The sequence below is a fragment of the Hibiscus syriacus genome, unplaced genomic scaffold (assembly GCF_006381635.1).
Source record: "Hibiscus syriacus cultivar Baekdansim isolate YM2019G1 unplaced genomic scaffold, ASM638163v2 tig00110383_pilon, whole genome shotgun sequence".
In the NCBI taxonomy this organism is placed as follows: Eukaryota; Viridiplantae; Streptophyta; class Magnoliopsida; order Malvales; family Malvaceae; genus Hibiscus; species Hibiscus syriacus.
The window spans coordinates 1,553,677-1,625,765 of record NW_024062714.1 but is presented as its reverse complement, the minus strand read 5'-3'; the positions used below and the strand labels follow the sequence as shown (position 1 = coordinate 1,625,765).

The following is a 72,089-nucleotide window of genomic DNA, read 5'->3' as shown; positions in this document are numbered from 1 at the left end:
GTACCATCAAATGCTCGTACCACATTCTGATAACTCTTCATGTGTGATTGATCCAGAGGCATTCTTTGAAGTGTAACTAGAGGCATCAAGTTGAGAGCGGATCCATTGTCAATCAATACTCCTGGCAACACATGACCATGACAATGTGTTGTGATGTTCAAAGCTTTTACTGACCCCATTCCGCCTTCCGGTATTTCATCATCTGTGAACGTTATGTAATTGTCAGCGGCTATATGTCCCACAATTCTGTCAAGTTTATTGAGGGATATATCTTCGGGGATAAATGTTTGATTGAGAATTTTCATCAAAGCATTTCTATGTGCTTCTGAATTCATCAATAGATCAAGAATAGAAATTCTCGCTTGTTGTTTGTGTAGTTGTTCAACCACACTATACTCACTATGTTTCAGGAATTTCAAAAATTCTTGAGCTTGTTTTTCTGTCACAGGCTCATTGAATGCTGGAAGGGATTCATCTTCAAATACCTTCTGAGGTATTGCCATGGCTTTTCCTTTTGCTTTCATTTGTTCTGAAGCATTGGATGTTTCGAGAGAGTAACATCTCCCACTTCTTGTAAAGAAACCGACCTCGCTCACTGCTTCAGACGTCGATGTTGTACTCAGACTTTGTATTTTCTCTTCTGTTTTTTCTAGAGAAACAGATCCTCCTACCATTGAAACATTGGTAGTATAATTCCAAGGTACCCTGCGGGTATCTTTATATGGAAATGGTAGAGGAGTGGTGATAACTACTTTCGGCTTTATTGGTGTAGGAATCACCGTAGATGATTTCACATTAATGATCACAGGATCATTTATTCTTTGATTTGGTTTAGAATTCTCTGATGAGCAAACATCATCTTCTTTTTTCCCGGGTTCTTCTTCAAAGAATTCTATTTCTCTGTTGTTCATCAATTTTTGCACCAAATCCCTAAACTCAGGACATAGTTGAATTTTATGCCCTTTCTCCTGATGATATTCACAGTAATTCTTGCCTTCATTCTGTTTTGGCTTGAATTGTTGTGGAATCATACCGGCTAAAGAAAGTTGTTGGAATATCCAAACAAACGGAGATTTAATTTCAGAAATGTCAGTCTTTGCTTTCTTTCTGTTCTCTTCCTGAATTGCATTTATGTTTTTATCTCCATGATTTGGCAATGGATGATTTGATGCAGATGGTGTATTGAATTCCAACTTCCCAGTGTTGATCAAATTTTGAACCACCCTTTTGAATGCTAAACAGTTTTCAATGGAATGACCCGTAATTCCTTTATGGTAAACACAGTGTGCCTTTATCATACCAAGGAGGGAATGGTGGTTGTATGGGAACCAAAGGATAAGGCCTTATGACATCTTCTTTTAACAGTGAATCATAGATCTCCGCATATGGTACTGGTAATGGTGTAAAAGACAACCTTTCATTTTCTTTTCGAGATCCTCTGGACTCTGTTCGATTAGTGTTTGTTTCCTCTTTCTTAACCCTTGGCTGGGTTATTGTAACACTTTTCGATGAATCCTTGCTGTAAGAATTTGCATTATTGACTTCATTCTCCCTTTTCCGGTACGTAGGTCTTTTGGAACTAGACCCATCATTTGATTCAATCTTGCCACTTTTCAAGACATTTTCAATGAGTTCTCCAGAAATGACCAAATCTGCAAAATTTCTAGTTGCATTCCCCATTAGATGATTTAAATAAGGAGCCTTCAAGGTATGAACAAATATTACTGTGGCCTCTTTTTCTGACAAAGGTGGTTGAACTTGGGCCGCAGTGTCACGCCATCTCTGGGCATACTGTCTGAATGTTTCGTTATTCTTTTTCTCCAAATTTTGGAGAGTCCATCTATCAGGGACCATGTCTGTTACATGGCGATACTGCTCTAAAAATGCTTTAGCCAAATCTTTCCAGGATCTAATGTTGGCTTTGGTCAATTGAGTATACCATTTTAAAGCCGGTCCTGTCAAACTATCCTGAAAGCAGTGAATTAACAATTTCTCATCTTTCACATACCCTGCCATTCTGCGACAAACATTGTAATGTGGGATGAAGGGCATGTAGTACCATCATATTTATCAAATTCAGGAGCTTTGAACTTGATGGGGAGGATTAAGTCTGGAACCAAACTAACTCACTAGCGTCAAACCCATAGAATGATTCAGTTATTTCCACAGATTTCATGCGTTCTTCTAAGCTCTTGATCTGTCTGGTCATTCTTCATTTACTTTTTGTTTCTCATTCAGCTCATTCAAATCTGGGATCAAATGATCAGTATTAAGATCCCCTATTTTCACATCTGATATAAGCGATTTTTGCTTGAAGATGCAGGATTCACTTGTTGATCTTCAAGTGGTTTGACTTCTTGTAATGCAGATGTACGAGCATTGATTTGTATAGGTGTAGTACCAGATGATAAATTGGTTCTGGTGGAAAACCTAGAGGATACATAGGATCTTGGTCAAAAGATACAGGATTTTCATGCATTTTTCCACTGATAGCCTGCTTTTTAAACATGTCCTCTATTTTCTTCATCATACTGTCTTGTGAATTTGCAATACTGGCTTCAATTTTTTCCAGCTTCATTCTCATTTCTTCTTGTTCTTTATGATGCTGTTCCTCAATACGCTGTATTTTATCCTCCATAATTCTCTTAGTAGCTTGTCTAGTACCGTAGTGATGTAGTATTTCTCTTTTGGCCAGAGTAACTGCGATTGAAAAATCTTTTAATATTATTTTTTTCAACTTTTAATTAATGAATTTTAACTTAATAAATAAAATAATTCATAGCGAAAATTATGAAATGAATGATGAATGTATGCAAAATGTATGTATGCAAAAAAATATTGATCCCAAAAAGTTAACTGTCATAGAACAACTTTCATCGGCATACAAAAGTTTCTTTATAATAGTTCATAACTACAGATAAGGCATAGCTTTCCTATTAAGTTCTATAATTTCTTTCATTAACCATGACACCTTCTTTCCGCACTTAGAGACTGGATCAACATGATGCTAATTATTTTGGCTTCAACAGCTAGTTCCCCAACATATCTAGCAACTTCGCTCATTTGAACCATGGCCTCGAACACCATATTGCTTCTTTCTTCACTTCTTTCACATAAACTCAGTTGACTTTTGCCACTGTTCATTCGTTCCTTCAAGAGTTGCTCTAATTCAGTGATTCTGACTTGACAATTGTGCAGAATTTTTTCAAGATCTCTAATGCGTCTTCGCAGTGAAGCATTTTCCTCGTTACTTTCTTTGAGATCATTAGGTCCTAGACGAACCTTTTCTTGAAACAATGATTCTTCAAGTTGCAAAATGTAAGCATTAAACTCTGAGTTTTTGTTTCTAGACTGATCCAGATCTTCTTCAAGTTTTGTTCGTGCTTCTTGTGTTCTTTGATTAAGCTTCTGGATTTGAACATCTTTGTTTCTGCATCTTTGCATCCAATTGCTAGCCACTTCCTGCTCTACCTCAAATCTGGTGTTGAAATTTTTCTTTCCAGCTCCCATTTTTCCTTTTTCAACATTAGATTCTTTCCATCTTTTGGCCTCTGACTTCTAGTTCAGCAATCAACTGGTTTCATTTCAGATTCAAATCCCTTTAACATGCTATTTTTCTCGCCTTCAAATTTAACAAAGATGTCATTCTTCATCTCTTCTAAATATTTGACTCGATCTCTTTCTCTTTGCATTTCATTCATGATCTCGCGGTGTTCAGCCTTGTGTTTTATAATTCGCTCTCTTCTGTCAACCTCAAAATCTTCCATTTTTTGCTTTCCTTTTTCCAGGCTTTTGAGTAGACAGCTATTCTTTCCTTTCAGATTTTCAACTCGTCTTTTCTCAATGTTCAATTCTCTGGTCATCTGTATTGTTGCTTGGCTTGATCCTGATGCTTTCCGGGATTTATATAACTCCTGGTAATTTTTCTGTAAGGCTCTGTACTCATCATCACCTTTTTCTTTATCTTTTCTCAACATTTCACATTGTGATGAATGAAAGTCAATGTTAAACCCCAACATAGCTTTATCTTGTCTCATTTGCTCTAATTCTTTCGACCAACCTTCTCTTTCTGCTTCAAACTCAGCTCTCAAGATTTCAATCTCTGATGGAACCACCTTAATGCGATCTTCCATAGAGATGTCTCATTTTGATCTGGTAGAGGATATTTTCATTTTTTCTGACAGATCTCCATTCTTCATAATCAGGAGTTAACATTTCTTTTGCTGCTTTAGCTCGGATACAAAAAGTTGTTTTCCAAGCTGTAACGGCTTCCATGATGTTTCTTTTATAATTTTTGCTGTGGAATGCGAACTCAGATGACTGTAATCCAGCAGTGACAGGTACAAATTGACGACCTTCATACTGTCTTATAACCAGAAGTGGTGCATACCCAATTCCTCCCCATAATCCAAGCAGCATTATCCATTGTAATCACCACATCTGTAAAAGAATTCCCTTTGGATTTGCCACGGGCGCGCCAAACACGTCATTGCTTTGTAGATTTCGAAAGGCATTAATCCACATATCTTTCTTAATTTCTTTCGGCCATTCCTGCTCTAGAAATTCTTTTAATGGTGAGTAATCCGTATTAAAGCGTCGGTATGAAACCTTTTCTGTCCTCCAGAAATGACTACGGATCCAAACATATAACAACTGGTACACCCTGAGAATCGTCCACCTCCTAGCCTTCTACAAGCATTTAACGATCTGAAGGTCTCTGCTAGGATTGCAGAAACAGGATTAATCTTCTTCGGTAGTTGTTCAAACAATCTACCACTGCAGCTTCAACATATCCCAATACTTTTGGGAAGATGACCATACCATATATACCCAGAGCAAATAAATCGAATCGTACTTTAGATCTGGATGGCTTGAATAAGTTCTTAATGTTGGTCCAAGCAATGCCTTCGCTTTCGCCTTTTTGTTTTGTACGGGCTGCTACCCATTCTTCTCGTACCCCGGCAATCTTTGCTAATTTAACTCGAAAGGGTTGAGTTTTAATTGACTTTGAATAGATTCAATTCTCCAAAGCCTCTTCGATATGTAGCAAAGTTGTGTATTCTTCAATAGTAGGGACCAAGTCTTCCTTATTGAGAGTGAAGCAATTGTACCCTGGATTCCAGAATTGAATTAGGGCTCTGAGTAATTCATCATCAACTTCTACATAGAGCAAATATGGGATGTCTCCGTAAATCTGATAAAACTGCAATTTTTTGTTTGAATCCCAACTTTCCCAAATGCTTCGCAAATCTTGCATATCATTTCTTTTTAGTGAAACTGGAGCATAACTGGCCAAGTCAGATACATAATCATCCTGCAGACTGTCTCCTTCTTGTCTTTGTAAGTCCTCAGCCCACTGTCTTACTTCTGAGTTTAGAATTACTTGATTTGAACACTTTTTATCCATAGATGAAGGCTTTCCAATGAGACAATTAACACAAGGATCAATGTCTTTTATCCTGTATGATGCAATGCAAACAGAAAAATAAAGAACACACAAAAAAAAAAGAAAATAAGTTAGTTTACATAATAAAGAAATTTAATAATAAATTTACATAAATATTCTTTATTTAAACATGCTTTTCTAAATTTAAATAATTTAAATATACATGTATTTAATCAGTAAAGAAAATAAATAAACAAGAAAGTTTAGAATTCATTTCTCCTGTGTGTACACCTATTTTGGACAAAATTTTCGGCATGACTTCTGATCGGAAGAGTTTCTAAGGTTTTTTATATGCAGGGTTTCAGATCTAAGAATAAAGGTACCCGAATTGTCATTGTTAGTGCCCCCTTGGGTTGCTAACCCTCAATCCTAGTCCATCACAGACTAAAATGGATCGAGTTCAATTCGAGGGGATACATTTCTCTATGCCTGACACAGAGAATAAATTCTCACGAAGACATAGAGCATATGAACCCCGAAAGTTACTTGCTAGGTCTGATACGGAGAATAAATTCTCACGAAGACGTCGCTTTCACTCCCACTTAAAAGGGACAACTCAATTATAGAGCTTTATGTTTATGCAATGCAAGTGTGGTGTGTGAGGAGAAATGTTCAAACCTTTGACAGAAAAATAAAATAAAATAATTGCAAATAAAATAAAACATATAATTATTAAAATAATAAATAAAAAAAATTTGAAAAGAAAGAATTAAAAATTAAATATATGAATTTTTAATTTTTAATTAATAGAGACAATTTATAATCGATTTTTAAAAGTTTGACCAGTCCCCAGCGGAGTCACCAAGCTGTCATAACCGGTTTTCGTCCGGGCACGAAATATTTATTTTGGCGGGGAAATTGATGTGAATAAATGGTTTTGAAAATAATTTGGGAGTCGCCATCGGCCTTTTGGGTCAGGTAGGTCGAATACCTAAAAAATATCTTTTAAAAGAGTTTTTAAGAAAACATCAATTAAAAGATAAACTGATCTGCGTTTTAACCAAAAATTCGTTCTTTTTAATAATAAAAAGGGATTCGTGGTCGGTTACGTTTAGGGAAGGATTAGCACCCCTACAACGCCCAAAATTGGTACTTTTTAATTATAAATTGTCTCTATTAAAATTTTAAAAATTCAAAAATATTTAATTATAATTCTATTATTTCAAAATTATATAAAAAATATTATTTATTTAAAAATATCAGAAAAGAACTTCTAGGTGCCTTAAGACAGCTCTTTTCTTTGATATTGATAAATATTAATTTAAATAATATTGTTTACTTTTTAATTTTAAAATATCAGAATAGGACATCCAGTTGTATTAAGACTGTCCTTTTCTTCGATATTAAAATAAATATTTAAAAATTACTATTTATTATATTTATTTATGAATATAAAAATATTTATTCATATAATAAAATAAAAATAAAAATACTACTAAAACAATATATTTAAAAACAATAAAATAAATGAAAACACATAAAATAACTGACTAAATTACAGTAAAAATAAAATTAAAAATCTAATTCATAATTAATCAAAATTATAGGGATTAAATATGTTATTTCTTATTTAATAATTTAATGACTAAAATAAAATCATCTAAAATTCGGATATATAATAAAATAAATTAAAAATATAAACTAGGGATTAAAAATTATTTATTAAAATTAAGGGATTAATTCTGTTATTTATCCTAAATATATTATTTTAATAAAAAGGACTAAAATGAATAAAATTGAAATTCGAAGACTGAATTAAAATATTAAAATCGATTTAGTGACTAAAATGTAATGTTTACAAATTAGGAGGACGGCGGACGGGGTTTAACTATTGTCTAATTACGCGCATAGTCCTTCCCGAAATGACGTCGTTCGGGAAGGACTATAAAAGGTCCAAACCGGCTGGCCCGAAGGGCCAGTCTTCATTTCTACTTCTCCTCTCTCTCTCTTCTTTGAGAGAAAAAAAAGAATACCTTCGGTTTTTCGAAGGTTTTGATGCTCTTTTCCGTTAAACGGCTCCCAATCGGAGCAAATCTAAAAAGAATACCTTCGGTTTTTCGAAGGTTTTGATGAGATCCGGCGTTTGGCTTCCTCGGAAGTCTTCTCTTCCTTTTTCTTTTTTTGTTTCTTTGCTACTGATTGTTGAGATCGTTGGTAGTTTTTAGTATCTAGTTTCTTTGTATCTCTCTCGGTTTCCTGTGTAGTCTCTGTTTTTTTTTTCAGGTTCGGGACCGGTGTGGCCATCGGACCGGTCCGAAGAGGGGGTCTCGGTGAGTCACCGGACTGCCAGTGGTGACTCACCCCGTAGCTATGGCGTGGACGGCTGGTGTTCTAGCTTCTGGAGTCTTCGGTTGGGACGTGGCAGCGGCGGAGGCGGCGAAGAGTGTCGGCAGCCGCGTGGCCCTAGGGTATCAGACCCTAGGGTTTCCATCTGGAGCCATCTGGACCGTTGGATCTTGCCAGATCCAACGGCAGCAAGCTGAGGCGGTGGTTAGATTAGGGTTAAGAAACCCTAACTGAAACCCCCAAATGTTTAGGGTTTCTGGTTTGATCTGGACCGGTTCTGGTTTGTTTGTAACTGGGCCGGTCCAGTTGTAATTGGTCTGCAATTATTATTTATATGTATTAATAATAATAATTAAATAATAATAATAATAATAATAATAATAATAATGATATAAATAATAATAATAATAATATATAATATAATAATAATAATAATAATAATGATAATGATATGGGTAAAAAATTAGTATCTTCAGCTGCCCCTCTTTGCTCATTCTTGTGTTAACAAGAATAGGGCAAAGATGAAAAGATAATAAAATTTTTTATCCATTGGCTTCACTTGATCATAATGGAGATATTGAATAAATCTTCTCTTTCTTCAGATGAGTTCTTCTCATTATGAACTTTCTGCTGGGGATGATACTGACCTCTTTCTTTCTGTGATAGAGTCATTCAAAAGGTTGAATAATCTCTTGATGAGTTCTTCTCATTATGAACTTTCTCTAGAAAGGCTGATGCTAATCTATCTCCTTCTGCGATAGAATTATGCAAAAGTTGAACAAGTTCTTCTTATTATGAACTTCTTCTTTCTTCTTCAGATGAGTTCTTCTCATTATGAACTTCTCCGGAAAAGATAATCCATCAATTGATGAATTCAGGTAAAGGTTGAACAAATTCTTCTAATTATGAACTTCTTCTTCCTTCTTCAGATGAGTTCTTCTCATTATGAACTTTCTCTGGAAAAGATGATCCTCAAATGATGGATTCAGGTAAAAGGTGAACAAATTCTTCTCATTATGAACTTCTTCTTCCTTCTTCAGATGAGTTCTTCTCATTATGAACTTTCTCTGGAAAAGCTGATCCCTCAAATGATGGATTCAGGTAAAAGGTTGAACAAATTCTTCTCATTATGAACTTCTTCTTCCTTCTTCAGATGAGTTCTTCTCATTATGAACTTTCTCTGGAAAAGCTGATCCATCAAATGATGGATTCAGGTAAAAGGTTGAACAAATTCTTCTCATTATGAACTTCTTCTTCCTTCTTCAGATGAGTTCTTCTCATTATGAACTTTCTCTGGAAAAGCTAATCTTTCAAATGATAGATTTGAATCTTTGCTAAAATCTTTAAAATTCCTGTTAAAAATTCAACAAGAATAAAAATGAATGAAAATGCACCTATTTTTGTAAACACCTAAAATATGATGCATGAATGTTAAGTTATTTGATTTCAGATTGGTGAATTGAATATTTTTCAATTGTAAAAACCCAATAGATCTTTCTTTTTCAAATCAAAGAATATATCATCTTTGACAAATGTAGATGTAGATATAATGTCACAAAACCTCTTGAGAATAAAACTCAATAGTATAGGCTCTTGAAAGCTTGCATTCAGGCAACATGTTGATTCTGATAACAATTCATCTGATTATGAAGTGACCTTTCAAGATGATTTCACAGATATCGATAGTTCTTCTAATACCGAGAAATCTTGAATTCTGATTCTGATGAGGAGAATAAACTGTTATACTTGACAAAAATGGGATTCTCATGGGCTGAAACTTCAATAGCCCTGGAGAAATGTGGTCCAGATTCATCAATTGCAGAATTGGCAAATTTTATATGTGCTGCTCAAATGACTAAGGCTGCTGATGCACTCTTCTGGTAAAAAATAGGAAGTCATTATGCAATGATCCCAATTACAAGCAAAGGCGAAACTTGGGCTATGATTTTTGAAAAGGAAGAAGCAGAGGAAGCTTGAAAAGAAGCTTCTTAATGAAGATAATCATACAGTTCATCTTTTAATTCCAATGATTGGTTCTATAGTTCTTACCAGATCAAATAACTCAAAGAACACTTCCAGAAGATGCTATTGAGTATCCTTATTTTTACTATGAGCAAATTCATCTTCCAAATTCAATGATTGGTTTTTTGGGTTCATACCAAACCAGATAACTCAAAGAACACTTCCAGAAGATTCTATTGGCAAATTCATCTTCTAAATTCAATGATTGTTCTGTCCAACCAGATCAGATAACTCAAAGAACACTTCCAGAAGATGCTATTGGCAAATTCATTTGTTCTATTTAATGTTTGGACTGGGATATCACAGTACTTATTCGATGTAAAGCCAAAATTTGTAGATTCGAAGCATTTCCATGCTGCTATACTAAAAAGGGCTATATTCTTAATTCTGCCAATTAAGAACAGATTTTCTCTTATTCTGCTTCCTCCATGTGCTGATGCTTTTCCATTGACAAAGAAATGATGGCTTTCATGGGATCCAAGAATAAAGTTGAACTGTTTATAAACATGTACAGGAAGTGCCAAATTGACAGAAAGGATGTAATGCTCTTGAAGCTTATGACAATGAGCCACCTTCAAGTGTCCAGAAGTATGTTCTTGATGAGTGCTGAAAATGGAATCTAGTATGGGTTGGAAGGAATAAAGTTGCTCCACTGAACCTAATGAGGTGGAAATGCTTCTAGGTTTCTTAAAAACCATACACAAGGATCTGTATAGAGACATGTTTCCCAGTGATATCAATGTCTTGTTTCTTTTTGCCGGAATCAATGCTACAAAGGTTGCCTTCTATTGCCTTAGTATATCTTTGAAAACAGGTGTGCAAGAACGAATGGTGATCGGTTGGAGCAATTGATGAGTAGATTGGCGGATTCGACCTTGTTGTCGGTTATATCTAGCATAACAACCTTATTGTTCAGATGGTGATGATTGCTTACTTTGTATTCCATGTATTTAAAAAATAACATAAAGTGATATTCAGAAATCTTTAAATTATTTCAAAATTATGTTAATTCAATAAAAGAATAAATTGAATTTTCAAAAATAAATTGAATCTCAAATAAATTGAACTTGAAATAGATATAATTGTATTCAAAGTTATGGCAAGCATAAGAATAATAAAAATTCAAATGTCTCAACAAATTATAAGCATAAGTATTTCTAAATTAATCAAGTTGACACAACTTAGAGAAATGATGTAAGCTTTTGTCTGGAAGATCTCAAACGTTGTCAAAATGCTTGTAGATGTGAAGTTTCTCCCAAACTGTCAAAATCTTAAGAGAGTTCAATTGCCGGATGCCTAATAGCAAACTTCATTTGAGCCGCCTTTTCAGGTTTTCAACTCAAATCCTTCCTTAGGTTACAAGATGCCCTTTTCGGGTTTCACCTTGACCCCCTTTTCTTTTTTTCTTTTTTTTCTTTCTTTTCCTTTTTTTTTTACTTCTTTTTTTTTCTTCATTTTTTTCTTCAAGCATAATATTCTTGACAGAATCCGAGTTTATTGGATTTCTCAAAATTTTTCCATCCATTTCTGCCAAGATCAACGCTCCTCCGGAAAAGGCATTTTTCACAACGTATGGCCCTTCCCAATTAGGCATCCATTTACCACGGAAATCTTTATGTATAGGCAAAATCTTTTTTAGTACTAGATCACCTTCTTGGAATTCTCTTGGATGTACTTTTTTGTCATGAGACTTCATCATCCGTTTTTGATACATCTGTCCATGGCAAATAGCTTTCAATCTTTTCTCCTCAATAAGGTTCAATTGATCAAATCTAGCTTGGATCCATTCGGATTCATCCAATTTTATTTCTCTCAATATTCGAAGCGATGGAATCTCAACTTCAATTGGTAAGACTGCTTCCATCCCATAGACTAAAGAAAAAGGCGTTGCCCCAGTAGATGTTCGAACAGTAGTTCGGTATGCGTATAGAGCAAAAGGTAACTTCTCGTGCCAATCTTTGTAAGTTTCAGTAGTCTTTGTAATGATTCTCTTGATGTTCTTATTTGCTGCTTCAACTGCCCCATTCATCTTTGGACGATATGCCACTGAGTTTGCATGTTTGATCTTAAACTGTGCACAAAGTTCGGTCATCATTTTGTTATTCAGGTTCAGAGCATTATCTGTAATGATCCTTTCTGGTAGGCCATACCGGCAAACTATCTCTTTCTTTATGAATTTGCAGATTGTGAACCTCTTAATATTGGTATATGAAGCAGCTTCAACCCATTTGGTAAAATAATCAATTGCCACAAGGATGAAACAATGTCCATTCGATGCTTTTGGTGTAATTGCTCCAATGACATCTATTCCCCACATAGAAAATGGCCAGGGTGCTGTCATTACATGTAAAGGAGATGGGGGTACATGAATTTTGTCTGCATATATCTGGCATTTATGACATTTCCTTGCATAATCAATGCAATCTGTGTACATAGTAGCCCAATAGTATCCATATCTCATTCTTTCTGGCCATGGAAAGACCATTTGCATGTGTTCCACATATTCCACTGTGTAATTCTTCAATGACATTTCGAGCTTCGCTGGTATTTAAACATCTCAATAGCATTGATCATGCTTCTTCTATACATAATCTCTCCATCAAGAAAATATCCAGCAACCATTCTTCGCAAAGTTCTTTTATCAATTTCCGATGCATTTGGTGGATAACTTTGATTTTTGATATATTGCAGAATATCATGATACCATGGTTTACCATCTACCTCTTCTTCCACACTATAACAATGTGCAGGAATTTCATATACTTGCATTTTGATTGGCATCATATCAACTTTCTTAGTTGCCTGAAACATAGCAGCTAATGTAGCCAAAGCATCTGCCATTTGATTTCTTCTCGAGGGAGATAATTGAAGGTAATCTCTCAAATTCTTTCACTAATTCGAGGGTAAAATTTCGGTATTCCAACAATTTGGGATCTTTTGTTTCCCATTCTCCTCGCAATTGATACACCACCAAAGATGAATCTCCATATATCTTGAGACATTTGATTTTTCTTTCTATAGCTGCTTTCAATCCCATGACACAAGCTTCATATTCTGCCATGTTATTGGTGCAAAAGAACTCCAGTCTACTTGTAAAGGGATAATAAACATTTTCTGGAGAAATTAACACTGCTCCAATTCCTCGTCCCAAAGCATTAGATGCTCCGTCAAAGTAAAGCTTCCAAGTTGCAAATTCATCATTTGTTCTGACTTCTTCATTCATGGATATGCACAACAGATCTTCATCGGGAAATTGAAGTTCAAAGGCTGATAATCATTTGATACACGACTGGCCAGAAAATCAGCTATGACACTTCCTTTTATCGCTTTTTGGTTGACATATACAATATCAAACTCAGATAATAACATCTGCCATCTAGCCATTCTGCCTGTCAAAGCTGGTGATTCCATTAAGAATTTCAAAGGATCAAGTTTTGATATCAACCAAGTAGTATGTATAGCATATATTGTCTGAGTCTTCGAGTAGTCCACACCAAAGCACAACATAATTTTTGTATTGGTGGATATCGAAACTTCACAATCGGTAAATTCTTGCTCAGATAATAGATAGCTTGTTCTTTTCTTCCAGATTCATCATGCTGTCCTAGTACACATCCATCGAATTTTCGAAGACCGTCAAGTAGAGAATAATGGTCTATCAGGTATTGGTGATACTAAAATGGGGGCATTGGATAAATATTTCTTAATAATATCCAAAGTTTCTTGACATTCTTCATTCCAGACTTCAGGATTATTCTTTCGAAGTAATTTGAACACTGGATCACATTTGTCAGTTAATTGAGAAATGAACCGAGATATATAATTTAATCTTCCAAAAAGCCTCGAACTTCTTTTTTGTATTGGGTGGTGGAAGATCTTGAATTGCTTTGACTTTATCTGGATCAATCTCAATTCCTTTTTTGCTGACACAAATCCCAAAAGTTTCCCAGAAGTTACTCCAAAAGTGCATTTAGCGGGGTTGAGCTTTAATTGTACTTCCTCAATCTCTGGAAAAGTTTCCTCAAATTTTGAATGTTCTTCTTCAGTTCTGGATTTGGCAATCATGTCATCTACATATACTTCAATCTCTTTGTGCATCATGTCATGAAACAAAGTTACCATGGCTCTTTGATATGTTGCCCCTGCATTTTTCAATCCAAATGGCATCACTTTATAACAGAATGTGCCCCACATGGTTAAATGTTGTTTTTTCCATGTCTTCAGGATTCATTTTATCTGATTATATCCTGAAAAGCCATCCATAAATGAAAACCATGTGTGCCCTGCAGTATTGTCCACCAATGTGTCTATGTGGGGTAATGGAAAACTATCTTTTGGACTAGCTTTGTTGAGATCTCTGTAATCCACACACATTCGAACTTTCCCATTTTTCTTTGGTACGGGAACAATGTTGGCTACCCATTCTGGGTATTTAGCTGCCTGGAGGAAACCTGCATTGATCTGTTTCATCACTTCTTCTTTGATCTGCAAACATTTCTGGCTCATTCGTCTAAGCTTTTGTTGGACGGTTTATATTTGGATTGATTGGAAGCTTGTGTATCACTATATCTGTGCTCAAACCAGGCATATCTTGATAAGACCATGCGAATATATCTTTGAATTCTTGAAGGAGATTTAGCAATTCTTGTTTTATCTGGATGGTCAGAGTAGTACCAATTTTCACCTCTTTCATTTCTTCATCTGTTCCCAAATTCACAATCTCAATCTCTTCTTTGTGGGGTAGAATTTGTTTGTCTTCTTTTTCTACTAATCTTAATAGTTCAGTAGGAACATCACATTCCATTTCATCCTCACACCCATTGATTTCTTCCAGACATATAGGATGCTCTAAATTTATCACTGGATTAAATTTAGGAATAAACATGCTATTAACACTGTGACACCTGCAAATTTAAGTCGGACATATTTCCGAAAGAATATAGTAAATTTATGAAATAAATAAATGTAAAAATGTAAGAAAATGTAAAGAATGATTGCCATATGAAAATTTTAAAGAAAGTTCCTTATATTTAACATAATTTCTTTTACAAGATAACAAAAAGTTTTCATATTTTTGAGCTAAACATAAAGATTAGTTCTGAATATTACTCTGCATTAATATTAAAAACTATAGGAAAATCTTCAGTGGTCCAATTGGTGAGGGTTTCTCCAGGAAGACATGGGCGAATCCTATCCAAGTATTTGCCAGTTTTGTTGTCATTCATGATCATGTTGATAAATAATCCATTCATAGTTTCTTCAACTATGTCTTGATCTTTCGTCAACTTTTCTTCTTTAAAGGCTTCAACAAGCTGCTGTTCTACATTAATTATTCCCCCTGATCTGAATGTGGTCTTCAACTGTGGGAAAGACATGTGTTTCCAAAGGATTTCTCCTCCTTTCAATTTTGCCTTTCTGTCTTCACATCTTCTTTTCATCTCTTTGTTCTTTTACTGAAGATTGGGCTTAAACCCTAGCCCAAAACGGTCTTTTTCATCTTTATACTGATAGGAACTGAAATCCCTTGAAGATTCTTTCCTAGACCTCTCCCAGCTTTAGCTCCGATGCCTAAAGTTTGTTGTATCGTCATCTTGGTGCAATCAGACAATTTGGGATATGGAATTTTGCTTCCTTCTGCAATAAAGGTTGCATTTATAAATTCAAGAGCTCGAAAAGAGCATTCAAGAGCATCATCATTGGTGTCGATATATAGAACATCGCTTGTTACAGACGCAATGATTTCTTCTTCAGCACCGACGCATATTAGTTGTCCATCAACAACAAATTTCAATTTTGATGTAATGAAGAAGGAACGGCTCCTGCTGAATGAATCCATGGCCTCCCTAATAGACAATTATGTGGGGTGGATGTCCATCACCACAAAGTCAATATTGTACACGACTGGGCCAATTAACAAAGGTATTTCCATTTTCCCAAGCACTTCTTTTTGAGTTCCATCAAATGCTCGCACTACATTCTGATAACTCTTCATGTGTGATTGATCCACAGGCATTCTTTGAAGTGTGACTAGAGGCATCAAGTTGAGAGCGGATCCATTGTCAATCAATACTCCTGGCAACACATGACCATGACAATGTGTTGTGATGTTCAAAGCTTTTATGACCCCATTCCGCCTTCCGGTATTCATCATCTGTGAACGTTATGTAATTGTCAGCGGCTATATGTCCCACAATTCTGTCAAGTTTATTGAGGGATATATCTTCGGGGATAAATGTTTGATTGAGAATTTCATCAAAGCATTTCTATGCGCTTCTGAATTCATCAATAGATCAAGAATAGAAATTCTCGCTTGTTGTTTGTGTAGTTGTTCAAACCACACTATACTCACTATGTTTCAGGAATTTCAAAAATTCTTGATGTTGTTTTCTGTCACAGGCTCATTAAATGCTGGAAGGGATTCATCCTCAAATACCTTTGAGGTATTGCCATGGCTTTTCCTTTGGCTTTCACTTGTTCTAAAGCATTGGATGTTTCGGGAGAGTAACATCTCCCACTTCTTGTAAAGAAACCGACCTCGCTCACTGCTTCAGACGTCGATGTGGTACTCAGACTTGTATTTTCTCTTCTGTTTTTTCTAGAGAAACAGATCCTCCTACCATTGAAACATTGGTAGTATAATTCCAAGGTACCTGCGGGTATCTTTATATGGAAATGGTAGAGGAGTGGTGATAACTACTTTCGGCTTTATTGGTGCAGGAATCACCGTAGATGATTTCACATTAATGATCACAGGATCATTTATTCTTTGACTTGGTTTAGAATCCTCTGATGAGCAAACAATCATTTCTTTTTTCTTGGTTCTTCTTCAAAGAATTCTATTTCTTGTTGTTCATCAATTTTTGCACCAAATCCTTAAACTCAGGACATAGTTGAATTTTATGTCCTTTCTCCTGATGATATTCACAATAATTCTTGCCTTCATTCTGCTTTGGCCTGAATTGTTGTGGAATTATACCGGCTAAAGAGAGTTGTTGGAATACCCAAACAAACGGAGATTTAATTTTAGAAATGTCAGTTTTTGCTTTCTTTCTGTTCTCTTCCTGAATTGCATTCACGTTTTTGTCTCCATTTGGCAATGGATATTTGATGCAGATGGTGTATTGAATTCCAACTTCCCAGTGTTGATCAAATTTTGAACCACCCTTTTGAATGCCAAACAGTTTTCAATAGAATGACCCGTGATTCCTTCATGGTAAACACAGTGTGCCTTTGTATCATACCAAGGAGGGAATGGTGGTTGCATGGGAACCAAAGGATAGGGCCGTATGACATCTGCTTTTAACAGCGAATCATAGATCTCAGCATATGGTACTGGTAAAGGTGTAAAAGACAACCTTTCATTTTCCTTTCGAGATCCTCTGGAATCTGTTCGATTAGTGTTTGTTTCCTCTTTCTTAACCCTTGGCTGGGTTATTGTAACACTTTTCGATGAATTTTTGCTGTAAGAATTTGCATTGTTGACTTCATTCTCTTTTTTCCGGTATGTAGGTCTTTTGGAACTAGACCCCTCGTTTGATTCAATTTTGCCACTTTTCAAGACATTTTCAATGAGTTCTCCAGAAATGACTAAATCTGCAAAATTTCTGGTTGCATTCCCCATTAAATGATTTAAATAAGGAGCCTTCAAGGTATGAACAAATATTACTGTAGCCTCTTTTTCTGACAAATGTGGTTGAACTTGGGCTGCCGTGTCACGCCATCTCTGGGCATACTGTCTGAATGTTTCATTATTCTTTTTCTCCAAGTTTTGGAGAGTCCATCTATCAGGAACCATGTCTGTTACGTGGCGGTACTGCTCTAAAAATGCTTTAGCCAAATCTTTCCAGGATCTAATGTTGGCTTTGGTCAATTGAGTATACCATTTTAAAGCCGGTCCTGTCAAACTATCCTGGAAGCAGTGAATTAACAATTTCTCGTCCTTCACATATCCTGCCATTCTTCGACAAAACATAGTAATGTGGGATGAAGGGCATGTAGTACCGTCATATTTATCAAATTCGGGAGCTTTGAACTTGATGGGGAGGATTAGGTCTGGAACCAAACTCAACTCACTAGCATCAAACCCATAGAATGATTCAGTTATTTCCACGGATTTCATTCGTTCTTCTAAGTTCTTGATCTGTCTGGTCAGTTCTTCATTTACTTTTTGTTTCTCATTCAGCTCATTCAAATCTGGGATCAAATGCTCAGTATTAATATCCCCTATTTTCACATCGGATATAAGCGGATTTTTGTTTGAAAATGGAGGATCCACTTGTTGGTTTTCATGTGGTTTAGCTTCTTGAAATGCAGATGTACGAGCATTGATTTGTATAGGTGTAGTACCAGAATGATAAATTGGTTCTGGTGGAAAACCTAGAGGATATATGGGTTCTTGGTCGAAAGATACAGGATTTTCATGCATTTTTCCACTGATAGCCTGCCTTTTAAACAAGTCCTCTATTTTCTTCATCATACTGTCTTGTGAATTTGCAATACTGGCTTCAATTTTTTCCAGCTTCATTCTCATTTCTTCTTGTTCTTTATGATGTTGTTCCTCAATACGCTGTATTTTATCCTCCATAATTCTCTTAGTAGCTTGTCTAGTACCGTAGTGATGTTGTATTTCTCTTTTGGCCAGAATAACTGCGATTGAAAAATCTTTTAATATTATTTTTCCAAATTTTAATTAATGAATTTTATCTTAATAAATAAAATAATAAAATTATTCATAAAGAAAATTATGAAATGAATGATGAATGTATGCAAAATGTATGTATGCAAAAAGGTATTGATCCCAAAAAGTTAACTGTCATAGAACAACTTTCATCGGCATACAAAAGTTTCTTTATAATAGTTCATAACTACAGATAAGGCATAGCTTTCCTATTAAGCTCTATAATTTCTTTCATTAACCATGACACCTTCTTTCCGTACTTAGAAACTGGATCAACTTGATGCTCAATTATTTTGGCTTCAACAGCTAGTTCCCCAACATATCTAGCAACTTCACTCATTTGAACCATGGCCTCGAACACCATATTGCTTCTTTCTTCACTTCTTTCCACATAGAACTCAGTTGACTTTTGCCACTGTTTATTCATTTCTCCAAGAGTTTGCTCTAACTCAGTGATTCTGACTTGACAATTGTGCAGAATTTTTTTCAAGATCTCTAATGTGTCTTCGCAGTGAAGCATTTTCCTCATTACTTTCTTTGAGGTCATTAGGCCCTAGACGAACCTTTTCTTGAAACAACGATTCCTCAAGTTGCAAAATGTAAGCATTAAACTCTGAGTTTTTATTTCTAGACTGATCCAGATCTTCTTCAAGTTTTGTTCGTGCTTCTTGTGTTCTTTGATTAAGCTTCTGGATCTGCACATCTTGTTTCTGCATCTTCGCATCCAATTTCTAGCCACTTCCTGCTCTACCTCAAATCTGGTGTTGAAATTTTTTCTTTCCAGCTCCCATTTTTCTTTTTCAACATTGGATTCTTCCATCTTTTGGCCTCTGACTTCAAGTTCAGCAATCAACTGGTTCATTTCAGATTCAAAGCCCTTGAACATGATATTTTTCTCACCTTCAAATTTATTAAAGATGTCATTCTTCATTTCTTCTAATCTTTGACTCGATCTCTTTCTCTTTGCATTTCATTCATGATCTCGCGTGCTCAGCCTTGTGTTTTATAATTCGCTCTCTTCTGTCGACCTCAAAATCTTCCATTTTTTTTTTCCTTTCTCAAGGCTTTGAGTAGACGGCTATTCTTTCCTTTCAGATCTTCAACTCGTCTTTTCTCGATGTTCAACTCTTTATTCATCTGTATTGTTGCTTGGCTTGATCCTGATGCTTTCCGGGATTTATATAACTCCTGGTAATTTTTCTGTAAGGCTCTGTACTCATCCTCACCTTTTTCTTTATCTTTTCTCAACATTGCACATTGTGATGAATGAAATTCAATGTCAACCCCCAACATAGCTTTATCTTGTCTCATTTGCTCTAATTCTTTCGATCACCTTCTCTTTCTTTCTGCTTCAAACTCAGCTCTCAAGATTTCAATCTCTGACGGAACCACCTTAATGCGATCTTCCATAGAGATATCCTCATTTTGATCTGGTAAAGGAATATTTTCGTTTTTTGACAGATCTCCATTCTTCATAATCAGGAGTTAGCATTTCTTTTGCTGCTTTAGCTCGGATACAAAAAGTTGTTTTCCAAGCTGTAACGGCTTCCATGATACTTCTTTTATAATTTTTGCTGTGGAATGCGAATTCAGATGACTGTAACCCAGCAGTGACAGGTACAAATTGACGACCTTCATACTGTCTTATGACCAGAAGTGGTGCATATCCAATTCCTCCCCATAATCCGAGCAACATTATCCAGTTGTAATTTCCACATTTGTAAATGAATTCCCTTTGTATTTGCCACGGGGCTCGCCAAACAATGTCATTGCTTTGCAGATTTCGAAAGGCATTAATCCACATATCTTTCTTAATTTCTTTCGGCCATTCCTGTTCCAGAAATTCTTTTAATGGTGAGTAATTCGTATTAAAGCGTCGGTATGAAACCTTTTCTGTCCTCCAGAAATGACTACGGATCCAAACATATAACAACTGGGTACACCCTGAGAATCGTCCACCTCCTAACCTTCTACAAGCATTTAACGATCTGAAGGTTTCTGCTAGAATTGCAGAAGCATGATTAATCTTTTTCGGTAGCTGTTCAAACAAATCTACCACTGCAGCTTCAACATATCCCAATACTTTTGGGAAAATGACGATACCATACATACCCAGAGCAAATAAATCGAATCATACTTTAATATCTAGATGACTCTGAATAAGTTCTTTAATGTTGGTCCAAGCGATGCCTTCACTTTCGCCTTTTTGTTTTGTACGGGATGCCACCCATTCTTCTCATACCCCCGCAATCTTTGCTAATTTAACTCGAAAGGGTTGAGTTTTAATTGACTTTGAATAGATTCGATTCTCCAAAGCCCCATCTATATGTAGCAAAGTTGTGTATTCTTCAATAGGGACCAAATCCTCTTTATTGAGAGTGAAGCAATTGTACCCTGGATTCCAGAATTGAATTAGGGCTCTGAGTAATTCATCATCAACTTCTACATAGAGCAAATATGGGATGTCTCCGTAAGTCTGATAAAACTGCAATTTTTTGTTTGAATCCCAACTTTCCCAAATGCTTCGCAAATCTTGCATATCATTCTTTTTAGTGAAACTGGAGCATAACTGGCCACAGATACATAATCATCCTGCAGGCTGTCTCCTTCTCGTCTTTGTAAGTCCTCAGCCCACTGTCTTACTTCTGAGTTTAGAATTACTTGATTTGAACACTTTTTATCCATAGATGAAGGCTTTCCAATGAGACAATTAACACAAGGATCAATGTCTTTTATCCTGTATGATGCAATGCAAAAAGAAAAATAAAGAACACACAAAAAGAAAATAAATTAGTTTACATAATAAAGAAATTTAATAATAACATTTACATAAATATTCTTTATTTAAACATGCTTTTCTAAATTTAAATAATTTAAATAAACATGTAATTTAATTAATAAATAAATTAACAAGAAAGTCAGAATTCATTTCTCCTGTGTGTACACCTATTTTGGACAAAATTTCGGCATGACTTCTGATCGGAAGAGTTTCTAAGGTTTTTTATATGCAGGGTTTCAGATCTAAGAATAAAGGTACCCGAATTGTCCTTGTTAGTGCCCCCTTGGGTTGCTAACCCTCAATCCTAGTTCATCACAGACTAAAGTGGATCGAGTTCAATTCGAGGGGATACATTTCTCTATGCCTGACACAGAGAATAAATTCTCACGAAGACAGAGAGCATATGAACCTCGGAAGTTACTTGCTAGGTCTGACACGGAGAATAAATTCTCACGAAGACGTCGCTTTCACTCCCACTTAAAAGGGACAACTCAATTATAGAGCTTTATGTTATGCAATGCAAGTGTTGTGTGTGAGGAAAAATGTTTAAACCTTTGACAGAAAAATAAATAATGAAATAAAATACTTGCAAATAAAACATATAAATATTATAAAAATAATAAATAAATAAAAAATTTTGAAAAGAAAGAATTAAAAATTAAATATATGAATTTTTAATTTTTAATTAATAGAGACAATTTATAATCGATTTTTAAAAGTTTGACCAGTCCCCAGTGGAGTCGCCAAGCTGTCGTAACCGGTTTTCGTCCGGGCACGAAATATTATACTTGGCGGGGAAATTGATGTGAATAAATGGTTTTGAAAATAATTTGGGAGTCGCCATCGGCCTTTTGGGTCAGGTAGGTCGAATACCTAAAAATTATTTTTTTTAAAGAGTTTTAAGAAAACACCAATTAAAAAAATGATCTGATCTGCGTTTATAACCAAAAATTTGTTCTTTTTAATAATAAAAAGGGATTCGTGGTCGGTTACGTTTAGGGAAGGATTAGCACCCCTACAACGCCCAAAATTGGTACTTTTTAATTATAAATTGTCTCTATTATTAAAATTTTAAAAATTCAAAATATATTTAATTTATAATTCTATTATTTCAAATTATATAAAAATATTTATTTATTTAAAAATATCAGAAAAGAACTTCTAGGTGCCTTAAGACAGCTCTTTTCTTTGATATTGATAAATATTAATTTAAATAATATTGTTTACTTTTTAATTTTAAATATCAGAATGGGACATCCAGTTGTATTAAGACTGTCCTTTTCTTCGATATTAAAAATAAATATTTAAAAATTACTATTTATTATATATATATTTATGAATATATAAAATATTTAACAATATAATAAATAAAAATAAAATACTACTAAAACAATATATTAAAAACAATAAAATAAATGAAAACATAAAATAACTGACTAAATTACAGTAAAAATAAAATCAAAATCTAATTCATAATTAATCAAAATTATAAGGATTGAATATTTATTTTTATTTAATAATTTAGTGACTACAATAAATTATTTAAAATTCGGATATTAAAATAAATAATTAAAAATATAAACTAGTGATTAAAAAATTATTTATTAAAATTAAGGGATTAAATCTGTTATTTAACCTAAATATATTATTTTAATAAAAGGACTAAAATGAATAAAATTGAAATTCGAAGACTGAATTAAAAATATTATAAAATCGATTTAGTGACTAAAATGTAATGTTTACAAATTAGGAGACGGCGGACGGGATTTAACTATTGTCTAATTACGCGCAGTCCTTCCCGAAACGACGTCGTCGGGAAGGACTATAAAAGGTCCAACCGGCTGGCCCGAAGGGCCAGTCTTCATTCTACTTCTCCTCTCTCTCTCTCTTCTTGAGAGAAAAAAATTTCTCTCGCTTCTCTCTAGAACAGAGAAGCCAGTCGGCCGGCAGCCGTCAGTCGGCGTTCGTCCGCCGCCGGCCCCGTCTTCGGTGGCCGGAAAATTTTTTTTTACATCTAAATAGATCGGACCGTCCTAATGACGGTTCCGATGCTCTTTTCCGTTAAACGGCTCCCAATCGGAGCAAATCTAAAAAGAATACCTTCGGTTTTTCGAAGGTTTTGATGAGATCCGGCGTTTGGCTTCCTTGGTAAGTCTTTCTCTTCCTTTTTCTTTCTTTTTCTGTTTCTTTGCTACTGATTGTTGATCGTTGGTAGTTTTTAGTATCTAGTTTCTTTATCTCTCTCGGTTTCCTGTGTAGTCTCTGTCTCTCTTTTTTTTTCAGGTTCGGTGGTGGCTTTTATAGCCCCCACCGGTGTGGCCATCGGACCGGTCCGAAGAGGGGGTCTCGGTGAGTCACGGACTGCCAGTGGTGACTCACCGGACTGCCAGTGGTGACTCACCCCGTAGCTATGGCGTGGACGGCTGGTGTTCTAGCTTCTGGAGTCTTCGGTTGGGACGTGGCAGCGGCAGAGGCGGCGAGATAGCAGCGGCGGCCGCGTGTCCCTAGGGTATCAGACCCTAGGGTTTCCATCTGGAGCCATATGGACCGTTGGATCTTGCCAGATCCAACGGCAGCAAGCTGAGGCGGCTGGTTAGATTAGGGTTAGGAAACCCTAACTAAAACCCCCAAATGTTTAGGATTTCTGGTTTGATCTGGACCGGTTCTGGTTTGTTTGTAACTGGATCGGTCCAGTTGTAATTGGTCTGTAATTATTATTTATATATGTATTTAATATATTTAATAATAATAATAATAATGATAATAATAATAATAATGATATGGGTAAAAAAATTAGTATCTTCAGATACAATATAATAAAAGAGTAGTTTAATAATTTCCCCACTATGAAAAGGATCTTTCCCTCGAAAAAAGAAAATTAACTTTATTACAAGCGCCATTGCAGGGCAACTTAAAGAAATTAACAGGAGCTTTCGAAGAAAGATGAGAGACAGAGAATACTTTCTTGTAAAAGCTTTTAGCTTTTAAATGTTAGTGAGGGTCAAAGCAAAAGCAAAAGGATTTATGACAAATAACTTTGCAAACACACAAGTACATGCAGGAAGCTTTTGCCACTTGCCCCTCTCCTACTGATTTCTCCTGTTTTATACAGGAATTAATTTAAGTTTGCCCAGCTGATTTGGTAAATGCAAAACTGAAGCTTTAACGTGATTAAACAAAGCATTAAAGTATCAGGGAGAAACTTTCTTAATTAATTAATTTTACTGAAGAAACTTGACGTTCATCATCAATAAGAAAAGGCAATACTTTACTCAATCTTTAATTTCTCATGACCCCATCCCAACCCAAAAATATCTTACACTACTTTATTAGGCCACTCAAAGGGACTAAATGTGATTAAATAAAGAGTTCACGACACACAAAATAATTTAACTTGGCAATATATATTAGGTTTTACGAGGGCGAACTCAAAATTTTGTTTTGAGGCTCTAAATTAAAATCAAAATTCTTTTAGGGACAATTTTTTTATTATTAAAACACTAAAATTAAAATCTAAAATAATTTGAGGGATCAAAAAGACAATTTACATATTTAAATGAAGGTGTTAGTGTTACGCCCTATCTGCCCCCTTTAGATTCACCTTTATCAATTAGTGGACCCTTTGAAAAATATTTAAATTTTAAATTTAATGGTAGGAGTATTATAAATTAAGTTAAAAGGTAATTATTATCATAATAAACTTATAGAGTATTTAAATTTAAATTTGTCAACTAATGAATCGAATGTCTATGTACACTAATTTAATCAAGAAATTTAAATAATAAAAGATAGGAGGTATAAAGTAGGGATATGGGCTGGCCCATAAGGCTTATTTGTATTAGCTCACATTAATTTGAGGGGTTTATTAATTAAATAACTTATTCTTATTTCCAACTAAAAGAAACAGAATGTTTATTTGCCTACATTATAGAATTGGAAAAGTTGACGGTAATGAGGCAGCTTTGCATTAATGATCCCTTTATTAAAGAAAAGGATTAATCAAAGTAATTAAATATCCTAAAAATTCAAAATCCATCCAATCCAAAAAGATAGGATGCAACTCCATCTCTATATGTATAATTTTTTAGAGTGAATTACACGTTTAATATCTAAATTATAATTTTTATTCTATTTTGATATTTAAACTTTATTTTTTTTAAAAATCACAATTGACGTTTAATTTATGTTTTAATTTGGCACCCATCATCAAAAATTAACATAATTGCATATGTGGTATTTTTAATTTTTTTTCAATGATAACGTGATATTACCTTATGACAGTGGCGGATGTAGTCTTTGTCCAGGGTGGACACGTACTCACCCTGAAATATGAATTTCTTTATGTTAATAGTTCATTTTATTAAGGGTACTCACCTTGAAATTTTATTTGTGTCCATACAAAAAATTTATGTTATTCATATGCATGTGTCCACCCACAAAAATATTTTTGGATCACCACTACTTTTTGTTGACACATCAATATCACTGTTATGTTTTAAACGGAAGGGTACAAAAACAAAACCTGGACTAAACGTTAGATATGATTTTGAAATAAAATAAAGTTTGAGTACTAAAAGGTAACAAAAGTAATAGTTTAGATACCAGACACCTAATTTTCAATACAAAATCATCACAAATGATATATATCTAAACATGATTAACACAATGCATTAGCAAAAATGTCTAACTTAATATAAACCTGACCCGTTCCTTTGATCTTTTTATAAAGTCAAGGAAAGTTAGGTTATTGGTGGAATCTGATTGGACTGCTTAATTTAAAGCACCTAAAAGTATCTTCCATTTATTAGCAATCACAATTTAGGGTTTTTAACTTGTGGTAGTAGGATCGAGTTCTACTGAGGGCAATTCATAACGGAGATCTTTCACGGAAGCTGTTCTCAACCTGATGTTGGGGGCATCCTACTACCATACCTCCCCTTATCTAATTACAGATGGGAATAGGGTCAACTAATTTTAATTTAAGGCTTTTGGAAGCGTCGGATTTCTTTTAATTTGGCATTCGAATTTCAGCTTGTCACAAGAAAGAAAAAGAAAATTATCCAAAGAGAACTTATGCTGTATTAAAAAGCACACTGTGTATCTTCTTATATCCTTGATGAGCAACGCATCCATCATTTCATGCAACTTGTACTCTCTTTCTCTTTAGCATGCAGTACATATATACTCTATTTTTCTAGGATTATATATCTATAAAAACCAATTATTCATCAAAATAAATTGTATTCAAACCCCATTTTGAAGGATATATAAAAATCTCTCCTTTTTTTTCTTTAAAACAAAAAAATTAATTTTATTATCTGACATGAGTTTTAAATTTTATAAATAGGGTTAAAAAAATTTATGTGTTTTGTTTGTTGTTATTATTAAACGTAACTAAAGGTATACAATATTTTTTTAAATAAAAAATATATTATAATTGTAAAAAATAATTATCCAAAATATTGTAAAAATGGAAAATAAACACCCACATTGGCCATTGCCATCAGAACCAAAACTTTATCTCCTTTATTTATGCTCCAATTCTCCATCACTTCGGTTGGACCCACTTTATGGGTATTTTCTATAAGAATTAAGAACCAAGAGGTAATGCATGTTGTTGAAATCTCTTAGATATCTCCATTTATTTTAAATTGTGGGTTCAATATTAATAAGGAGTAAAATTTCTATTCCTCTCTCTTCGAGTATGAATCGTTAAAAATAAAACGTAAAAATCAAATTTAAGTAATTTGTGACAATTAAATATTGATGAGTTGGAGTAATGATTTGGACAAAAAGCTCATCATCATCATCAATTCATCATTTCCACGCCACTTGGTAATTCTGTGGCGTTGGCGGCTACTTCCATCACATGCGTTTCTGTTCATTCCTCTCTCGCTCCTAGTCATACATAGTCCTCCGCCATAAATATAATCATATTTCTCAAACACCCTTTAGCCCCAAACCAAACAATCTTCTGTCGTCTCCTATTTCTGTCTCTGTCTGTAAATGGTGATGGCTAACCAACAAGGGCAAGGGATCAAGCTATTTGGGGCAACGATTACGCTGCATGGCAGACAAGTAAAAGAACGCAACCAAGCTGACAATCCAACTGTCGACAAGAGGCCTGACAAGGTCATACCTTGCCCTAGATGCAAGAGCATGGACACCAAATTTTGTTACTTCAATAACTACAACGTGAATCAGCCTAGACATTTCTGTAAAGGTTGCCAGAGGTACTGGACCGCAGGTGGTGCTCTTCGGAACGTTCCCGTTGGGGCTGGTCGCCGTAAAGCCAAGCCGATACCCGGTCGTGGTCTTAATGGGTTTCCGGAGGGGTGCTTGTATGACGGGTCTAGTGGGGTGCAACAGTTTGAGTTGGAGGGGATGGTGTTGGAGGAGTGGCACATGGAGGCGGCAAATGGTGGTTTCCGGCAAGTTTTCCCGATGAAGCGGAGGCGAATAAGTTGCTCAGGTGTCCAACCTTATTGATCTATTATCTCTTTTATTTTTTATTTTTTGCGTGCAGAAGTTTCAACAAAATATTAGAAAATTGTTATATTATGCTTATAGACAAATGTAGATACAGGCTGGACTTTAAAGAATTTTCAAGTCTCCTACTGTTACTAATGATTATTTAAAAAAACCTGTTAACAAAAGAATCAATAAGAAGATTAAATTAGATGGATGGTAGCATAGGAAGAATCGACGATATATAAAATATTGGATTGAAATATAATTAGAAGAAATGTGGTATTGGCAGATGATGATGGGATGCCAGTAGGATACAATCAACCCACCAAAGAGGAGTCCATCATCCAATTCCATTAATCCAAATCAACTATCAACCCATATGGATGCGAAATCGAAACCATCAACAAATCATATTTGATTAAGTACATGCTAAATTTTGAAGGATAAGACGGGGCAGGTAGATTCTTCTGACAAAGGGCTGATTGCTTCAAACACTTGAGCTAATGCAGATGGATAACATTTAATTTTATCAAATCATATTGATCATAAGAGATTTTGATATATATAAAAAAACTAAAATCAATAATATATATTCCTATGTACAGATGTTGGGTAGGAAAAATAGATGCCTCGAGGTTATTGGATTAGGGCATCTTATCACCCAGATTAGTGCAAAATTGTTCTTCTGTCTTTAAACTTAAACAAGTGCTTTGACTGAGCATGTAACATGAGGACTAAGAACAAGAATAATTGTCCATAATAGTAAGGCTTTCTACAAACTAGTTTTCAGTTAAATTTATTTTGTCAAATAAAGTTCCATCGCGAGAAGATTCCTGCCAAGTAAATGGCTGAAATCACTCTAAAAAGTGTTGAGAATTTTAGATTCAAGTGACCAATGAACTGCCAAGGTTGTCACGTGTTTGACAAGGCAGAGGAAGACCATAATGCTGCTGTAGACTAACATCTAAACCAATCAAAGTTGGAGCCAACTTCTTCCCTCATTTTGATTCGTTGCCATGGTTTGCAGTCTGACCCCCCTTGAGCTGCTGATCTAAATCCACAATGCTGCAAAAATTACCCAGTTGAAGTAAATGGCCGATTCCCATTTTTCCATTCAAGATGATATTGCCTAAGAATATTGAAAGGACATTGCACTTCATTCTCATCACAATCCCACCTCACATTGTAGTCGTCGCTATCAACTTTTCTCATGACAATTCCAACCTTCCAACACTCATCGTCGACCAAGATGTCAACCCTGTCAGACACCTCGAAATCGTAGCAATGTTTTATAGGGTGCGTAGGCCTGATTTCTATGGAGTCAACTGGTTCGACGAGTAACCTAGTCCTTCGGGGTTTAAGCGACTCTCGTAATGTACCATTAGCCGTTTTCTTCCTCTTACTGTCGCAGCTAGAAGAGTTGCTGCGTGATAGATGTAGAAGGCTCCACTTTAATTCATTCTTGCATATCTCCACCGGGTCTTCGGTCTTGAATTTGATAGCCTTTATTACGCAGCATTGAAGAAATAGATAAGAAGTGCGTTTGAGAGGATTCTGAAACAGAAACCTTTGTATGGCCAACTTCATTTTATATGAAAAATTAACGGTCTTAGGCATTTAACACTTCTTGAGGACTTGTATCAGCCGTTGGATTTAACTTCTCGTCCAGTACCATATCCAACAGATTTCAGGAAACGATAATATTAAAAGAATTTCGGTAAATTTTGATATCTAAACTTTATTTCGACTAATTAGATAGTTAAATGTGACTTCTTTCTTGATTTAAATTGGTGCCTAGACTTTATATATATATTTCAATGCTACTTGATATTTAAAGTGTTTTGGGATGCTTTTCAAAAATGCTTTCGAGGTCAAAATTGATTTTGAGATTAGAAACAATGTTAAAATTGGTTCAATTCATTATTTATGACTTCTTAGTCCAATTAATTATTATATTTAAAATAAAATATTTATATCTTAGCACGAACCAAGCAACCTGGTAGTGTAGAAATTGTTTTTATTACTTAAGATCTTGAGTTCAACACCATGAATGTCAAATGTGTGAGCATTTAATGTAAAATATGATACAAATATAAATATGAATGAATCTAAATATGATATAATTTAAATTAAATCATGAAATCAAATTTAATCACCTAATTGAATGAAAAATAGAAATATTAAATTGAACTAAGAGGTTAAGTTCAAGTGTCAATTAAACTAAGGAGCTAAATTTAAGTTTCAAATTGAACTTTAAAACTAGATTCAAATATCAAAATATATATTTATTCAAAAAAATATTTAATGCACTGCTTTCATCCATCGCCTTTGAATTTAAAGTAATTACTTGTTAAAAATTATAATAGTTATATTTGTTATATATATATATATTTTGTCATCCCGATTCCAAAGACTTCGTCCTCGTTAATACATATCAACCCGCGTCGTACGACTAGTTTTGATGTATAAATCTCCCAACAGAAATTTTCTTCGTACAAAAAGACTGAAACTCAAAATTTATTTAAACAATATCAAAATGCTGATCGCTTGAACTAACCCCATTAATTTTGTTTTATATAATTTTTCAAATTATTTGATAATTATTTTTTCAAAGTATTTTATAAATTTCATATCAAAAGTTTCAATTTAGAAAAAAATGAAATTCAAAATATTTCTAAGATTTAGAAAATAAGTGGTTTCTGAATTTCTTATTTGGGAATCTGGCATCTATTTTCCATTTGTTTTATGGTAACTATTGAAGAATTTGCAGTTAAAATGCTTCAAGAAAACATTACCTTAGAAACCGATGCACTTGCCGATCATGCATAAAAATCGTATTGTTTGAACATGTCAAAAGGTTACACTGATCCAGTACTACGATCTTTCAAATTAAATGAGCATGTATTTGTACACTGCCATGTCTGATTCAGTTTGCAAATGGCAGTTGTCACCATAAAACTTTCCCTCCTCCGCGGATTTGGGGAAGGTTCATCGGCTCAAGCAACACGAGGATAAGATGCAGAGGGCTGAGGGAAGGAAGATGATGGCTTTGTGGGTTGTTTCCATTGTACCTCTTTTCTCTATAGGTTTACTATTTACTCTTTCGATTTGGGAAATCTCTTTTTCACAGATTATTGAAATATAGTTATGTGAATGGGTTCGGAATTTCAATGAACAAAGCTGCAAACCAAGAGTAGACATTCTGAAAATAATTCTTAGTTGATCAAAGAGGGAAGGATGTAACAGAGAGACGGTAAAAAGGGGGAAAAAGGCCATTGACACTGCACAATCCAAACATCAAACAATAGCTACTAGAAAAAGGTGAAAGCAGCTGAATCTCTTCCCAAACTGGTTAGCTCCAACAGTTTCAGACCTACTACTTACCTTTCATGATACAGATCCCATGCCACTGTAACATAATAATTAAAATACATTAACAGACAGCTTCATTCATCTCCTGCACCAAGCTTTGCGACCTCTTCTGTAATGAAACAAATAGGCGACACTGTTAATGAAGACCATACCAGAGACGCATTCCGCAGGGTGAAACAAATACATGACACTGTTAATGAATTTTTTCAAAAGGCAGAAGTAGGAAAGAACTATGATACATGTAATCATAAGGCGGTCGGTGAATCCTAGTTAACTTATATTCACTGGTGCAAAATCAACGAAGTTACCTCCATCCTCTGGGATGTCAGAAGTCCATAAAGTCAGGTTGTCCCTTAAAAGCTGCATAATCAATGTGCTATCTTTGTATGACTCCTCGCTTAAAGTATCCAACTCCGATATAGCTTCATCAAAAGCTTGCTTAGCAAGATGACAGGCCCTGGTTTACAAGTTTCACATGAAACATGGCTTTCCAATAGTATCCAGTAGTAGCTCAACGAGAACGTTGAGACATAGGAAACGACACTCATGCCTACCTTTCAGGAGAGTTCATAATTTCATAATAAAACACAGAGAAGTTCAAGGCCAATCCCAACCGGATTGGATGTGTAGGAGGCAACTCAGCTTCTGCTGTAGTTGTTGCAGACTGCAAGCAAATAATACCCATAAGCTCCAAAAGGAAAAAAATTTTGTTTGGCATGATGAACAAACGGACATTCGAAAAGTCCTTAAATCCACAAGCTCAGCATTAGGGAACAAGCAAATATCATCGCAATAGTCATAATTAAATCATAGCAGATGATGTGAATGTTCAACATTTCATAGATCAAATTTGAACCAATTTGAATATAGTCGAACTTGCCTGATATGCTTTCAGGGACTGATCAGCGGCCTCTTTCCTCTCATCACTCGTCTTGAATTCCGCCATGTACCTGTAATAATCCCCTTTCCTGAAACCAAATAAACCCCAAAAAAATCTTCAGAAAAAAACCCCAATACAATAAATCAACAGAGAAAACCCCAAAGAGTACTCACATTTTATAGTAAAACACAGTAGACTCTCCACCGAAGCAAGAAGGAATCAGATGCTCATTAATCACACCCATAATATCTTTACAGATATCGGACAACTCCAATTCCACTATCTGCATGTACCCTTTGATTTTCTTAACATTTTGCTCATTCCCTTTGCCTTCTTCTTTTTGTTCTATCGAAGACAAGATCCTCCACGACGCCCTTCGAGCACCGATCACGTTTTTGTACCCGATAGAGAGCAGGTTCCGTTCTTCTACCGTCAGTTCCACATCAAGCTCCGCTAGTTTTTTCATAGCAGTCACCATATCTGGAACACACAAAAAATCCACGATTTTAAAATGTTGAAAGAAGAAAAGAACCAAAGTCTATGACCGTGTTGGTTAGATCGTACCATCAAATCGTTCGGCTTGTTCAGCGAGCTTGGAGACGTAAACGAGGTTTTCACGTTCTTTGGAGAAATCCATGGCGAAGAGACTCGGCGACGAAGAAGGTAGTCTCTCTTTTTCGCATTCTTTTGTTTTCTGGTTATTGGTTGGGGAGGACCAATCAGGGACAACTTAGATGAGAAATAGTGGAGGAAGCGGGGACGAGACATGACTGGCCGGCCTCAATTTGGGATGTCAATGACCCACGCGATACTGGTGCTGTGGCGTTCACGTACAGCTCCTTACTGAATTAGGCATTGTTACGATGTCGTTCTATGGAGTTTGGGTCGTAATAGTTTTGTTTTGAGAGTGTTGCTACTCGAAACTTAAACTTTTTGTTACAACTCAAACTCTGCTTGGTGAACAATTTGGGCTTCACTAAACCCAATTAAAGAAATGGGCTTGTTATTAGTAGTAGATCTTTTAACTTAATTTCATAATGCCTCTATTATAAACGATCTTTTTAATAGTCTTGTGAGATTATAAAATAGAATATATTTATATATATTTTAGTCATCGATAGTGCATATATTCTGTAAACTTAATTATTTAAATTCAATACTTTAAATAAGAACAAAGTCCTTTTTAATCACTGAAATTATTTAATAAATTTTAATGTAAATTTATTTTTTATTAATTATATAATTATTCATAATGTATAAATTAGATGATTAATACTTCAAATATAAACTTACTCGGACATAGATATTTATACACGTCAAATATAAAGTTACTCGGACATAGATATTTTTAATATGTCAAATATAAGCTGACTTGGACATAGATATTTATACACGTCAAATATAAACTTACTTGGACATATATATTTTTAATATGTCAAATATAAACTTACTTGGATAGATATTTATACACGTCAAATATAAACTTACTTGGACAAAGATATTTTTAATACTTCAAATATAAACTTACTTGGACATATATATTTTTAATACGTCAAATATAAACTTACTTGGACAAACATATTTATACATGTCAAATATAAATTTACTTGGACATAGATATTTATACACGTCAAATATAAACTTACTTGGACATAGATATTTTTAATACCTCAAATATAAACTTACTTGGACATACATTTATACACGTAAAATCTAAATTTACTTGGATATAGATATTTATACACGTCAAATATAAACTTACTTGGACATAGATATTTTTAATACGTCAAATATAAACTTACTTGGACAGACATTTATACACGTAAAATCTAAATTTACTTGGATATAGATATTTATACACGTCAAATATAAATTTACTTGGACATAGACATTTATACACACGTCAAATATAAACTTACTTGGACAGACATGTATGTATATTTATACACGTATATCACATAATAGAGCAAGCATGGGGATTTTCATCACTGAATATAGAGCTGGCTTGTTCATCAACAAGAGTCGAATAAGGCGGTGGCTGATAGTAACCATGATCATGTCCATCATACCCATGCTTGTAGTAGTTGTAGGATGAGGAACGTCCGGTTGCATGGTAAGTAATCACGGGTGTTTGATAATATTCGTAGTAAAATTGGTTCTCAGGTTTGTACGGATACGGCCACAGCTCAGCTCTCCTTCCAGTTTTTCTCACTTTTTTCAACATCTTCTTCTGGTCTGCCGCAGCCCAACCCATGACCGTTACCTTTTGCATGCCCATATCTACGTCTACACTGTCCACTCCTGAAACAAATTAAAACACCCAAATTAAGTCATTAATATCTACCAAACTATAATCATTGAGTGTGTTTTAATATTATGCATGACGATGATCGATAAAGAAACATCGATATACCCTTGAGTTTTCCAAGCTCCTTCTTTATCTTGGTGGCGCAGCCCTCGCAATCCATATGTACTCTCATCTCTGTAATCTGCAGACCAAAAAGAGCAAAAAATACAGTCGTGGGCAATAGTTTGGTGCTAAGATGATTTTTCATAGGTAATATGTTATATATGAAAACGAAAGAAACTGAACTAACCGTCATGTTGAGTATCTATAAGCTTCGAAGGATTAGACATGAGAGCCATGAGGACGTACTTATATATAGGGAAGGTCAATACTCAAGATGGATTAAATGAATATATTGTCCCCACTAGGTGCATTTTCATTCTCTTTTAATTCAAGTTGCTTCTTGGGGACCAAGCTTTGTACATAAAGATTCTAGGGAAAAAGCTTGGCAGCTGCTTCGAAAATTAAGGAGCTAATCATTTTCCAAACCTAAGAGTATTTAATTGTTATATTTAATAATAGTTATATAGCCAACCTGCTTCATAAACATTAGTCAAACACAGTATCTGGAGTATCTGGAAAATTCTCCGTTGTTGCCTTGTGATTTTAGACCTCACAAGTAAACATTATACCCAGTTGAGAAATGATTGATTTTGTTGGCAAATACAATAATTCAAACTGTAATCCTTTCCTGAATTACGCTAATTGTTGGTTAATAATATTTGCATGGAAATTTAGTTAAATTAACCATTGTTATACGTGTGGGAAAAACGAGTCCAAATTAATTGGTGAGACGACATCAGTTTTGTCGCAGGTATACGCCGAAGGGGTTAATGGATTTAGCTGAAAGTGTGGAGTAATTTACAAGACAACGACAGTGCCAGTGATTCACCAAAATGTCAGCGCCCGCTTAGATTAGTACTAGCGATTTCCAGGTAAGTTCCTGTTATTTATTTGGAGTAGGTAAGGTCAACGTCATCGCCCCCAGGTAGTCGACAAGCTGCGAAAAGAATAGGAAACTGATAACTTTTGGGGACAAAGTGTTGTTAAAAGAAAAGTGACAAGTACCGAGGGGTTGGTTCAAGTGAGGAGTGCAAAAAGATTCTATCTGATCAATTTGATCAATTAATTTATTGATTTAATTCGAAAATTTAGATATTCTATTTATTTTTTGATTTTCGGATAATTTAGATCGGTTATCCAAATTTTTTTTAGATAATCAGATCGAATAAATTTCAATTTCAGATTATACGAAAACTAAAAAAATTAACTTTAAGATTTTAGATAGTTTTTATCCTAATAAACGAGTAACACACTAACCCATTAAAGCTCAAGCCTAATAACAATTAGGATATTTAATTATTTATTTTATGTGAATAATTAAATAAATATATGATATAATAGAAGTATCGAATAAGTTACATTAAGTCACAAAATATAAAATTAATTTCTTTTACCAAATTAAATTTTATTTTCGAATCTGGATATTCAAATATATGATGTTTTAGGATCCGATACTAATCATGATTGATATTTAACTCTAAACACTTTTAAATATATTCCAAATGAACCCAAGTTTTGATCAAAATTAATATATTTAAATGTCTTTGACTCAATATATTTATTTTGGATTAAGATTGAGTCTACTAATTTTTTCTATTATTTTTAATATATTAACTATAATAATATATGTATATACATGAGTTGTATAAATTACATTTATAGATAATGATTAAGTTTGCACTGAACGATGATAGATGAAAAACTAATAGATCTTTGTATAAGTTGGACAAATTGATCATTGAAAACTAATAGATCTTTATTGATTTAACTCTTGTACTTTTATTATAATTTTTTTACCTCTGACCTTTTATTTTTTATTTTATCATTTCTATCACATTATAAAAAAAATCAGTTAATTTATAGGTATATATTATATATAAAAATTTAAGCAATGCAGTTCTGGTACAGTTAGTGAAAGTTGGATATAGGGTTAGTTTAAATTATACTATATAACCCATTGCTACGGCCAAAAAAACCACTTTCAAGTTTCATCACTGAAAACATCACCACAAAATTGCTTCTTTGTACACTGCATATCCATTTAGTAATAATAATGTGCAGTTGTTCGTTAAACAAAGAGAAACTTACGTGATCTGAATGTGAGCTTTAGACCAATTAACTAGCAGTCACTGTGAAGGGAAAAATAAAATCACTTTCAATGCTGTAAAACATCACTAGAAATTTCTTTTTTTATAAGAACAACGGATATCTACAATTTTTCATTTTATGTTTGGTATTTATTATACATAATTTGTAGATTTGATTTTTTAATTTTTTGTTTAATTATTTTTAATTCATGTACTTTTTTAAATTTAAATTTTCAATCTAAATTCAAATAATACATAGACAATATAATTAAATTATATGACTTGAAATTATTAAATTAAAAAACATGAACTAATTATGTAAAAAAACATGAAAAAAAAACTACAACTAACGTATAACATATGGTCTAATAATAAAATATTAAATTTCACAGTTATTATCTAAAAATATACGGACTAAATCCATAAGTTTTATATAGTTTCAATACAACTACTAATTATAAAAATTGAACATTTTCCATCAAATTGTAGCCCTGTTTCCCGGAATTTACAATGTCCATAAATCTGATATTTGGAGCCTAAAGATACCGCTGCGTATACTAATAAACAAATTGGTTATGACGAATAAGATATCAATAAAAGTCATCATTCACGAAAAATAGCATCTAAACTTTAGTCATATTTAGATAAGTATATTTTGTGATGAGTTTTAGGTGTTGTTTGCTGACAAATCGTGACGAGTTTCATAACCCCTAAAACTCATCACAAAGTGAATATATAAAATTTGTAAAGGTGGACATGTATATATTTATAATACAAAATTTTTACACGAAGTGAGTAGAAATAAAGTTTTTAAGATCGCACAATCAATAATTAGATAAATAATCAAAGTAAATTTGAATTTCAAAATAAACTCTAAATAAATAATGGATCCGCCACCATGTTTAACTTAAAGAAAATATTGTGTACAAGAACAGAACTAAATTAATGCTCAGAAGAGCTGTTGCCCTCAATCGTCCTCCTCATTTTCAAAAAAGTTATATTTTATCTCTCTCCCTTCGATTTTTGACTCCATCCCTGATTGTACACATCTTGAAGTTATACCAGACATACATGTGAGGCTCACTTCTCAACGTCCACTTCATATTCGTTAAGCTTTCTATATATTGTTGTTACTCAAATAGCTAAAAGCGGTGGGAATGGAAGTGCTGTTAGATCAAGCTTAACATTTTGATGATATAAGAGTACAAGGGCATTGAATTTGGCAGTCATCCCTGCCTTTTCGGTTGCGGCATACTTAAAGTAATAAAGTTTGCTTTGCCAGATTGATCGTGATGCATGTATATACTATTACGAGAAAGGATAAGACTCACAAAAATGAGGGATCTGACGTGCACGGCTTGTATTCAAAGATCTTTTCATGGGCTATGTTTTCTGCCGAATAAAATGAACGGAATCTTACCGTGATGGAATCTGCATGATTTTGATTTCTGGTGGAAATCGTCAACCGCGTTATAATGATTGATGGATAATCTCAGTGATTTTGGTTCAAATTGAAACTGCAGCATGATATTTCAGTTTTCTTTTGTTTTGTCCATCTGGATTTTCCATGCTTACTGTCGCCCTCTAAATGAGGAACACATGGCGAATAGGCGTGAGGAATGGATGTCTGAATGGCCGTGTCTACACAGACGAAGCTGATATCAATGGTGAAGACGAAGGATGTGAAGGGTGGACTCAACCATGGAATAAATTCAGCAATAAAGTATTTGCTTTTATGATAAGTTTACTATTAAAGCTCCACTGGATTATTTTGGTTATAAAACAACTGTTTGCCTGTCAGCACCCAGGAATTTTCTGTAAGATATATGAGAGATTTGATGAGATCTCTAAGTTGTTAAAAACCATGCCATATCAAAATAATGAACACTACGAGTATAAGATTTCGATATTGTTGCCTTTAACATCCTTGATTTAGCATCACAACATAAATAGTCCCACGATTAATCAAAGCCCCCTCAGGGTTTTAAATATCGTTCACAATCACGTTTTCGGTCGCGACGTGTTTATCACGGTTACGGATATAACGGATGCTATTCCGGTCATTGTGGATATCGCGATCGTGAATTGTTTTTCGAAGGAGCTGATTTTTTTTAATAAAAAAACTTTTTTTAAAAAAATTAAAATAACAGAATAATAGCGGAATATCGGTCCGCTATTGCCGTGATTGACCGCGATCCGTTAAATTACGACCGCGATCTGCCGCTATTGGTGTGATCCCGCTTCACACCGTTATTTTCCACGATAACGGTTTCGGACACCGCCGCGACCGCGATATAACGGCCGCGACACCTCTATTCGGCCGCTATTTGAAACCTTGAGCCCCTTAAAAAGGCCGGGAACTAGACAGGGAGTAGTATCGATCAAGAAACAGTTTATGTGCAGATTTTCGTTTTCTGCATCAATCTTTCACTTTCAGAGTATGTTTCTTTCGGTGTGCTTTACTTTGGGGGACTATGACTAAACTAAGTTATTTCCTTATTGATGTAAGCCTATCCACAACCTTCAATGGAGAAGATAATATATAGTCTTATTATATTGTCCCGATCTAAGAAATGATAACAAATATTGCTCCTGAATTTATAAGTATGGCTGCAAATAATAAAAGATAGAAATAAGATTAGAATAGAAAAATAATGAAGATAAGTAAATGGAAATGAAATAAAAAAAATAGAGTTGCTGCGGAAATTGATAGATGTAATGGTGGCCATCAATGGATGTTGATGATGATGACGACTTGATGTTGTTGTATGAACGACAATGAAAGATGGTTGAAAGAATAATAATGGAAGATGATAAAGGAATAATATCTTAATTAAGAAACTATACTAAAGAGTATAGCCCCAGCCTTTATAAACTTAATAAAGGGGTGATGAGAAGGATTTAAACCCGCTGGATATATGATCTAGGAATTATAAGTATCAAGGTGAAGTGAATGACGCCACAAGTATAAAAATTATACTTTCTTAATCGATATAGTTCTCAAAGAACTTTGAAGAGAGATTTAACTCACAAAGAAAGTTTTATATATTCAATGATGTATCTTAAAAATAATGAAGCCTTTCCGATTTATAGGAAATGAAAGGCTTGGCCGAATAGACACCTAATGTTTAGGCTAGGTACATATTTTAAATGAAAATGCATAATGATTAAGGTGAATGAACAAGTCCTTTAGCCTTCATGTTGGTTCGGCTACTCCATGAATGTGCATGATATTTCGGCTAGAATGGATGAACATTTCCCTTGGTCGAATGGTCTTGTGATGATTCATTTTGGCGCCAAGGATTAAGCATGTGCATAGCGTGTTCTCATGGTGTGGCCGAATAGTCATAAGGCTTGCCTCATACCTCTTCGAGAATTAAGCCTCCTTTTGATGAGATCTCTTCACCAACGTGCGCCCAAGTGTTATGGCATCTTCATGGACAACAACTTTCACGAAAGGTCACAATGTTTGGAAGATAACCTTTTATGATTGAGCTAGTTCCAAAGTGATTGAGCTGAAAGTAAGCTGGCCATAGGTGAGATGTATCATGATGAGTCTTTTGGCAGCTCCCTGTGAAAAGTCATCTCCTGGAATGGCACCTCTTCAGGAAAAGGTACGATTTGTGAAAATTTGACTTGGCCCATATTTGAAGTATTCTGATGGGTGATGATGATGGTGTAGCTCCCCAACTAAATTGAGTAGCCTAGCTAGTTCAAAAGTCCAGCTCAAGTCAGCTATGAGCTCGGAGTGCAGTTGACAACTTTTCTCCAAATTGATCCTTAGCTTTCCCGGAGTTGTTCTAGTTAAGTTCCCATAGCTTTGGACTCCATTTACTAGCTTAAGTCAGCTCCCAATATGTGGCCGCCCATATACCTTAACAAAGAAACATAATTTAAGTTAAGTAATTAAAATAATAAGCATATAATATAAAGATGTGGACTATAGGTTATAATAATAACTCATGGATCATATGATAATGAATGAATTATTATTATCGTAACTATAGATATAACATATATAAATAAATATATCCATGTCATAAAAAATGAAATATAAATCATATATTATGAATATAATCATCATAAACATAATGTAGAAAAAGAATAAGTTAGAGAGAATCTCCCTTTGAATTTTATGAAAGGTTGGAGATACAAGGATGAATATGATGCTGAATCAGTTCACATCACTTATTTTGCCCATTTTCCAGCGGCTTTGGCCTTACGAATCCTTGAATTGACTTTTTGGAAGAATAGGAAGTATTAACAGAGTCCCTAGACAGAATTATCCGAATTAAAACTTCATAACATACAATCTCAGTACCTAACATATAGCATAGCACCAAAACAGAGACATTCCCTGTTTGAGAAACTACCGACTGCTAAGGGATTTCTTGACCTGTTAAACAAAAAAAATCCCCTAAAGGCTAAAGAACATAGGAGGATCATTATTGAAGAAATTTGTGTCTTCCAAGATATACCATAAAGAACAAATAAGAAGTGATCATGCAGTTGTTTTAGTAGTTGAAGTGTTAAACTTATTACGGGGGAATGAAAAATGAGATGGTCAGCAAGAATGACTTGCTTTGCTGATACCATCAATGAATCTATACCAGTGACAGATCCAAAAAATTGAAAATGAGAATCTAAAAATTTTAATACTCTTTTTTTTCAACAAATTGGATATGCAATTTTTTTTTTCTCATTCCTTTAATATATTAAATTATATTTAATAACTTATCTAAATTAGTATGCACTTGACCTCTTAGGAGGCCAAGTGCATCCACCCCTGATCTATATGACTATGGAACTCTTTCCCCACTAGGAAAGCAACTGTGACCGTTTCTCATTCAGAATGTTGGTAATATATGTACGAGTAGAAATTGAAGGAAAGTAAAGGTTTTTCTTTCTGTTTTCAACTTTCAATATATTTGTGATAAGCACAGAACAATTGTATTGTACTATACATATGCAACGTTGTTTGATATAATTTTGTATAAATAAGCTGATAAGCACATAAACATTCCCCCCCCCCCCTGAGAGTGGCTATTAAGTCCTCTGAAATACTGAAAGAGGACTATATATACTGTATACACAGTATCGTATTCTATCTTCAAGCAGTTGGATAAGAAGCTTCCATTGCAATACCGCAAAGGCCTTCTTTGACACTAATATCTCTTTCCATTCTTATGTATCCATTCTCACCCCAGCTCGTGCCCCATGAATTCTTCACCAACCAATACTTGGTCCCGTTATCATCTTGTCCATAGCCAACTGCTGTAACCCCATGGTCTAGGTAGGTAGTGCATTCGCCGGTGAAGACACCACTTTTGTAGTGTTGGAAGTCGGCCCCACCGGCATCAATGGCAACTGAAACTGGCTGATTGGCCACAGCTTTTAGTAGTGCTGACTCACTGTTTGAAGGTACATCTTCGTAACCAGTGATCTTAGCTGCATGGTTGGCAGATTCTTTCTTGTTGCAGCTTCCATCAACTCCTTCATAGGGGTAATTGGTTTCGGTAGTAAGTCCTTTGTTTGAAATGATAAATTCAAATGCATCGTCCATGAGACCACCATTGCAACCTTGGTCTTCGCCATTGACATCACAATCAACCAACTCTTGCTCTGATAGTGATGTCAGTGTACCGGTTTTGAGTTTGGTAATCCCTTCCATGGCTGCCACAGCCGAGAACGCCCAGCAACATCCTATATGATCCGAACCGTAAGAAACAATTAGCATTGTGGAATCATAATTATTTCAATTTCTTTACAAATTCCTTTGCTTACCACATTGGCCTTGGTCCTTGATGCCGGTCACAGCTCCTTTCTTTCTCCAATCCATGCTAGATGGAACTGCAGTAATATTTTCATACATGAAAGATGTTTTGGAAGTTGTAATAGTGTTGGAAGGTCGCATTTTATAACCATTTCGCATGGTTTTAAACTCTTCATTCGTCGTGTCCGTGAATTCATTAACACCTAGCTTGTACTTTTTACTGGTATCGGCATTGTGGGATTCGATATACTCCACGTTTTCCTTGAATATTTGGAAACGTTTCTCCTTCTCTGGTGCATCCTGATAAACTCGGCTATAGCTCGATGCCCATTGTTCAAACCTGTCAGACATGGATAGCTCAGGAACAGAACGAGAAGAAACTTGAGAAGCCCAAATTCCCATAACAAAGAGTAGTGACAAACATTGAGTTGTGGATGCCATTGTTAGAGACGAGAAAATTTCAGGAAAGGCTACAATGAAGGGATGCTAAATCGTAAGATGGTTTGTGGTTTATATAGAGAGGGTATCCAAAGCCACGCTTCTCCCATATTTGTAACTGACAAAAAAACTCTTCGTTCTACGTGCCCTGCAAAATGTTCCGACAGAGACTCCATCTTAATTTGATTGCTGAATAAGACTCTATTTCGTATAAATGTGAAATTCTTTGATTATAAAAGTGGTGGCAATAAGTCCAATAATAGATTCTAAAGTGCAGAAATTTATTCCTGTTTTTTCAGCAGAGTTTTAACATAATTAATTTACAAAATTCAATAATTCGTATTTTGATGGATGTATTATCAGAATACATGCATCTGACAAAATAAGGGTCCGAAATATTTATTTTCAGATATTAAACCGAAGAACTGATGGCGCTAGTTAGCGTGCTAAGGCTGGCTAATTGTGATTATACAAACTCTCCAACCTTACAAGCTACGACCCTGGGACAATTAGTCTAAATCCAACTGCCATTTTCACTTGCTACGTAAACAGTAGTATTTTGTCCTGCTTCCTCTACAATGTGCCGAGGGGAATACATATTTGAGCCATGAAATACATTCATATTTCAAGACTGATGCAATGCGAAGCCATTGTTTCAATTAATCAACTAAATTATGACTATAACTTAGCAATAGGATCATAGTAGTTTGAAAGATCATTGAACTACATTATTAACGTAACGTGATAAATGAATCGCACCATAATTTTTATTGCGTGTAACTATTATGTAACACAACAATAAGCTATATATTGCACCGCAATGCATACTTCTAAATGATTCGAAATATAAAACATCATTGATGAAACACTCAAAACTGACCTTTAAATGACATGTAATGTCACGTCATGATTCATTTCGTTCGTTCATCAGAATTTATTGAGTGATCTCAATGATAAAAGAGAATGTTGTTCTCCTTAGAAGACTCGAGTTCGAGTAGTTGAGTCTACAAGGGATGTGTTAGTCTCTCCAAATTTTTTAGTTTATATCAGACCCAAGCAAAAGCTCCCAGTTTCACCCTAGCATAAAATGAGATCAAAATTGCATTATCCAAACGGAAAATTACTTTATTTTTTTATGAGAAAATCGCCTCAGTGACCAAAAATGCCTTATAATATACGATTTTAACCAACTTTTTTTGGATTTGACAAAATGACCAACAAAATCGCAACGCGATCCCCAGAATCGCAAATCAGTTTCCAAAATCGCAACGCGATTCTTGAAAATCGCAATGCGATAGTACAAATTCGCATTGCGATTTTACAGAATCGCAACGCGAATATGAAAATCGCAACGCGAACACATAAATCGCAACGCGTATCCGTAAATCGCAATGCGTATCCGTATATCGCAACGCGTATCCGTAAATCGCAACGACAATACGTAAAATCGCAACGCGTATCCGTAAATCGCAACGCGATTTTTAAAGCGCCATTATAATCGCTACGCGTATTTTATTTTCAAATTACAAAAACGAATATTAAGACAAAATCCCGTAATCGCAACTCATAACCTAAAACCTAAAATCACAACTCAGTCCCATCTCCATCTCTCACTCTCTACGGCGAAATCCGTCCCCATCTCCGAAGATTTCCGTCCCCATCTCCGGCGAAATCCCTCACAACCATTCACGGTCAGAAATCCCTCACAATATTCAGAAATGGAAAATCAACCTCCGAGGGTTAGTTTTTTTAATTATTTTTATTTTGAAAATTTTGCATTATTGTAGGTTTTTCATATTGAAACTGATGATAAGTTTACTGGTCATTTCAATAATAGATTAACCATTTCACTTAGATTTCATTTCGCGTTACGATTCTCTTGTTGCGATTTTCATTTCGCGTTGCTATTCTCTCGTTGCGATTTTCAAGTTAGTATTTGTCTTTGTCTTTGTTCTGTCTTTTGGTTGAAGTAATGCAATCCATTCAAGTTTCAATTTGCAGAAGAGTCGCAACGAGATAAATGAAAATCGCAACGTGAAAATGACTATCTGCAACGAGAAAAATGAAAATCGCAACGAGAGAATCGCAACGCGAAATGAAAATCGCAACGAGAGAATCGCAACGCGAAACCAAAATCGCATTGCGATTTTCATTTCGCGTTGCGATTCTCTCGTTGCGATTTTCATTTCGCGTTGCGATTCTCTCGTTGCGATTTTCATTTCTCTCGTTGCGACAGTCATTCTCTCGTTGCGATTTTCATTTCAACCAAAAGACAAAACAGTGTTGCAAATTTTAGTTTCAAGAATAAACTACTACTTTTTATGTTTATTGTTTTTGGTATATCTTCACAGTGTAGTTTTTGGTATATCTAACTTGGTATGTTTATTGTTTTTGTAGAAATTTTTTTCGGCTTCATTGACATTAAGGAATAAAGTTAGCCTAGCCACTACAATTGCTTCGAAGCTTTCACCTGCACAAAGACAATTGTTTGAGGAAACCTGCTTCGGGCCATGGCTGAGAGTACAGCATCCGGGTGGAGATGCTAATTTGACCCATTTGTGGCTTCAGACCATGACATCAAATCTACCCGACAGTATACAACGTGGTGAGGAAGAGATATGGTTTCATTTTCCACCAGCGTATACTTGTTTTGGGCGGAAGGAGTTCTGCTTAATCACTGGTCTACGATTCGGACACGATGATGTAGGCCGGTACACTCGTCATATCGCCCGCCCATCATGGTTATCCCGGGTTTTTCCGGATGAGTCAATGGAGAAGCCGAACCTACACGTCGACGACCTGAAGAAATTGTTTAATAAGAAAGCTGGTTTCACTCGGATGGATGACGTCGATGTTGTCCGAGTATGCCTTCTACTACTTGTGTATGCCGGCTTTTTAGGCAGAGAGGCCAGACAACCTATTCCTTGGGAGCTAATAATATTGGTAGAGGACCTGAATGCATGGAATCTGTTTCCGTGGGGTTCGTATATATGGAAAGCTACCTGGACTAAGTTGTCTACTGCCTTTGATGACCGCAAAAGTTTGCGTGGTGATGGGTCGAAATACACTTTGTCAGGCTTTGTTTGGGCCTTTAAGGTAAGAATTTCTATATAATGTTTCTAAAATTATAATTAATTATTTAACAATTACTAATTTTGTTATTATATTGTTTGTAGATTTGGATATTCGAGGCTTTCCCCAGCATGCGTACATATGCAATAAAAACGTCAAATGATATTCTCAGGGCTATTTCCTGGAAGAGGAAAACTCTGTTGGATTGGGAAGACTTAATACCATATGCGACAATAAATAATGTAAGTTAACACAAATACTTTCATATAATATATAAACAAGTTATTAATAGTAGACGTTTAACTTTGTTTGAGTTTTTATATTGTTAGGAGGCCAACATTCCATTACAAAGACTGACACCCACGGAGGAAGAGCTTGCCACTGATTGGTGGCAAGCTAGTCAGAGTTTTTTTGATGGCACGGATGATGAGCAGCATCCACTTCCTCCAATTCGAGAGCCATCACCTCACCCAGAGCCATCACCCGATCGACCCGACTATACACCTCTAGAACGAGAGCCATCACCTATCCCGTCACATCATCGAGCCTCTTCTCCACCATCACCTCATGATAGGCGACCGGTAAAGAGGCCACGACATTTATCTCCTTGTTCTCCACCTCCACGGGATGAGTTACGTGATGAGGTCAATGCCTTGCGTGAGGAGATCGGTACTCTACGCGATAACGATGGTGCATGGCGTGTGGAGGTGTCAACTTTACGTGGTGAGGTTGCCGCTCTACGTGAGATGATAGTATCGTTGCAGAATGAGGTTCATACTCTACGCAACGAGGTAAGTTTAAGATTTTCCATATTTAACTTAATGATAAATTTACTCGTAATTTCACTTAGATTAGCCATTTCACTTAGATTGCTTAGTAAATTTATTCGGTAGCTACCAATTCTGCTAAACTGTGTATTCTTTAACACTGTGAAATAGTATTTGTCTTTGTTTTGTCTTTTGGTTGAAAGTAAATTTGTTCGGTTGCTGCCAATTCTGCTAAACTGTGTATTCTTTAACACTGTGAAATAGTATTTGTCTTTGTTTTGTCTTTTGGTTGAAAGTAAATTTGTTCGGTTGCTGCCAATTCTGCTAAACTGTGTATTCTTTAACACTGTGAAATAGTATTTGTCTTTGTTTTGTCTTTTGGTTGAAAGTAAATTTGTTCGGTTGCTGCCAATTCTGCTAAACTGTGTATTCTTTAACACTGTGAAATAGTATTTGTCTTTGTTTTGTCTTTTGGTTGAAAGTAAATTTGTTCGGTTGCTGCCAATTCTGCTAAACTGTGTATTCTTTAACACTGTGAAATAGTATTTGTCTTTGTTTTGTCTTTTGGTTGAAGTAATGCAATCCATTCAAGTTTCAATTTGCAGAAGAAGAAATAGTTTACTTTCGCAACACGAAACTTAAAATCGCAACGAGAGAATCGCAACGCGAAATGAAAATCGCAACAAAAGAATCGCAACGCGAAACCAAAATCTCAACGACAAAATCGCAACGCGAAACCAAAATCGCATTACGATTTTCATTTCGCGTTACGATTCTGTCGTTGCGATTTTCATTTCGCATTGCGATTCTGTCGTTGCGATTTTCATTTCGCGTTGCGATTTTGGTTTCGCGTTGCGATTTTGGTTTCTCGTTGCGATTCTCATTTCGCGTTGCGATTTTAAGTTTCGTGTTGCGAAAGTAAACTATTTCTTCTTCTGCAAATTGAAACTTGAATGGATTGCATTACTTCAACCAATAGACAAAACAAAGACAAATACTAACTTCAGGGTATTAGTTTGAAACATATTTTTCTTTGTTATCTGATGCATTTTGTGAACTATGATAGAATAATGACTTGGGTGAATACAATGCAAGTTTGAAACATATTTGTCTTTGTTTTCACTGTTTAAATATCATGTCTGTTTATTTACTGATTTTTGTATTTAATTATTTAGCGGCCTGATAGAGTGGATGCTTTACGTCGGGTTATGCTTGCACGACGGAGTTCACGCATCAGACAGCGTGCACGTGCTATTAAGTCTCCGTACACCCCAATAGTGCGAAGACACCGCAAGAAGAAGCCCGACTCGCCTGTCATCCCTCAAGAGTCCACTCCTATCGTTGAAGAGGCCCCCCCTATCATTCCTCGAGAGTCCCCTCCCACCGTTCAAGAGGCCACTGTCATCATTGAAGAGGTCCCTCCCACCATTCAAGAGCCCGATTCACATGGCGTCATATGTAGGCTTCTTGAGAAACCCTCTGACGTGCCGGACATGATGGATTCAAGTTGGCTCTCGTATGAGTTACCGGCCAGTACCATACCGGTATCTGAAGAGGAGAGGGAACAACTACCGGACACAATTCTGGATAACACCCTTTGGGCTAAGACCGCAGTTGATTTTTATCTACATGAGCAGAGCCAGGGGTGTTTCACTGACATATGCAAGCTCACCGATGATATCTATTTGTTGCTTGATCGGTCTTGGTGGGGCGTATTATTAGGGGTCGAAGACAATGGCTATTTCGATGGGGGGTAAGTCTTATATTTTTCTTATATTTCAATTTGATTAATTTTTTTTTAAATTTATGTAAGTCACTAATATATGTCTTTTTTTGTAAAACAGCATATCGATGCGTGGGTGACACGTCTTCTAATAATAAGAAAACTTAAGAAAAATAAAAATATACGATATACAATTATGCCGACGTCTTTTAACGCCGTTCACTTGAAGAATGCACGAGATGAATCATTTGATTTGGGCAATGGACAAGCTAAACTTTATCCTGCATGGTGGGAGGTCGATAAGGTTAGTATTTATTTTAGATTGAGTTTAAAGGTTTTATGAAATAAGTGCGCAAATAAATGAATTATTACTTATGATTGCAGGTGTTTATCCCTGTTTTGGAACGTAAACATTGGATTCTCGTCGAGCTTCAGCTCCCATCCCTTAAGACAATAGTGTATGACAGCATGATAAATTACATATCATTGGCTGATTTAAGAGATGCTATTAAGGGATGGAGCTCTCATTTGGCTAAATTCTTGGATGCGATCAATTATTGGACTCGTTCTGGAAACAAGAAGCCAAAGAAGCTCAATATTACAGTTATTAGAGACGAGACCGCGCCACAACAAACGAGCGGAGCCAGAGGAGATTGTGGTCCTCTCGTATGCTTGGCGTTGGAGCGTTTGACGACGGGAAGCACCAAGTATCTACCTCCCACCGATAGAGATAGAGCTGCAGTAGGCTTGTGGTTTCGGCATTATATGGCTAAATCGATATATACGAGACGCTGCCTACCTGCATCCGCGATATAAAAATGTCCATAAACAATTGGTAAGTTTATAGACTTTTGGTTTGAAAATGTTTGGTTAAGTACCTAGAATTCAATAATTTGCTGTTTGTAGGTTTTAGATGTGTAGAAAGTGTTGTTTGAGCAAATGTTTGGTTTCTGCAGGTTAATCTCAGAAGTGAACTGCGTGAAAATGATGTATGGCTGCAAAAGTTGATTCAATAGTTTAATTGATTGTTTTTTTATTGTTTAATTGATTTGTAAAAGTTGATTCAATAGTAGATGATCGGAAATAAGAATTATTGCTTATTTTTTGATTGTTTAATTGATTTGTAAAAGATGATTTGTAAAAGTTGATTTGTGTAATTGATGCGAACATAATTCTTATTTGTGCTTGTTTAATTGATTGAAATGTAATGGTTGATTTTGTTGATTTCAATCTGCATTATGTTGAAGGCAAAAATGACTATCGCAATGCGAAATGAAAATCGCAATGCGAAATGAAAATCGCAACGAGAGAATCGCAATGCGAAATGAAAATCGCAATGCGGAAATGAAAATCGCAACGAGAGAATCGCAATGCGATTTTAATTTCGCATTGCGATTCTCTCGTTGCGATTTTCATTTCGCATTGCGATTTTCATTTCGCATTGCGATTCTCTCGTTGCGATTTTCATTTCGCATTGCGATTTTCATTTCCGCATTGCGATTCTCTCGTTGCGATTTTCATTTCACATTGCGATTTTCATTTCCGCATTGCGATTTTCATGTTGGGATTTTCATTTCGCATTGCGATTCTCTCGTTGCGATTGTAATTTCCGTGTTGCGATAGTCAAATGCATGCCTAATAAGTGATAACAACTGAATAACAAGAGTTGGTTAAGTCAAAATGGTTGGCCTGAGTCATTAATTCAACTGAAAATTTTAAAAGTTCACACATAAAATCCACATAATACAACGTTTGCATTTAAAAATCACCTAAGTTAACAGTCCCAAAAGGTGAAGCCAATTGTGATTGGGATTTTAAAGATTATTGCCTTTTGCTTGACACCATATGAGCTTTGGATTTTGATGAGGATCCATATTTTGGTAGAGGAAAAGATGATTTTGATGGCACTGGTGATCCACATGTCAACCTTGTATGACCACTTTCCTTGCACCGACTACATGTTGATCTCTTCTTCTCTTCACCCTTAGACGGTATACGATCGTGACTTTTTGGTCGGCCAGGTAGCCTTCTGTCCATGGCTGGTGGCAAAACTGTTTGTAAGTCATCTGGTATGTCCCACTCAGAAGGATGTGGAATAGGGTAGACAATCTCGGCATAAGTCTGTCGATAAACTTCTGTAGTGTAGCAATCCATAGCGTATGCGCTTGAATCATCTTGGTTTAAATGAAGAGCAACTTTTATAACATGGCCACACGGATAACCAGATGTTTGCCATTTCATACAACTACACGTCTTTGCATTTAGATCGACTAGCCCATTTAAGTTATTATCCAGTACTTGAAACAAAGTGTTTGAACATGGTTCAACTCTCCATGACGTTGACTTCACAACACGTTTCGTTATCTTTTTTTCAGTCCATGGTGTAACACGATGTTCCAATGTTCCTGTAAATTTAAATAAACAATACTTAGTAAAATATAAATATGATAAGTTACGAATTCAAAGAAATAATACCTGCATGGTTTCTTTTCTTGTAGTACCACTGTTGAATAGAGGCTCGAAAAAACTCCATTAACATAGTAATGGGTAATTTCCGGGAATGACGACTTAGAGCGTTGATTGATTCTGCACTATTAGACGTCATGAAACCATATCTTGCTCCAAGTTGATGTACTCTTGACCATCTTTCAAACCCGACATCTTCTAGTGTTTGAGCACACTGAGGCAAAACACGTCTTAAACAATTTATATGCTTATTGAAATCCACTTCCCGATAAGCTTTTACAGCCTTCCAGTATGTCCATTTGTGCTTTTTTATACCAGCAGACCTTGATTTTAGATTTCTATACAAATGAACACCACAAAGTCCATGAAAAGTATCTGAGAAACACCTTCTAACAGCGTTGTCAATTGAGTTTGCCCTATCGGATATGATTGTCAGATTGCTAATAGGACCTATGCAATCCCTAAGATGCCCCATAAACCATGTCCATGAATCAGAGGTTTCAGATTTGCCAACCCCGTAAGCTATTGGCAATATCCCATTGTTAGCATCCATGGCTACTGCTAATAAGTTTACTCCAAGGTATCGACCTTTCAAATGTGCTCCGTCAACTATAATAACTGGGCGCATGCAAGTAATAAACGAACGAATCTACAAAATAATATACACAAGAAATATAATCATTTAAATGTGAAATGCATGTAACTAACAAAAATGAGTCAACAAAATTATATTGATTTACTAACCGTAGCACCAATGGCGATAAACAGCAACTCAAAGCGTCCATCTCTATCTGTTTTGATATGAGTTACCGACCCAGGATTTTTCAGCTTTAAATTGTGACAATAAGCCGGCAGTTGGGCAAACGATGCTTCTGGCGACCCTCTCAACAATTCCAAGGCATAACATTTGGCTCTCCAAGCTTGAGAATATGATATACTAATCTTGAACCGAGCATTCATGTCAGTCATAATTTCATGTCCCCGATATACCCTGCCATTCAAAACATTAACTCAGCCAGAAAACCACCCAACACCTTTTTGTTTGCCTATCTATGGTGAGGAAAAACTTGGGTTCTTGAACATGTATGTTTATCAATAAAAGTCCTAACTTGAAACATTTCGCAATCTTTTATTCTCTTTGCAATCATACGCCACGTACAGTTTTTGTCAATCATACACCTTGTTTCGAAACGATCTTTGCTTGATTTGTTAACTTTTAGTTGATAGCCATCTTCCACACATTTCGTATACAAAGCTATCTTCAAGTCTTCCTTTGTATCAAAACAATCATCTTTCTTGATACGAATAACTTTTGTGTAACAATCAACTGCTTTCTTTACCAACTCTTCTTCCGGTATCTGAAGTAATTCTGGCATATTCCAGTTATACGCCCGTGGCATTTTCCTTTCTTCGGGGACTTTTTCTTCTTCTTTTTCTTCTTCAGGATTATATGAATTACAGAATGGATGTTCAACATGTTCATTCACAGTCGTAACTTCCTCCTCATTATCATCAACAATACATTCTTCGGCAACGGCTGTTTCATCATCAAAATTCGGGTATTGACCAATATCAAAATCATTACACGCAGGGTCTGTTTCTTCTTCTGAAACATCATCAAAATCCGTGTATTGACCAATATCAAAGTCCGGATATTGACCAAGACCAAATTTCGAATACTGACTAGTACTCACAATTTTTTCTGTTGGCTCATCATCGTCTAACTGGTCAATACGAAAACCGGAATTTGGTGCTGAAAGTTGATTGGGATTTGGATTAGAGAAAGGTTGTGGGTTTTGAGAAAAACTTAGTTGATTACTACCCGCTACTGACCCAACAATACTACTTCTAGGTTCAACAACATACAATGTAACATCATCTTGTGAAACACTAATGTAAGCAATGAATCGTTCAACATCTTCATTGTCGGTTAACAAATAAACTTTACCATTTCTCTGATAAGATAGCCTAAATCCACTTAGGGGCTCTAAATTCAATTTATTTGAAACACGTAGCATTAGAGTTTCATAAGTTAACTTTTGTAAAGACAATTTTAGTTGAAGATTCATGGGTAAAGGCATATATTGTAAAACACCATGAACATCATCCCATGACCCTCCAAAACACAAATCTATCCAAACATTATCAACATTAGATGATTTCATGGTTGTAAATTAATTTACTAAACAGACGAGCTGCGAAACTAAAACCTGTTGCCGGATTGGGAAGGATGTCGTTGGATATAGGAACGGATGTCGCTGGAGAGAGTGATAGATGGAGATGGAATGAGTTGCGATTTAGGGATTTAGTTTATGATTTGCTGCTGTTGCGTAGTTATATACCCAAAATTTCATTGTTGTGATTTACAGATTCTCGTTGCGATTTACGGATTATCGTTGCGATTTACAGATTCTCGTTGCGATTTACGGATTATCGTTGCGATTTACGGATACGCGTTACGATATACGGATACACATTGCGATTTACGGATACGCGTTGCGATTTACGGATACACGTTGCGATTTACGGATACGCGTTGCGATTTATGTGTTCGCGTTGCGATTTTCATATTCGCGTTGCGATTCTGTAAAATCGCAATGCGAATTTGTACTATCGCATTGCGATTTTCAAGAATCGCGTTGCGATTTTGGAAACTGATTTGCGATTCTGAGGATCGCGTTGCGATTTTTATTTCGCGTTGCGATTTTGTTGGTCATTTTGGCAAATCCAAAAAAAGTTGGTTAAAATCGTATATTATAAGGCATTTTTTGTCACTGAGGCGATTTTCTCTTTTTTTATTGATTCTCCTACATTAAGGTTTAATTAACAAATTGATCAGTAAACTATATTCAAATTCTCATTTTGACCCTTCAAATTTATTTCTTCAAAAGTGTATACTAAAAACAAATGACTAGCTTGTTAAAATGCAATTTAATCTCGGTGTCTCTTCAAAACTCGATTTGAATTAATCAATCAATAGGTTGAATACTAATAGTTAATTTAAAATATGTATAATTTAATCAGTGTCTCTTCAAAGTTGAACTTGACACTGGACAGCGTATTTCTTTTTCACAATGCCTTGCCCAATTCATTGCCCTGCGGGTGTGGGTGAGGCTTCTTCAATTTACCAGAATAAGTATTTATTAATCATATATTTAAATTATTTATTCTAAATTTTATCACACTAATAATGATAACAAATGTAGTAGTAAAAGTCTAATGAAGAAATCTAACTAAACAAAAATTTGATACTTGGTTTTTAGTTACTTTATATAAATATCATATATTTAATATTTGTAACGAATTCATGTGATAATTATGCAAAATCTCAGTACATGAAATATTTGTATAGTTAGGGCAATTGTTTGGTCATAATTGCGTAACATATATCATGGCACCAAAACAGAGTCATCCTCTGTTTCGGAAACTGTTGACTGCTAAGGGATTTCAGGACCTATTAACAAAAAAAATCCCCAAGAACATAGGAGGATAGTTGTTGAAGAAATCTGTCTTTCAATATGTAGCATGAAGAATCAAATGAGAAATTATCATGAAGTTGTCTTAGCAGTTAATATTGTAGGGGGAAATATGACATGGCATACTTTACAGATGCCATTAATGGATCTCTGTGTATTGAACTCTTCCCCATCTAGGAAAGCAACCGTGACCGTTTCGTTTAAGATGTTGGTGATATATATACGACTAGAAAAATAGAAGGTAAGTGAAGATTTTTCTTTGTGTTTCAACTTTCAAGGCGTTTACAACAAGTACAGAAGAGCTATATGTATGTAGCGTTGTTTCATATAGTTTCGTATGAAAAGCTGATGAATACATACATTTTTGCTGAAGGTGGCTAATTAGTCCTCTGAAATACTGAAAGAGGACCATATATGCTGCATACATAGCATCATAGTATACTGTGTGTTTATCTTCAAGCAGTTGGATAAGAGGCTTCCATTGCAATACCGCAAAGACCTTCTTTGGCATCAATATTTCTTTCCATTCTGATGTATCCGTCCTCACCCCAGCTAGTGCCCCATGAATTCTTCACCAACCAATACTTGGTCCCATCATCATCTTGTCCATAGCCAACTGCTGTAACCCCATGGTCTAGGTAGGTAGTGCATTCGCCAGTGAAGACACCACTTTTGTAGTGTTGGAAGTCGGCCCCACCGGCATCAATGGCAACTGAAACAGGCTGGTTGGCCACAGCTTTTAATAGTGCTGACTCGCTATTTGAAGGTACATCTTCGTAACCAGTGATCTTAGCTGCATGGTTGGCAGATTCTTTCTTGTTGCAGCTTCCATCAACTCCTTCATAGGGGTAATTGGTTTCGGTAGTAAGTCCTTTGTTTGAAATGATAAATTCAAATGCATCGTCCATGAGACCACCATTGCAACCTTGGTCTTCGCCATTGACATCACAATCAACCAACTCTTGCTCTGATAGTGATATCAATGTACCAGTTTTGAGCTTGGTAATCCCTTCCGTGGCTGCCACAGCTGAGAACGCCCAACAACATCCTATATGATCCAAACCAAAAAGAAACAATTAGCATTGTGGAATCATAATTATTTCAATTTCTTTGCAAATTCCTTTGCTTACCACATTGGCCTTGGTCCTTGACGCCGGTCACAGCTCCTTTCTTTCTCCAATCCATGCTAGATGGAACTGCAGTAACATTTTCAAACCTGAAAGAAGATGTTTTGGGAGCTGGAATACTGTTGGAAGATCGCATTTTATAACCATTTCTCATGGCTTTAAACTCTTCATTGGTCAAGTCTGTGAATTCATTAACACCTAACTTGTACTTTTTGCTGGAATCAGCATTGTGGGATTTGATGTACTCCACATTTTCCATGAATATTTGGAAACGTTTATCCTTCTCTGTCTCATCCTGATAAACTCGACTATAGCTAGACAACCATTGTTCAAACCCATCAGACATGGACACCTCAGGAACAGAGCGGGACGAGACCTGAGAAGCCCAAATTCCCAAAACAAAGAGTAAAGCCAGACATTGAGTTGCCGAAGCCATTGGTAGACAAGTAAGAATCAAGAAAAAGGAATGCTAAATCATAAGATGGTTTGTGGTTTATATAAAGAGGGTTTCCCAAGGAACGACTCTCCAATATTTGGAACAGACAAAAACAGACACCCTCATTCTACGTGCCCTGAAAATTGTTCTGACAAAGACTCCATGCTAATTTGATTTCTGAATAAGATTCTATTTCGTATTAATGTGAAATTCTTTGATTACATCAATAAGTTCAATAATAGATTTCAACCATCTTCAGATTGCATACAGAGCACTGAATAATATGTGAAGATACAAGTATTGGAATGTTATACTGATAGCACCCTTTTATATTCTGAAATTGTAGAAATATGTTGCTGTTAAAGCCGTGTTTTCAGAAGTGTTTTAGCATAGTTCACATAATTCTATAATTCTTATATTTTGATGTAATTAGTAGCATTTATGTATGTGACAAAATAAGGGTCGGAAACATATATTTGTCATTATGCATTTAAAAATTAAACAGAAGACTTGATGGGGGCAAGTTAGCGTGCTGAGGCTGGCTAATTGTGATTCTATAAACTCACCAACCTGGAACAATCAGTCTAATTCAATCCCGAATTTTTTGCGTGGTAAGCAGAGAGTGGTCTTTTGTCCTCTTAGAAATGGCAAATGGGCTGAGCAGGTGAGGATAACCCTTCCTATTCATCTTCATACTTATCTAATATTTTCGTTTTCACTATATACTTACCACTTATGACGGGTAAAAATTTTAAATTTACACCCGTCCACGTGGGAACTATCTCAAATCCACCCCTATACCCACTATCCAACTGGATACTTACCAATCATTCCATACTCGTTTGTACTCATCGGTACCCGTCCATACTCATTTGACAGCAACCTCATGATTTACGTAAGCAACAAAACATAAAACAAATACACCCACTAAGAAGCATAATAAAATACTTATACCCTAATATTTAAATAATTACAAGTCATGTCCTATAAAATCTTAAAATTTACAGAGTAGTCTATGAAACTATACATAAATTCATAATGATCCAAAATTTATATTGTGGGTAGTTAGTGGGCGGGTGAATGTGGGACAGACGGATGCATGAGAGGTAAGGTCTCAAACCCATCACCTATCGACTACCCACGACGGGTATGACTTTTTACATCCACACCCGCTCACTACCCACTAAATTTATACCTATCCCCACCTCAATTAAAACGAATGTAATACAAAATCTATGAAATTGTACTCGTATGTCATCCCTAATCCTCTTCCATTAATATTTATTCTCATAGTGAAGCCTCCTCTTTATCTTATCAAAGTTGGACTTAGCAAGCTGGGCCCATTCTTTTAAGCAGAACATTCGAGAAAAGCTCTGGACTGGATCGTGTATTTTTTTCAGTGCCTTGCCCAATCCTTTGCCCCATGGGCGATGCTACTTCAACTTGCCAAAACAAACTTTTATTTATCATATATTTAAATTATTAATATGTATAGCTTACTGATAAAATTATTTTTAATTTTTTTAGAAATGGAAATATTATTATATTATTTTATAATTTATATTCTAAAATTCTTGATTATTTTTTAAAATATCATCTTTAATATTTAGATATGAATTTTTTCCACACATATGATACCAATAGATAATCAACTAACACAGCTAAAGCAACTATTATGAACCCTTGATTATTTATTTATACACAATAATATTCAAATCAAGTTTGATCATTTGAACAAATTTAAAACTACAGGCTAAAGTGCTAAACCTGTTTACATGCATAGTCTAACCTACACACACATTTATATTATGAAATATGCATATGTGGCATGTCTATCTCTGTGATAAGTTTATTTGAATCACGTTTCAGCATATGTCATATTAAAATTAGATGTGAGCTCTATCATTTTTAATAATTTTCATTTTAACTTTTTATTACATCTTGTATAATAAGTTAATTAAAACAATTTTCATAATTATGATGAAAATTAGGGAAAATTCTAGAATGGATGTCAAACATCGATATTCAGCACTAATTTTATAGCGTATAATTTATAAATGGACCTTAAATTATATCAAAATGATCATTCTAGACATCAAACTTTCAAAAGTTATATAATAGGCATTAAACTTTAGATTTTGTTACAAAGTGGGCACAACAACATTATCTATCATTAAAGAGGTGATGTAGCATGCTAAATTAATAGAAAATATCTCATTTGACAATTTAATTGTAACTAAAATTTCATTTTACTATTAATTTTAATTAAAATAATTTTTATTATGTTGCTTAAATTGAAAATAAAATGGATATAAATAAATTAAATATTATTTTTTTGTTTCATATTATAAATATTGAATTTATACCATATAAATTACTTGATACATTATTAAAAGTGAAGGATTTTTTTGATTATTTTTATTTAAGTTTGGACGTATTTTTCTTATTAATGTGATACTATAATTTTCTAGATGTATTTTTTTTAAAATTGTGTTTAAACTTCTTAAACATAAGTCATATGCTTGAATCATATCATTTAATAAAAAATAATTACATTGTTTGATAATTTAATTTTTGGATCTCAAAAATTATAATTTTTTAATTTTACAAATACAATCACGAGTAATAAATAACTAATTATAAAATAATTTGATGAATGAATAAATTTCAAAAAATTATAATTTTTAATTTTAAAAATAAATTGTCTTGATATATTTTTCAAAAAAAAATATAAATTTTCTAATTTCTTTTTGAAATTATTACTTAAAATATTGAAGAAAAAAATATCATAATAAAATTTTAGTTATAAATGAGAGACCAAATGAGATATTTTATATTAATTCATCATGTCATGTCACCCCTTAACAATATTTCACGATCGCTATCCAATTTTAAATAAAATCCGAAGTTTAATGTCTATTTTATAACTTTTAAAAATTCAATGACAAATTAAATCATTTTAATAAATTTAAAAATCATTTATGAATTTTACCATATTTTTATATTAGTAATATATATCTGTGCACATCATTAGTTATGTATATCGGTGTGTATCACTCACTCTAAACTCATCCCGAGAATTAGAGTTAAAAGAAACATCGATATAATAACAGTAGTTTAAGAAAGATATATCAAATTCCTTGTTGCCTGTCCAAGTGCTCAAATTCCTCATATTGTGTGCATGACCTGACGCATCAAAAATTTGAATCAACAAACATTCATGTATTTAGACAAGATATATCACTATCACCACAAAAACACTTTTACGTGGACGTGGCTTGATCTGGGCTGTTGATATTGTTCCGTGAAGATATGGACGGCGTAGAAGAGATAGTGAGGGAGTCAAAGAAGGTGCTGCTGGCGGCGGCTTTGCTTAATGAAATTAGAACGTGAGATGCGCATGGTGGGCTGTCTTGCTCGCAGCTTAAAACGGTCCCTTACGTCCGCCTTAAAAAATTTTAAAGTTGGTAATTCTGCCTAACTCATGAATTATATATGTATTTGATAATAATAGTCATAAAATTATTGTTTAGGGTTGGAAAATTTTAATATTCTCATTCAGCATGCACGTGCATAATAATCCCTTCAGTTCTTCTACATATATATTAATTAATCAGTTCTTTTACATATACATTAATTAATCAAGATGAAATGACCATCCAGCTCAGTTGGTAGAGCACAAGGTTCTTAACCTTAGGGTCGTGGGATCGTGTCTCACGGAGGGCATTTCATAATTCGGAGGTCTCATACGGAAGCTGCTCTCAACCTGGTGTTGGAGGCAGCCTATTATCCTACCTCCCCTTACCCCCATTATATATGGGAATAAGGGCCAGCTAATAATTAATTAATCAAGTATAATTTAATTTTTGTTCGTAAAAAGAAACAGTATTTTATTAGAGGTTGTAAATGCTGCATATTTAGAAAATCTCTTCAGAAACGGATCAAGACGAAAATCATGGCGGTGGAGGTGTCTTTTGGATGCTCCGAATGAGTGCCTCAAGAAAGGGACGTGAAGAGTTAAACCAGAAGAGAAGGCGCGAGCTGTATGTTCAGCCAACTTACTGTTGCGGAAGACGGCTATCGGATAGAGCAAAATCGTAACTGATAATTTGAGAAAATAAAAATGAAGATAAAAAGAGACAAAATTTACGTGAAAAACCCCTAAATAAAATAGGGTAAAAACCACGGGCAACGGTAGAAGAATTTCACTATGAGAAAATAGGAATTACAACCTCTCTCGATCTACCAAGGAGAAAACAATGATAATTCTCTCTCGATAAAAAAGAAAAAAACAACTCTCAAGAAACTCTCTAAATTCTCTCTAGTATTGGAAGAAAGCTAGAATGCTTTGGGATGGTTTTGAAGCTAAATGAGCTAGGATATTTATAGTTGAAACCTAAGGACTAATTTGTAAATACCTTAAAATTTAGTGACTAAATTGAATTATCCCATTTTTTATATTTTCAACAAAAGGGGCCATGCACCTTTCGGTGCATTAATTTAGGCACCTTTCGGTGCTAGTCAACAATCTCCCACTTGAAGATTTGATTGGAACAATCATATCTTCACACCATTCTTTCTACCTTGTACAATCATGTTGCTTACGTTTCTGTCAGGCCACAAGAGGATCGACACCAGCTAAATTTATCAGCGTTGATTGCCTTCATCATGAAATCTGCTATATTGTCTTTGGTATGGATCTTCTGCATATCTACCGTCCCTTCTTCCACCTTTTCACGAATGAAATGGTATTGAACTCGTATGTACTTTGTCCTTGAATGAAATGTTGGATTCCTTGCTAGATGCAAGGCACTTTGACTGTCACAAAACAGAGAGACAAACTCTTGATTGTGCCCAAGCTCCTCCAATAGCATTTTCAACCAAATTGCTTCTTTACTGGCTTGTGTAGCTGCTACATATTCTGCCTCTGTTGTGGATGTAGCCACAACTGACTGTAATTTTGAAACCCAGCTTACAGCTCCACCAGCAACTTTGAACACATATCCTGTAGTAGATTTGCTTTTATCCAAATCTCCTGCATAGTCAGAATCGACATAACCATTTATTAGTAAGTTTGATCCTCCGTAACATAATGCAACATTTGAGGTCCCTTTGATGTATCTTAGGATCCTCTTTACAATATTCCAATGCTCTTCGCCTGGATTTGCCATGTACCGACTAACTACTCCCACTGCTTGTGCAATGTCTGGTCTTGTGCATATCATAGCGAACATTAAACTTCCCACTGCTGATGCATACGGTACTCGAGACATCTCCATCCTCTCTTCTTCACTGCTAGGACTCATACTGGAGGATAATTTGAAGTTAATAGGAAGAGGGGTAGAAATTGGCTTACAATCTTGCATGTTGAATCGTGACAAGATCTTCCTCAAGTAATTCTTTTGTGAAAACCAAATCTTCCTATTACTTCTGTCTCGGTGAATTTGCATCCCTAGAATCTTGTTTGCTGATCCCAAGTCCTTCATTTCAAATTCCCTAGCCAGTTGTGCCTTTAATTCTTCAATATGATCTTTGTTGGGTCCTGCAACCAACATGTCATCCACATACAACAGCAATATAACAAAATCGTTATCACCAGACCTCTTGAAATAAGCACAAGGGTCTGCATTAAGTCTGTTGTATCCAAGGCACATAATGAAGGAATCAAATCTCTTATACCAACACCTCGGCGCCTGCTTTAGACCGTACAGAGATTTGTTCAACCTGCAAACCAAGTTCTTCTTTTCTTTTTCTTCAAAACCTTCAGGCTGGAGCATATAAATCTCTTCTTCAAGATTTCCATGAAGAAAAGCTGTTTTAACATCTAGTTGTTCCAAATGTAAATTCAATGTAGCACACATTGCCAAGACTACTCGAACTGTTGTTAGTCGAACCACAGGAGAAAAAATTTCATTGAAATCAATACCTTCTTTCTGAGCATATCCTTTGACCACCAGTCTTGCACGATACCTCTCCACTTGATCGTCACCATTTCGCTTGATTTTGAAAACCCATTTGTTACCAATTGGCTTCCTTCCTTGTGGTAGTGGCACAAGGTCCCATGTATTATTTTTATGAAGGGTTTCGATTTCTTCTTGCATCGCCATCATCCACAGTGAAGCATCTGAGTTGTTTATTGCCTCCTGGTATGTTGATGGCTCACCGTCCTCTGTTAAAAGGCAGTATGCAATATTACATTCTATAACATAATCTGAGTGCCAATTGGGACGTCTTCTCACACGATCTAATTGACGAGTTGTTGGAGCTTCAGAACTCTCTGGTTCTTGTTCATCATGCGCTGGTTCTGCTTCAGAAGAATCTCCTTTTTCAAACTCTTTTTCCACATGTATCTGAGTAGTCTCTGACTTTTCAGCGCTATCATCGTCTTCTTTTCTTTGTAGTTTATCTTCTATAAAGATAAAATCCCTACTAATGATCACTTTGCGGGCAGTGTGATCCCACAAGCGATACCCCTTTACTCCATCAGCATACCCCAAGAATTTGCATTTCCTGGATTTTGGATCCAGCTTTGAAATTTCTTGGGCGTTGTACATCACGTACACAATACTTCCAAATACATTGAGGTTTGAATAATCAACTGGTTTACCAGTCCACATCTCCATTGGTGTCTTCAGCTCTATTGCAGTTGATGGAGCTCGATTCACCAAATAACAGGCGGTATTGACTGCTTCTGCCCAGAATGATTTTTCTAGGCCTGCGTCCCTCAACATTGCTCTTGTTCTTTCTAACAAGGTTCTGTTCATCCGCTCTGCCACTCCATTTTGTTGAGGAGTATTTGCCACTGTGAACTGTCTTTTGATGCCTTCTTTCTTGCAAAAGTCATCAAATTCTTCGCTTGTGTATTCTCCTCCATTATCTGTTCTGAAACACTTGATCTTATTTCCAGAATCAAGTTCCACCCGCGCTTTAAAGTTTTTGAAAGTTAAAAACACGTCTGACTTCTTCTTAATAGGGTGCACCCAACATCTCCTAGAGTAGTCATCAATAAATGAGACAAAGTATTTTGCTCCACCTAGGGACGTTATTGGTGCTTGCCATATGTCAGAGTGAACCAATTCTAGAACACTTTTGCCTCTAGAATTTGATGTGTTGAATTTCAATCGGTGCTGCTTACTTGTTATGCAATGCTCACACAAAGGAAGTGATACATTTGTTAAGCCTGGAAGTAGTTTTTGCTCCTTAAGGACTTTCATTCCTTGTTCTGACATGTGTCCAAGTTTCTGATGCCATAGCATTACCAAATCTGAACTACATGAGGCAACAGAGGCTTCTGCTTCTACCAAAGTCTCTCCCTTCAGCATGTACAAGTTTGCAGCTATTTTTTCACCTTTCAACACCACAAGCGCTCCACGGAACACCTTCATGATTCCTTTCCGTGTTTCAATCTTGCTTGCATTATTATCCAACAATCCGTAGGATAATAAATTTTTCTTCAGGCCTTTCACGTGCACATCTCGAACAACTTTAATTGTTCCGTCATACATCTTCAATTTGATGGTTCCCACGCCAACGATCTCTAAGGCATGATCATTGCAACTATAAACAGATCCTCCTGAGACAGGTTCATAATGATGAAACCATTCTCTTCTTGAGGTCATGTGATATGTTGCTCCCGAATCAATGAGCCATATATCTGCAAATCGTTTTCTTCCTTCTACGGTGGTTGATGCTTCACAGCATAGAGCATCTCCATCATCTGAAGTGTTTGCGGTATTGCCTTGTGGATTGGAGTTTTTATTTAGACTCCAACAATCCTTCTTCAAGTGACCCTTCTTTCCACAGTTGTAACACTTTAAATTCTTCTTGCTCCTCGACTTCGATCTACCATGTTTGTGACTGCTGCTTTGGCCACGTTCTGTTGATCTTCCTCTCATTGTTGTCATCGTTGTCAACGCTTCTGCTTGTTGCAGATTTACTTGTCTGTCTTCCTTATTCTTGCGCCGATTTTCTTCTTGTAGAACAGCAGCTGCAACATCATCGAAGACTAAACTGGTGACATTACTGTTTGTCAAGTTGATGATGAGTTGATCGTATGAATCCGGTAGACTTTGAAGTAGAAGTTCATCACGTTCTTGTTCTCTTATTTTACAGCTTAAGGATGTAAGCTGAGAAAATAAGGTGTTCAGTGTATTTAAGTGCTCCGTCACTAAAGTAGATTCTGGCATACGGAGAGTATACAATTTCCTTTTAAGGAAAATTTTATTGTGCAGCGATGTGGCCTCGTACAATTTGGTGAGATGATCCCATATCTCCTTAGCTGTCTTCTTCTCCTCGATGCTTGACAATACTTCATCTGCTAATGCTAGATGAAAGTTTGCCATAGCATTCCCGTCCATCTCGTTCCATTTGATGTCATCTGCAAAATCCACCGGCCTTTCACTGATAGCCGCTAGACACCCGTCTTTCCTCAGGATGGCCTTCATCTTCAATTTTCACAATGAGAAATTTCTCCCATTGAATTTTTCAATATCAAATTTCGTTGCCATAGCTTCTTTTACGGATAGCTCCCACTATTTCACTATCGTGAATAGTTCTCTGGAACCTTCAAAGAATGGGTAATACCTTCTTACTTTCTTATGTTGGAGGACCCACCTTTTGGTGGCAACCACAAAGACAATAAGCAGATATTACACACTCTAATCTAGCTCGGATACCAATTGTTACGGAAGACGGCTATCGGATAGAGCAAAATCGTAACTGATAATTTGAGAAAATAAAAATGAAGATAAAAAGAGACACAAAATTTACGTGGAAAACTCCTAAATAAAATAGGGTAAAAACCACGGGCAACGGTAGAAGAATTTCACTATGAGAAAATAGGAATTACAACCTCTCTCGATCTACCAAGGAGAAAACAATGATAATTCTCTCTCGATAAAAAAGAAAAAACAACTCTCAAGAAACTCTCTAAATTCTCTCTAGTATTGGAAGAAAGCTAGAATGCTTTGGGATGACTTTGAAGCTAAATGAGCTAGGATATTTATAGTTGAAACCTAAAGACTAATTTGTAAATACCCTAAAATTTAGTGACTAAATTGAATTATCCTATTTTTTATATTTTCGCCATGCACCTTTCGGTGCATTAATTTAGGCACCTTTCGGTGCTAGTCAACACTTACTTCTTTCAGCAAATTTTAACAACGAACAGTAGAAACTACCCCCAGCTGCCACAAGTTTTGCACTACTTCGACTTATTTTAAGAGGTTAGTGGAGCAGTGGGGTTCAGATTTTAGTCTTTAATTATTTTTTACGTGTTGCTTTCTATCAACCACTAAGGGTGTATATAATATGATATAATTTGGATTTATCTATTTTGTTCGTAAGAAATATGCTCAATTTTTGCATATTTCCCTTTTTTATATGTTTAAAGAACGCTTCATTGATTTGTTCTTTTGTTCGTAATAAATTTAAGTTTAAAGTTTATGATTATATTTCATCATTGGATCCACTAATAATTAATAAAGTTATATATAATCGGTACATTAAGTATTAATCATATATATATAATAATTATCCTCTAACGGGGTAATGTGACTTTTTAATTTTGTTTGTGGTTAAAGTATATACCTGATTAATCACATGGCAAAGTACATTTTTATCATTGTATTAAATTACAATTATATTATTTTTCAAGGGACTGGAAGCTAATTAAACCATTTTACGGGGCAAGCCGATTCAAATTCCCCGATTTTGACTTAAATTTTTGGTTTAATAAAAAAACAATGGCTCAAACCATACTCTCTATCCACTTTAGGTAATTAAAGTATTTTTTATTCAACTTATCTGTTTAATGTTTTTTCTATTTTTTTTAAATGTATATGTCATATCATCCTTTTAAAAAATTTATTATCTGACACATGTTATACTTATAAATTTTTTAAAAAACTTATTTAAAAAATAACTTAAAAGTATACATATATATCTCAATATATATTTAAAAAACCCTATCTTTTAAAATCTAAAAATAAACTAAAATTCCTAAAAACCCTAATTTCAAACACCTTTTATCTAAAAATAACTTAAAACTGTATTTTTTTTCTCTAAAAACCCCATATCTAGTTTATTAAAATAAATTTTCAAAAAAATTAAAAGATTTAATTAAAAATATTAAAAAAAACTAGTGATTAATATAATTTTTCTATTTTTAAAATAATGAGGAACTTATTATAAGAAATCTATTACTCCAGGAAATCAAAAATATTCATTTTAAATAGAAAAGTATAATTGATGGGGAAAATTGAGACTATGTTGATGATTTTATATGACAAACTTTTTTTTAAAAAATAAAAATATTATTTAAAGTTTTAAGTAATTGAAAAGCTGCTTAGAAAACAGTTTCATCTTAATTTTTTTTCTTATAGTGTTAGTTAATCCTATCCACATATGTAATGAGGTAAGGGGAGGTAGGATACTAGGCTGCTTCCAACGTTAGATTAAGAGCAGCTTTCGTGAAAGATTTCCGTTATGAATTGTCTTTAGTGAAACTCGATCCCACAACCACAAGGTTAAGAGTTTTGCGCTCTACCAACTCATACAATTTTTTTTTTCTTATAGTGTGAAAAGTGATTTTGGGTAAATAGAGTTGTTTTGTCTCCTCGTATCCTATTTATATAATCTCAATTAGATGCTGAAGAAATCTCATTCTGTTATCTACTTTCTTAACAAATAGATTTTCTCTCTTCATCTGTTCTTGAATCCCAATTCCCCGCTACATGGATTTCCTTTGACTTGTTTGTCCGCTCCCTTTTGAATATTCACTGTCAGCTTTGTTTTTTGTTTTGGTTTTGTTTTTCAAGGTTCAAAACTCTCAGGACGAAGCGTACATACCTCGAGGAAATGCTGGAATTCAAGACGATCAAGAAGAAAATGTGGATGTTTTCTTGTTAGTCATTTCATCAGCTTAACTATCTCCCTAGAATTGTCCTCTTGCGTAATGGAAGCTATCATCATAACAGCCATAGCACTGATCAACAGCCACAACAAGAAAGTCGTTAACCAACATAACTTCCCTCTGCAAAAGCTCTCCTTCTGGTTCGCTCCCACCACACGTCCACCTGGTCTGCTCTCTTTCACTTCTGGCTCGTAAAATATAGGCAACAAAAAGAAGGGTTTCTTTTTTCTGTTCTTTTCGTGCTTTTGTATGGCTTCTTACTCTTTCAACAACTTTACATCTGGGAATTGTTACTCTAGTATCTTTGATCCATTTTCGCATGATTTGGGACCATTCAATGGAAGTTCCCTTGGTGGGTCGGTATTGGCGTCACAGTCCTTGGTTTTGGATAGTGAGAAAGGAGAGCTGGTAAAGGCGCCGTTGAAAGTAGGGAAGAAAACGGTGTCGGAAGAGAAGATTATAGCGGCTTTGAAGAGTCATAGCGAGGCAGAGAGGAGGAGGAGAGAAAGAATCAATGCTCATCTCGATACACTGCGCACCCTCTTGCCCTGCAGACAAAAGGTACTTGTTAATTTGAGAACTATCAGTACAATTTTATGTTAAATTTTGGTTTACCACCGACATACGGTCAATATAGTTCAGTTCATGAAAATTTCGTTGGAATCAGCGGGATGTGAGTTAGCCTGTTAGCTTGCATATGTACCTTGTTTTGATTATCAATTTTCCTGAAACTGCAACATTTTGAAAACCTAGAGAGGTTGCTTATGAAAACATTAATTAACTTTATGCATTATGCCATTAATTAAAGAGTTGTTATAATATTGTAACCAAAAAAAAAAAAAGAGTTGTTATAATATTGGCCAGCTTGAATGCTATTTTTGCATTTATAGGAAAACAAAATGAAGTTGTGAGGTCATGAAACTGAGTATTTAATGTTTAAATGTGAAATCTCTTATTGCAAATCATGTAATGCTCTTATTTGCCTGCATTAGGAAAGTCAACTCTAAAATTTCAGAATGCTGGAGTCAACTAAGGGATGCTTCAGCTGTAAGGTTTATTTATGGTTGAGAGCATCTTTCTGGTTCCAATTTCAGACCTGCTATATTTTCAAACAAAATCAATCATGAAAGCTTGTTTCCGGGTGTTATCTGCATCGTTATATAAAAGAAGGTTTACAGGAAGGACAATCGAACAGTTGCAATGTAGATAAGAGGGACTGATTAATTATCATCCGATCAAACCCTTGTCGCCTTGTTAAATTTTCAATCTCAATAGCTTTGCTGGTATATTCGTGTTAATTAGCAATTAATATACTCATTAGATAATCTGTTGACATAGCTTTATACAATATTATTTTTTCTGTCAAAGCTTAGAGTTGGTCGGTTGGACAGTATATATATATTCAAAAGTGATGACGATGATAATAATCGGATAGAGGTGGTGGGGCAATGGAACAGCTGTTCTTCTATGGTTCCTTATGACATGGGGTCTAGTTCTTGAATATATCAGCTGCTTTTGGTTTATTAGTTAGAATATATAATAACTACTGTATGTGACATACGTAGCAGATAATATTATGGTTTGAACGTAAGCAACGATTTGACATCTATATAGCATGTGTATTTTGGCTGTTCTCATTTCTCATTTTTATTTCAGTAATTAAAGGGTACATCTAATTAACTTTCTGGATCGAAGTTTATATTTTTGTAGCTGATAGCAATGTTCCGATTGCTCATTTGCAGATGGATAAAGCGACATTACTTGGTGAAGTGATTAAGCAATTGAAAGAGCTGAGGAACAATGCGACTGAAGCCAGCAAAGGTTTAGTTGTTCCGATGGACGACGACGAGGTGAGCGTTGAACCGTGTAATATTGACAAAGCCGAAGGGATAATTTCTTTTAAAGCATTGATCTGTTGTGATTATAGACCTCAACTTCTGACTGACCTACGACAAGCTCTGGACGCACTTCCCTTTCAAATTAAGATTGTCAAATCAGAAATATCGACGTTGGGAGGTCGATTGAAGAATGATTTTGTTTTCACAGCCGGCTGCAGAAGTACTAGCAGTGTGGTTGATGACGGTGCCGATGCATGGCGTTTTATTGCATGTTCAATTCGGCAGGCCCTGTATTCTGTCCTGGAGAAGGCTTCTACTTCACTGGAATTAGCCTCATTGTTGACATTCCCGATCAAGAGGCGAAGGATCTCTTACATTGATTCCTCGAGCTGATCTTCATGTTCCAAAAAGGATTAGCCTTCTTTCGTTTTGTGTTAACGGGTGTCACAACTGTTATTTCTGCTGCATATGCATGTTTGTATAATATGTGCAAATGTTGGTTTGAAATTAATATTAGAGCTTTACTAAAACATGTAATTTTATCCTAAAGACTGGAACGTTTCTGATGGCTTGTAATGAATCGTATTATTCTATGTATGTAAACTCTTATAATAGTAATTTATTAAAGCTTGAATACATTAAAATTCAAGTAATTTTTTTACACCCCATATATATATATGAAATTTAACTGAATTTGAAATTGGAATCAATTGAAGAATCATTAGTATTTTTTTGGTTAACTAGTTTTTAATTAAAATGTTTTGTTTAATGAATATTTAGAGTGTGCCTAAATATCATAGGGCTTGAAAATTTCAAATGTTAATATAATTAAGATAAAATATTACTTTCATTATTACATTTTTGATAATATAAATTTTGATCAAACACCTATCATTATTATAAGAAATGTTTGTTTTATTAAGGAAAAAAATCCTTAACTTGTTAAGGAGTGTTCGTATATTGTTTTCTTAAAATAGTTTAAAGTGATTATAAAGTAATATTTATTTATAATATTTTTTAGCCATTCACAACATATACTATACCAACACAGGAACTCAAATTTGAGATCTCTAAGAAGAATAACATTCCCTTTTATCACTAAGATCATTCAATGAATTCGTTGATATATAAACTTTTTAAGTCCAAAATCAATGTCGAGTATCTACTTTTATTAAAATTTAGGGTAAAGTACACAAATGATCCACTGGCTATAGGATATTACTTTGTTAAGTCCCCGATTATTAAAAGTTACAAAATAATCCCCCGACTATAGGAAGTTGATTTGTTGAGTCCCTCGACTATTAAAGGTTCAAAATGGTCACCATATTATTTATTATATTTCAAACTAATCATTTTTCATTAAAAAATTAACGACATTCTGAGCTAGACGTTAACTTGCTAATTAAGATATGAGAAAATCTGATTTTATAATCTCAAACGACTATCATACCTTAGTCTGCATGTTAACGTCAAATTCAGACGACAATTATTTTTTAACGAAAAAGGACGATTTTAGAACATAATGAATATTCAGGTGATCATTCACAGCCTTAAAGCTACTTCAAACTGGTACTGGGGAAACCCTTAAAGTTACTTCATCCTCTTTTCCACATAACATTAGGGAATTTGAAGCGTGAAAACATCAACACAAATTGAAATTGGAGCAAAAATGTTTTTGCTGGCTACGTTATCTGGACGTTATTTTATTTAATTTTAAAATAGATTTGTATTTAATATCTGCATTTGACATATATTTGGGGCATAGGATGTGGAGTATGATCATTGAAATACATACATAAAGTTAACATTTTTATCTTGAACACATGACACTTATCCGAATGTAGATAATATGTTTTGCTGCCGTCATTTTTTGAACAAAATAATTGTCCAAAAGAATTAAGCTTGTATGGGCGAAACTTGTCCGTTCTTGTAATTGACAAAAGCATTGTCAAAATACCCATCACTCTTTTCTTTTATTTTCTTTGTGAGTATAATTATCCATCTTCCTATATTCTTTTATTTCATCATCTACCATGAATCGTGAATTTCTAACCTCACAAACAGACTCTTTGTACACAAGCAAAGGTTGAGTTCATAGTGTTGGTTGATTGAGTGCTCACAAGTGTCTTCTTCATTCTTTCTTTTCGTGATTGTGCAGTGACTTGATAGACTCAACATTCAAACAAGACAAAGCAAATATTGCATTTTTTTTAATGTCGGAAAATGACTGCTGCACTGCACTATTTTGATTTGATTGCTGCGGTTTTTGGTTCTGTGCACTGAATTATTCTAGAACCAACAGCGAAAAAGTTCCAAAGTAATTTAGCTGAAGACAAAACTCACGCCATCATACTCATACAGTCATTCTCTAGCGATTAAAGTTACTTTTACATAGCAAACTATAAATGTTCATTCAGTGAATTGACAAAGAGCTTGATGTTAAAGGTCTCGGTTTAAATATTGTGAAAAAATAAATACTTATAAAGGAAGAGTATCTTTCAAATTAAAGTCGGATCCGAATTAACTGTTGAATCAAAATAGAGTAAAAACTCTAATTAATTGAGAATAAGAAAAGTTCTCTCTCTAAAATAATCTCACAAAATTACAAAAGAGAAGAACTCTTAAGAAAACTTTCAAATGTTTATAATTAAGCTTTGATTGTTGGATGATAAAACTCAAACACAAGTAGGGTATTTATAGGTTACAAGAAACAATCTAAACCACTCATTAAAATAATCACTAAATAATCTAAACCATTGAAATTAAAACATGAGAAAAATACTTAATTTTCACCTAACTAAATTGATGTAAACAATTACATCAAAACTAAATTGATGTAAGCAATGACATCAAATTAATTTAGGTGTGAACTTATTTAGGCTAATATTGAATTTTCAACACTCCCCCTCAATGTTAGCCTCTATTCTTTGAATCACGCCATGCTGACGACGGAAATGTTCAAACTTTCCAACACTCAAGCTTTTTATAAACAAGTCAGCAATTTGCTCATCTGTCTTGATTTGCCTCATCTCAATCTCTTATTGCAAAACTTTTTCCCTAACAAAGTGGTAATGTACTTCCAGATGTTTAGTCCTTGCATAAAAAACAGGATTCTCCTCCAGCCGAATTGCCGATCGGTTGTCACAATACAACGAAATTGCATAATCTACTGGTTTATGTAGATTATTCACCAACTGTATCAACCATGTACTCTCTTGAGCTGTCATTATTGTTGCTCGATACTCAGCTTTAGTGGTTGACAATTATACCGTTGGTTGTCTCTTGCTACACCAAGAAATTGTTCCGGAGCCAAGCTTAAACACATACTCAGTTGTTGATCTCCTGGTGTCATGATCTCCTGCATAATCATCATCACAATAACCAACTAACTTGCAGTCTTCACCTTTCTTGTACAAAAGACCATAGTCAATTGTACTATTCACATATCTCAGTATTCGTCGAACTGCTTCCAAATGAGGCTTCTTTGGATTTTGCATATACCGACTCATCACACCAATTGCATAAGAAATGTCAGGTCGGGTCAAGGTTAAGTAGACCAGACTACCTACCAATTATCGATACATTGTTGCATCTTCCAAATCTTTTCCTTCATGTGCAGACATTTTAACAT

The 72,089-nt window shown here is 35.0% G+C and overlaps 6 protein-coding genes across 7 annotated transcripts; 2 read left to right on the top strand and 4 right to left on the bottom strand.

The window, feature by feature from the left end:
- The first annotated feature begins 27,183 nt into the window (after nt 1-27,183).
- On the top strand, nt 27,184-28,083 carry LOC120121830 (cyclic dof factor 4-like). The gene is made up of 2 exons (XM_039141127.1): nt 27,184-27,682; nt 27,971-28,083. The coding sequence occupies exons 1-2, from the start codon at nt 27,217-27,219 to the stop codon at nt 28,036-28,038; spliced, it is 534 nt and encodes a 177-aa protein (XP_038997058.1). The 5' UTR covers nt 27,184-27,216; the 3' UTR covers nt 28,039-28,083.
- Nucleotides 28,084-30,883: 2,800 nt separating this feature from the next.
- On the bottom strand, nt 30,884-32,654 carry LOC120121878 (14-3-3-like protein D). 2 transcript variants are annotated; one of them, XM_039141170.1, is made up of 7 exons: nt 32,498-32,654; nt 32,107-32,413; nt 31,934-32,021; nt 31,608-31,717; nt 31,362-31,510; nt 31,110-31,162; nt 30,884-31,057 (listed from the first exon to the last, which is right to left on the bottom strand). In XM_039141170.1, the coding sequence occupies exons 1-6, from the start codon at nt 32,568-32,570 to the stop codon at nt 31,128-31,130; spliced, it is 762 nt and encodes a 253-aa protein (XP_038997101.1). In that variant the 5' UTR covers nt 32,571-32,654; the 3' UTR covers nt 30,884-31,057; nt 31,110-31,127. The 2 variants fall into 2 exon arrangements, with proteins under 2 accessions (XP_038997101.1, XP_038997100.1); XM_039141169.1 differs by having other exon boundaries at nt 30,884-31,162.
- A 1,204-nt stretch (nt 32,655-33,858) lies between these two features.
- Nucleotides 33,859-49,964, bottom strand: LOC120121813 (heavy metal-associated isoprenylated plant protein 28-like). The gene is made up of 4 exons (XM_039141110.1): nt 49,954-49,964; nt 34,531-34,552; nt 34,347-34,422; nt 33,859-34,234 (listed from the first exon to the last, which is right to left on the bottom strand). The coding sequence occupies exons 2-4, from the start codon at nt 34,534-34,536 to the stop codon at nt 33,888-33,890; spliced, it is 429 nt and encodes a 142-aa protein (XP_038997041.1). The 5' UTR covers nt 34,537-34,552; nt 49,954-49,964; the 3' UTR covers nt 33,859-33,887.
- Nucleotides 41,317-42,723, bottom strand: LOC120121812 (senescence-specific cysteine protease SAG39-like). The gene is made up of 2 exons (XM_039141109.1): nt 42,215-42,723; nt 41,317-42,133 (listed from the first exon to the last, which is right to left on the bottom strand). Exons 1-2 carry the CDS (start codon nt 42,642-42,644, stop codon nt 41,541-41,543), a joined length of 1,023 nt encoding a protein of 340 aa, XP_038997040.1. The 5' UTR covers nt 42,645-42,723; the 3' UTR covers nt 41,317-41,540.
- A 4,579-nt stretch (nt 49,965-54,543) lies between the features above and the next one.
- On the bottom strand, nt 54,544-55,762 carry LOC120121811 (senescence-specific cysteine protease SAG39-like). Its single transcript, XM_039141108.1, has 2 exons — nt 55,276-55,762; nt 54,544-55,193 (listed from the first exon to the last, which is right to left on the bottom strand). Exons 1-2 carry the CDS (start codon nt 55,706-55,708, stop codon nt 54,601-54,603), a joined length of 1,026 nt encoding a protein of 341 aa, XP_038997039.1. The 5' UTR covers nt 55,709-55,762; the 3' UTR covers nt 54,544-54,600.
- Nucleotides 55,763-66,385: 10,623 nt separating this feature from the next.
- LOC120121890 (putative transcription factor bHLH107) lies at nt 66,386-68,972 on the top strand. Its single transcript, XM_039141179.1, has 2 exons — nt 66,386-67,181; nt 68,363-68,972. Exons 1-2 carry the CDS (start codon nt 66,870-66,872, stop codon nt 68,849-68,851), a joined length of 801 nt encoding a protein of 266 aa, XP_038997110.1. The 5' UTR covers nt 66,386-66,869; the 3' UTR covers nt 68,852-68,972.
- Nucleotides 68,973-72,089: the final 3,117 nt, after the last annotated feature.

What these genes read in the sequence shown, in the direction of transcription:
- LOC120121830 (XM_039141127.1), top strand. Translation starts at nt 27,217, where the DNA reads ATGGTGATGGCTAACCAACAAGGGCAAGGGATCAAGCTATTTGGGGCA. An exon ending in GAGGCGAATAAGTTGCTCAG is followed by an intron (nt 27,683 to 27,970) that starts GTGTCCAACCTT and finishes TGGTATTGGCAG; the next exon opens with ATGATGATGGGATGCCAGTA.
- LOC120121878 (XM_039141169.1), bottom strand. Translation starts at nt 32,570, where the DNA reads ATGGATTTCTCCAAAGAACGTGAAAACCTCGTTTACGTCTCCAAGCTC. An exon ending in ACAAGCCGAACGATTTGATG is followed by an intron (nt 32,414 to 32,497) that starts GTACGATCTAAC and finishes TGTGTGTTCCAG; the next exon opens with ATATGGTGACTGCTATGAAA. An exon ending in ACTGTGTTTTACTATAAAAT is followed by an intron (nt 32,022 to 32,106) that starts GTGAGTACTCTT and finishes ATTTGGTTTCAG; the next exon opens with GAAAGGGGATTATTACAGGT.
- LOC120121813 (XM_039141110.1), bottom strand. An exon ending in GGAGCTTGGAAAACTCAAGG is followed by an intron (nt 34,235 to 34,346) that starts GTATATCGATGT and finishes AATTTGTTTCAG; the next exon opens with GAGTGGACAGTGTAGACGTA.
- LOC120121812 (XM_039141109.1), bottom strand. Translation starts at nt 42,644, where the DNA reads ATGGCATCCACAACTCAATGTTTGTCACTACTCTTTGTTATGGGAATT. An exon ending in CAAGGACCAAGGCCAATGTG is followed by an intron (nt 42,134 to 42,214) that starts GTAAGCAAAGGA and finishes CGGATCATATAG; the next exon opens with GATGTTGCTGGGCGTTCTCG.
- LOC120121811 (XM_039141108.1), bottom strand. Translation starts at nt 55,708, where the DNA reads ATGGCTTCGGCAACTCAATGTCTGGCTTTACTCTTTGTTTTGGGAATT. An exon ending in CAAGGACCAAGGCCAATGTG is followed by an intron (nt 55,194 to 55,275) that starts GTAAGCAAAGGA and finishes TGGATCATATAG; the next exon opens with GATGTTGTTGGGCGTTCTCA.
- LOC120121890 (XM_039141179.1), top strand. Translation starts at nt 66,870, where the DNA reads ATGGCTTCTTACTCTTTCAACAACTTTACATCTGGGAATTGTTACTCT. An exon ending in TCTTGCCCTGCAGACAAAAG is followed by an intron (nt 67,182 to 68,362) that starts GTACTTGTTAAT and finishes GCTCATTTGCAG; the next exon opens with ATGGATAAAGCGACATTACT.